This window comes from Coffea arabica, chromosome 11c (genome assembly GCF_036785885.1).
Source record: "Coffea arabica cultivar ET-39 chromosome 11c, Coffea Arabica ET-39 HiFi, whole genome shotgun sequence".
Lineage (NCBI taxonomy): Eukaryota > Viridiplantae > Streptophyta > Magnoliopsida > Gentianales > Rubiaceae > Coffea > Coffea arabica.
In genome coordinates, this window is record NC_092330.1 from 26258672 (window position 1) to 26330760 (window position 72089).

The following is a 72089-nucleotide window of genomic DNA, read 5'->3' on the forward strand; positions in this document are numbered from 1 at the left end:
AATTGAAACAATTTTTGAGAGATAATTTTTACCCACATAATACAACATATAAAAAGCATTTTTACAGCCATTTTAGCAACAAAATTCGAAATTAAAGCAAGGAGATAACTCAGCAAAATTTCAGCAGCACCCTTCCCCTTTATCTTCAAGTTCCTTTCACCTTTTAGTATTTTAATCACAACTGAAACTACACTTATCGGATTGAGATAACTCTTATGGCATTTTGAAGGTAAGATATAGGCATACATTTATTATGAAGACCTCCAAAACCAAATCATGCATTTTCATGGTCAAAAATTAAAATCTCAGAGAAAACAGAAAGCTGTTGATCAAATAGGGCATTTGGGTAGTCAGGGGTATTTTAGTTATTTTACAATCTACAGTGTTTCGATTGAGTTGAAATTTTTTGGTTAGAAAGCTAAATCAAATCCTTACAACTTTCATGTTTTGAACAAGAACCGATTTGGCCTTTATCATGGACGAATATACAATTTAAGTGGTGAGTGCAAATCTGGAATAAAGCTGGTAGCAAAGAAATAATTGGGAAACAAGAGATGTCTTCAACAAAACCTAACTTCCATGGCTCAAATCCAACTTTCAAGCCAACAACCAAGTTATAATCCACAAGAATACAATCAAACAAGCAAGAATCCTCAAGTCCTTTACCTAAAAGTTCACCTCAAGGCCACTATCTAGGATGTAAAGCAAGAAACAAGGGTTTCCTCAAGTCCTCTAACTTAGGTTTTTGGTTAGGATTTTCAAATCCATACAACAACCACTAACCATTACTAATCTTTGAAAAATTAAAAATCAAAGGGAGTGAAATTGGTTACTTCTTCAAGGCTTCTTGAACCCTAGGTAGAGTCAAGGTTTTTCACCAACAATCCACCAAAATCCACCACAAGATAGCAATTTTCCTCTAGTTAGAGCAATATCCAAAGGTCTTGAGGGTTGGGTGTGGATCTTTGAGCAAGATTAAGCCCAAAGGTTGAAGCTTTTCCTTCCTCCTGTTGAGCTCCCAATTTCGGCCAAGGTAGAGAGAGAGAGTGAGGGAGTTGAAGTTTTTGATTTGTGGTGAAAGGTAGCTTTTTGTTAGGTGGAAAGTCAACTTTGACTAGTGGGGTAATATTGTCATGCACTACCATTTTCCTTATTGTTTGCTACACTTAAATACTAATCCTCTAAGGTAGTTCCTCTAACACTACAATTACTCATTTTTACTAGTCTAAAATTAATTCTCCAAATCTCCGATTAGTCGTGCCGGCGTGACTTTTGAAAAAATTTTGATGTGTAAATGATAAAAGTATAATTTAAGAAAAATTCATGCTAAAATAATAAAAAAAATAACACCAATGCAAATAATTTTAAAATAAGTAAAAATTAAAAATAAAAATACGAGTTCTCACACAAGGTACGAACATTAACTATTTTCCTAACTAAGAAATAACCCAAGGTATAACCACAGGATTTAATTTTTCGATTGCAATAAGAATTGAAAAAGCCCAATCCTAACTACAAACACGCTGCGAGAGTTCGTTTAAATTAGATTATTTGTTTCCCTAACATGAAACCAATCACGCTAGTCGCCACTGGTATTAATCAATTGAACAATTACGGATTCAATCAATTAATCAGACAGTAGATTATTAGGTTAATTCGAATATCGGGCCATTGACATTCAAATAACATAACAATCATAAGAAATTAAATCAGAAAACGTACAAATACAAATGAATAAAAGAAATAAGTAAATTAATTCGATCTCATAGATGTTTGGAACCAAGTCCTCAAATTGACTTTCAACTAGAAAACGGAGATTTAGCTACACATCCTCAAGAGAAATCCATGAAATTCCCTTGAAGCCATTCGCATGAGTATTCCACCAAAAGAAAGAAAAAATGCAGAGATCAGCCAAGTGGCCGTCTCCTTTTTCTTGTTCCCTCCAAGGTAGTAATCACACGGGATTCCGGCCTTTTCTTCCTTTTTTTTTCCTAATTGAAGTCTACTACTTTGGCTGTCCATTGGCCAACCAAAAATAGAATTCTAATTGCAAAAGGAAACTTCTCCAACTAATGTTAATTGTTCCCTAATAAGACATCTAATAAAAAGTGGTAGTTTCCTAATTTTCATCAAATACTCTATGTAGACTCCATCTTGAATTGGGAAATTCTTAAAAAATCACCTCTTTTATTATTTTTTTTGCTCTACCTTGCTATAATTGACATAAAATACCAAATATAAGTAGAATCAATCAATTAATACAATATTTTGTAATATAAACAAGGGCAACAATCATAAAATTAAAGATAAAAATGTAACCTATCAGCAGTTTTTCTGCAGAAATTTCTTAGCGTTTCAAAAATTATGTTTTACCCCAATTACTCAAAATGCATTCTAGATCATTCTTTTGTCAAAATATTCAATGTATGTACATGTAAAACGATCAAAACATGCATTTTATGTGACAACCTCACCTCACCCTAAGGCGAACCAAAGGGTTCGACGGACCGCCTACCCGACTCTCGCCAGGACTACGGAGTTGAATCACACAAACCCGACATGGTACGCGCGTGATAGGACCCAAAGAAAACGAACAATCGGAGACTAATAATGTGAGAACATGCTTACCAAACCATAAAATCATAATCTCGACTGAATACACTTAATAGACAACATTAAACACTTATACATATATTTGAATCAGAGTCTTTGGCAAATTAACTAAACTAAAGTACAAGCCAAGGTATTAATACACTTAGAAATACGATTCGGGTTTCGGTTGCAAAAGAGCTTAACAAAATACTAATTACACTAGTTCGACTCTTTTTTCCAAGATCATGGATTCAAAGTTTGGTTTCCTGTAAGGAAAGCAAAGATAACGGGAAGGGGGTGAGGTTACGCTCAATGAGGTACCAAAATAATAGCAAGTAAGAATCATGTAACTTCATATTCAATTAGTCACATATGCAAATCAAATAAAGAAATGAACAAACACCCTAGATAGAAACGATATGGGTGGCTCTCAGGAGCCAAATTCCCATTTGCTTTACCGAAACTTGATCAAATAATAGTTGATACTCCGTCAACTTTCTAAATAAAGTAACCAGTCCAGTCCAGTAGAGCACCACTTTACACCAAAATTTCATTCACCAAACATACCCCTTGCCGGGCCCGAACACCTCAACAGAAATAGTAGTGGTAATACTCGAGTATACCGGAATCAAGAGTCTCAATACCCAATGATTCCCAGAAGCAGACTACCATGGTTTGTTATCTAATCGACCAGGGCCTTGTCGGCTCGACTCGAGTAACTAACTACAGGTTTTGAGCTCAGAGGTCGCAGACTTATACAGAAAACAGATACAAATAACAGATAGAGAGAGCAAATACAGACTTATACAGTATGCAAGAAACAAGTAAACAGACGAGAGAAACGAGAGCGATAAAGTACACCCTCGTTTCATACAGAATATACAGAAGTCACAGATAGCCAGATAAATAACAAATTAGGGAAGTGGTACACTCACCAGTTCTAGTACAGGTACTTCAAAATTTTCACCCAGAATGACCTTAATCACCGTGAAACCCTAAGAATAACAAAGGTAAAGTAGTTGAAATTTCCACATTCAAAACCGAGTAAATGGGATGCACAAGTGAGACTCGATTACTAGTTAGGCGTCTCTCCAAGTTATATGCTAGTACAAAAGAATAATCATGCAATGTTTGAGCAAATGGATAACAGTTGGTACGAGGGTTACAAACAATCCCAAACCCCCTCATTCTGCCACAATGCAACTCCAACTTAAAGGAATCAGACGGCCAAGAAAATTGGACAGCATTTTCCCAAAATTTTCTTACTTTTCCAGCCATCATGGCTTCATTTTCCTCAAACCAGCCCCAATGTCACACACAAAATAATCTCAATTCAATAGCTGTTCAATAGGCTCAATGTCGTACAAGTACAAAATCAAGATAGGAAAATGTTCGGAAATGAAGTTTAAGCCATAAAACAAAAGATAGATTTGACGTCGCTTAGCGTACCAGACACAACCGAAGCTATACTTATCGAATTGGTATGCAATTTATACCGTTTCGAAGCTAAGATAAAGGGCTACAATTTTGATGAAGACCACTCAGTCCAGTTCATAGTGTAACTAGATCAAAATTTCAAATTACAGAACCAGAGTCTCACAATCAGGCTAGTTAACCACACTAGACTTAAACGACAATAACTCTGGCTACCGAAGTCTGATTAAGGCGTTTTTAGGGCCATTGGAAAGCCAAGACACAGCACTACAACTTCTATGTTTTGGCCAAATGCTAATTCAGTATGGATCAGGGTGAACAGACGCGGTCAAATTGGTGAAATGTCAACACTGTCCACCGAACTCTACCTATGGCAGTTAGGGGTATTTTTATCTTTTAACATGTTACAGTGCTCGGATTTGGCTGAAATTTTACAAGCAGTTATAAAACATCATTTCCTACAACCTTTATGTTTTAACCTAAGTCTGATTCGGCCTCCATCATGACCGAACAGAATCGGGCAGAACAGGTAAGTTGAAACCCTAACCTGGAATTTCCGCACCAAACCAGAAATTTTCCACAACCAACCATATCCAACATATACAAACTCCATTTTACACTATAACAAACTATCAATCCATGACTAAACAATAATTACTATATAAAAACAGAAAAATCAATAATAAATAAAAAATTCATCAAAACTCCACTTCCAACCATCAAACCTATTACAAATCAACATATTTAGCCACAAAAGCCACTAATAAACCATTATTAAGAACAAACTATGAATTTCTACACAACATACCTTGACACCTCAAGAAAGGTAGTAGCTTAGGTTTCTTTCTTCCAAAACAACTCCACCACCTTCTATAATCCTACCTAGCAAAGGATTTTTATGGAGTGATTTCAAGTTTTGGTGGTTGAATCATAAGTTGGTACAAGAAATGGATGAAATAAGTTGAAGGTTCCTCTCTCTTTTCTTTCTATGGAGTTCGGCCAAGGTGCTAAGAAAATGAAGATGATTTTGGGTCAATTTTGGTTATTTAGTAAAAGTTGGAGTAAGATGGTCAAAGTCCAACTTGAATAGGAAAGTGACACATGTCACCCCTTTAGGTTTAAACTTATCCTTTTGTCTCTCCAAAGTTAATCCATTTAGATAACCTTTAATTATCTCCTAACATCTAGTATTTAAATCCCTTTATTTAAAACTTAATCTAATTGGCCAAATTTATCACACTTATCACACTAGCGGGTCCCACGTCCGATATATACTCCTAATATTTCATGAACTAATTTATACTAGAAAAATGATTTTAAAACTATATTTACTCATAAAAATTATTTAGAAATTTTTCATAATAAAGAAAAGATAGGAAATGTGTGCAAATAAATAAACTAAAACTGTCTACAAAATGAGAAATTTCGGGTTCTCACATTTTCTCCCCCTTAAAGAAATATCGTCCTTGAATTTTTTTTTTCCAACTGAATCTATCAAACTCTAAGGTAACCAACGGATTGTACCTTCTACGTCCTTGGACGAGTCAGGGACCTGATGGTGCTCTAGAGAATACACCCGATCCAGTACCTTTGATCCAGTCCCTTCCTTTTCAGACTGTCCAGGGTTAGTTTTAGTTGGTTGCTGGGTCCCTTTTCCTTTTCGCAATCGAATTGGGCAGTTAGCAATCCAATGATCGACACTTCCACATCGCAAACACTTTCCTTCGTTCTTCCAACAATTTTCCTTCCGTATGATTTGGCCCTCCGCAATATCCACAAGGACCATAAGTCGCAGAAACCGAACCTCCAGGTGAGACACCACCTGACACCCCCGGTTGTCGTACTCCCTCGTTTTCCTTTCCAATTTTAGGAGGTGTACTTTTACCCTCTTACTCGGAGCTACTCCCAGGAAAGCCCCTTTTCTTAGTTTGGAAGTTTCTCACCTGTAACCTCGCATTTTCAACCCGCTGGAATTTCTCCACAGCATCACTAAAGGTGCTAAGTTGGGCTACAGTCAGGTCCTTCTGAATCTCAACATTGAGTCCCTGAATAAAACGCCTTATCAGTTTTTGCTCGGTTACAATCAGTTCGGGTGCAAACTTAGATAACCGAGTAAATTGGCTCTCATACTCGGCTACAGTTTGGGTTCCTTGACGAAGCCGAATAAATTCATCTTCCTTCTTTTCTTGGATTAGAGGAGGGAAAAACTTGGCGTTGAATTCCCTCATGAAGTTCGCTTACGTTCTCGGTGTTTGTTCTCGTTCTTATTTAAGCCTTATGATATTCCACCAAGAACGGGCTGCTTCCTCCAGTTGGAAGACAGCAAATGTCACCTGTCTCTCCTCAGTGTAGTGTAACGCGGCAAAAATATTGATCATTTTTTCTAGCCACCTCTCAGCCACATCAGGATCAAGGCCTCCAAGAAATTTTGGTGAGGAGAACTTCTGAAATCTTTCAAGGGCTCTATCCTCGCCCTCTATATGGTTACCAGGGTTTCCAGGTTAAAGATTAGGGTTTTGGCCCTAGTGTTCCACTACATGGGCTAGCAGATCAGTCATGCGCTGGATAGCAGCGGCTACTTGAGAATTTGGGTCAACCCTAGGTTCAAGATTTGGTTTAGGTATTCGTTCTCGGTTACCCCTTTCATTCGACGGTTGCTTACGTCCGTGCCCATGACCTCGTCCACTACAAGTACCCTTCATTGGTCTAATCAATCTAGAGTCGAAGCGAAAATATAATATTAAAAATAATTATAAGCATAAGTAAGTAACAAGAGGTACACACAAATCAAAAGCACATATACATAACACAACTGTACCGAACAAGTCACACAGTAGCAGTCAGCTAGATACAGCCAAAAGAGATCTATGAAGGTAGCAGGGTCGTCCAAAAGTACTATAGACGAACTAAGTCAAAAGCACAAAAGCAACTAACAACAAACTATTTCCCCTCTAGGCCTCCATTCGTACTCTACGAGAATACCACAATTTATATCTTAATCCAGGTTAATCTTGCTTACTAACACCTGAACAAACCACATGAAGTTCTATAGAATCACGTTTCTAGTTTGCCCAAGTCCTTTCTAACCTAAGTTCTCATTTATTTAGTAGCCAGGCACAAGAATTCCCAAATAGGATAATTCACAACTCGAGCCGGCCGGTCCCAGGAGTAAATCATTCATATTAAAGATTCCTACCCGACATACATATATATCTTCATCAGGTACCATGAAAAGATTTTTACACTTATAACGTACACGGTTTATAACTTATACTCAAAAGAGCATTTAAAGGTTCATAGCTTATGCTCAAAAGAGCATTTATACTTTTAGACACATTCACGAAATCAGGACCATAATACTACTTGGCCCAAACTCACTTCGCGCAGAGACTATGCGAAGTAGCTCTGATACCACCTATAACAGCCCCACCTCACCCTAAGGTGAACCAAAGGGTTCGACGGACCACCTACCCAACTCTCGCCAGTACTACGGAGTTAAATCACACAAACCCGACATGGTATGCGCGTGATAGGACCCAAAGAAAATGAACAATCGGAGACTACTAAGGTGAGAACATGCTTACCAAACTATAAAATTATAATCTCGACTGAATACACTTTATAGACAAGGTTAAACACTTATACATATATTTGCTTCAGAGTCTTTGGCAAATTAACTAAACTAAAGTACAAACCAAGGTATTCATACACTTAAAAATATGATACGGGTTTCGGTTGCAAAAGAGCTTAACAAAATGCTAATTACACTAGCTCGACCCTTTCTTCCAAGATCATGGATTCAAAGTTTGGTTCCATATAAGGAAAACAAAGATAACGGGAAGGGGGTGAGGTTACGCTCAATGAGGTACCAAAATAATAGCAAGTAAGAATCATGTAACTTCATATTCAATTAGTCACATATGCAAATTAAATAAAGAAATGAACAAACACCCTAGATAGAAAGGATACAAGTGGCTCTCAGGAGCCAAATTCCTATTTGCTTTACCGAAGTTTAATCAAACAATAGTTGACACTCCGTCAACTTTTCAAATAAAATAACCAGTCCAATCCAGTAGAGTACCACTTTACACCAAAATCCCGTTCACCAAACATACCCTTTACCGGGCCCGAACATCTTAACAGAAACAGTAGTGGTAATACTCGAGTATACCGGAATCAAGAGTCTCAATACCCAATGATTCCCAGAAGCAGACTACCATGGTTTGTTATCTAATCGACCAAACCCTTGCCGGCTCGACTCGAGTAAGTAGGCACAGGTTTTGAGTTCAAAAGTCGCAGACTTATACAGAGAACAGATACAGAGAGCAAATACAGACTTATACGGTATGCAAGAAACAAGTAAACAAACGAGAGAAACGAGAGTGATAAAGTATACCCTCGTTTCATAAAGAGTATACAGAAGTCACAAATAGCCAGATAAGCAACAAATTAGGGAAGTAGTACACTCACCAGTTCCAGTATAGGTACTTCAAAATTTTCACCCAGAATGACTTTAATCACCGTGAAATCCTAAGAATAAAAAAGGTAAAGTAGTTGAAGTTTTCACATCCAAAACCGAGTAAATGGGATGCACAAGTGAGACTCGATTACTAGTCAGGTGCCTCTCCAAGTTATATACTAGTACAAAAGAATAAGCATGCAATGTTTGAGCAAACGGATAACAGTTGGTACGAGAGTTACAAACAACCCCAAATCCCCTCATTCTGCCACAATGCAACTCCAACTTAAAGGAATCAGACGGCCTAAAAAATTGGAGAGCATTTTTCCTAAATTTTCTTACTTTTCCAGCCATCATGGCTTCATTTTCCTCAAATCAGCCCCAATGTAACACACAAAATAATCTCATTTCAATAGCCGTTCAATAGGTTCAATATCGTACAAGTACAAAATCAAGATAGGAAAATATCCGGAAATAAAGTTTAAGCCATAAAATAAAAGATAGATTTGATGTCGCTTAGCGTATTGGACACAACCGAAGCTACGCTTATCGAATTGGTGTGCAATTTATACCGTTTCGAAGCTAAGATAAAGGGCTACAATTTTGATAAGAATCACTCAGTCCAATTTGTAGTGTAACCAGATCAAAATTTTAAATTACAGAACCAAAGTCTCACAATCAGGCTAGTTAACTGCACTAGGCTTAAATGGCAATAACTCAGGCTACCGAAGTCCGATTGAGGCATTTTTAGGGCTGTTGGAAAGCTAAGACATAGCAATACAACTTCTATGTTTTGGCCAAATGCTAATTCAATACGGATCAGGGTGAACAGACGCAGTCTGATTGGTGAAATGTCAACACTATCCACCGAACTCTACCTATGGCAGTTAGGGGTATTTTTATCTTTTCACATGTTATAATGCTCGGATTGGGCTGAAATTTTACAGGTTACTATAAAACATCATTTCCTACAACTTTCATGTTTTAATCTAAGGCTGATTCAACCTCCATCATGGCTGAACAGAACCGGACAGAGCAGGGTAAGTTGAAACCCTAGCCTAAAATTTCCGCACCAAACTAGAAATTTTTCGCAACCAACCATATCCAACATATACAAACTCCATTTTACACTATAACAAACCATCAATCCATGAATAAACAATAATTACTATATAAAAACAGAAAAATCAATAATAAATAAAAAAATCCATCAAAACTCCACTTCCAACCATCAAACCTATTACAAATCAACATATTTTGCCACAAAAGCCACTAATAAACCATTATTAAGAACAAACTATGAATTTCTATACAATATACCTTGACACCTCAAGAAAGGTAGTAACTTAGGTTTCTTTCTTCCAAAACAACTCCACCACCTTCTATAATCCTACCTAGCAAAGGATTTTTATGGAGTAATTTCAAGTTTTGGTGGTTGAATCACAAGATTGGTGCAAGAAATGGATGAAATAAGTTGAAGGTTCCTCTCTCTTTTCTCTCTATGGAGTTCGGCCAAGATGCTAAGCTAATGAAGATGATTTTGGGTCAATTTTGGATATTTAGGAAAGTTGGGATAAGATGGTCAAAGTCTAACTTGAATAGGAAAGTGACACATGTCACCCCTTTAGGTTTAAACTTATCCTTTTGTCTCTCCAAGGTTAATCCATTTAGGTAATCTCTAATTATCTCCTAACACCTAATATTTAAATCCCTTTATGCAAAACATAATCTAATTGGCCGAATTTATCACACTTATCACACTAGCGGATCCCACGTCCGATGTATACTCCTAATATCTCATGAACTAACTTATGCTAGAAAAATGATTTTAAAACTATATTTACTCATAAAAATTATTTAGAAATTTTTCATAATAAAGAAAAGATAGTAAATGTGTGCAAATAAATAAAATAAAACTATCTAGAAAATAAGAAATTTCGAGTTCTCACATTTTAACCCTCTTTAACAAATTAAAAACAACTTTTACTCAAATCGAGGGGTGGAGTTTCTTGATCGAATTTTGCCTTTTTCACCTTATTTGGTCACCTTTGCTTCTATTTTCAATACCTACAAAAGAAAAATAAAAAGATAATTCAAACATATAATTCAAACATATAATTTAAACATAAAATCACATAAAAAATTGACAAAAATATTGGGTTGCCTCCTAACAAACGCTTTTGTTTATAATCATTGGCTCAGCTATTTTGCCTTATTTTTCAAGGAGACTTTCAAGGAGACTTTGTTAATGAATAATCCACCATTTTAGGTTGTGGTGGATCATTAAAAGGTGGCTTGATAGCAAAAGCCACCTTGAATATGCACCACTTGAGAACTCACCAAAGGAGCGTCTGCATGGCTTTCTTGGAGAATAATATCTTTAAAACCTATATTCTCAATACAATACTCAAGAGTGATGAAAAATGAGTCGTTAAGGCTCACTTCATGAAGTTCAAGGTTAGCTTCAAAGGTACTATCACGTAAAATGGATTCCTTTTCATTCAAACATGCATTAAATGTATCATTTTCATCAAAATGCAATCCATTTTCACATATAACATTCCCATCATTCATGCTAGGGTCATTTTGCATATCATTAAAAGAAATAATTTCACACAATGCATGCAATTGTTCTTGTATTCTACCAAAGTGAGAAGCTAATTCATCTACCATTTCTTCAACCCTATCAAAACGGTCGGAAGTCGCATTAGCTAGCCTTTCTATAGCTAAATCAAATTCATTAGAAGAATTTTCTATGGCTAGCTTCCAAGATGGTTTAGAATTATTAGCTAATAATTCACTCTATGATTCCCAAGGTAAAGATGCATTAGCTAATCTTTCTATTGCTAATTCCTAAGATAGTTTTGATTTATATTGCACACATTCGGGTTGGTAATCATAAAAACATGGAGAATCACTATTAGTACATCAATTACGCCAACCATAAACAGAAGAATTATCCCAATTAGCACCATAATGATCAAAACAATGATTGTAATGCCCTAATTTATCATAATAATTCACATTTTGTACTTGCATACATGTATTAGTAGTATGATAATCTCCATACAAATCACAAACCACATGATAAGAAGTAATTAATATGTTTTTGCTATGTCTTAGCACCGATATTGACAAATCTTTCCTGGCAACGGAGCCAAAAACTTGACGAGCGCGGGGTATACATATATTAATTAGTTCATCCACAATCAAGTTTTACATTTATAAAATTTTAAATACTCCACACGTGATTTTTTGCAAGTATACGAGTTGTTTATTGAATATAGGAGTATTAGGTGTCGATCCCACAGAAAAGATTTTCAATTACCGGTTATTTTCAAACTTCTTTATTATTTAAACTATCACAAGCATAAGAATTAAATCTACACTATAAAAGTAACAAAAACTACAATAAAAAGCTTCTAGAGGTATGAAATTGCCTACTACTCTTGCAAATGAAGTTATCGGTTAAGTGAATACTATTATCTTGACTAGTTATGATATAATTTCTTAATATATGTGAAACCTACTATCGTAGTGAATCAATTATACTTGTAGTTAAACCATAGCTACTCTCGTAATCATGAAATTAACTACAAGGTTATTCCTTCTATGAAATTATATGAAACAAGTTACTAAAGCCACATAGGTACACCTCTACTCTCATGAGTATACTCCATAGATTTATCACTTCCTTGAACTAGTGTTAAATCCCAATTTTCATTGCAAATTTAGCAACTTAAAATTATCACAACTAATGGCTGGTAAATCATGATTAGAAAAACAAAAGTGATAAATAATTTACTCAAAAAATATCATGAAATAACTAAGTAAACAACACTAACAAGATATAGAAAGTTCATCCATACTTTAGGCATAAACTTTAACTAAACATAAAGAACAAGTTCCAAACTAGTATTATAGTTAAACATGAAGTTAACTACAAAATGTAGACACCAAATTTTTGACTTTATTTTAGTTTGGTTTTACTAATCTTTTTTTTAGACATTTTAGCATAAAATTTGTAAGAAAAGAAAAAAAGAAAAAGCATTCAAAAAAAATATGATTTAGTCGTTTGTAATTTAAATTCAATGCTTTCTTGAAAATGAAAAAAAAGGAAAAAGTGAAAAATGATGAAAAATGAAAAATGAAAGAAAAAGATTGAAAATGGCAGTTTTGTTGTTTTAGTTTGTTTATTTTTGATGTAAAATTGTTGTTTTTTATTACTTAGTTTTTATTATCATTTTTGTTAAATTAATCTTAAAAAAAAAAAAAAAAAAGAAAGAGAAACTCGGCATGCAAGCTGCGTTTTGCCGCAGCTTGCAAACACAGGCTTGGGCAGCTCCTTAGTTGCAAATAAAGCCGGATTGGCTGAGGGTTTAGAGGTTGGGGGGGCTCCCATATAAATAGAAAAAGAAAAGAGAGCCGCAAGAGGAGAGGGGTAGAGAGGGGAGCATACGAGAGGCTTATGGACGGCATAAAGGAGAGACAGGCTTAAGGGGGCTGAAGAGGGAAAAACCAGAAGGCTGCAGGGGATTTTTGGGAGTTAACAGCGGAAAGAAAACTGGGCTGAGGGGAGTTCATCGGGGCAGAGGAAGAAGAAAGCTTCGAGCTTGGGGGGGAGCACCGGAAGAAAGGCGAGGAAGACACAAGAGAGAGCTGCGGGGGGTTTGACTGGAAGAACTGGAAATAGAAAAGGAAGGTGACGGGCTAGAGGAAAAGGAACAAATCGAGAAGAAAAACTGGGGTTACGGGTGGAGAGTTGGAGGAAGAAAGGGAGAACCGAGTGAGCGAGAGAGGGAGTGGGCTGAGCAGAAGAAAAGAAAACCAGGGTTTTCGGAGGAAAGGGAGAGGAGGAACTACGGCTGAGTGAGGAGCTGGGGGCGGCGAACAGAAAACCAGAAAAGGAAGAAGAAATTTTCTGCAAAAATTTCGGCAGAACGGGCTGATTTTCGGCACACCTTGCGGCATGATTATCTCCGGTCTGGTTGTTCAATCCGATTGGATTTTTGTTTCTGCACCAATTGGGGAGTAAGGGGAGGATTTCTTGTTCAGAAATTGTTCGCAAATAACAACGGGAAGATCGTCAAATCTGGCCACAAAGAAGCTGCTCTGCCTCCGTTGCACCGAACGAAAACGCAGCAGAAACTTTTGCTTTGGCCCAGCAATTCAGGTGATCGTTTTTGCTTCTCCCTTTCTTGTTTTAACGTTGCATTCATGAGAACTCGAGTCCAAAAAGGCATGAATCTTGTGATATTTCGCTTGACTCCTTGACTTTTATCATGGTTGCTGTTTTAATGTCTCGTTGGTTGCTGTTTTGTGGGGTTGGCGAAATTCCGATTGTTAGGTTTTAGCAATAAGAGGTGTAAGTCTCACATTCTGCTAGCTTGGGGGCTTGATAGTCTTGTTGTAGGCTGAATGATCGATGATTTATTAGTGGAGTTGTTTACTGATAAATGAAATCCAGAAATTTGTGGATGTTGCATTACGTGCCTTTAGGTTTTCCTCTTGTGCATGATTTGGATTGTATGACCCTGGAAAATGCATAATATATGATTGTGACTTGTTGATAAGAGGCGTAAAGTGTTGCTTTGACTCAAAAGATTGCTGTTTTTGGGTTGATTTTGTTAGCCGTGTATGCCCAAGATGTCATAGTTGTGAAGTTGCTGAAATTCTTTTCAGTCTTTGTATACTCTTTCTCTCGGATTTTTCATGTGTAAACGTAAGGCTCTGCGGGTGAAAAATGGAAAGGTTGCTGGATGATCCTGTTGGGTTGATCCAAATTTGTTAGTTTGGCCATTAGTTATCTTTAGATTGCATTCAAGAAACCAGCGAGAGAGAAGAGAGTTTTGATAATAAAATGCATGAACTGTCAAATATTTTGTTGCATTTCTTGAGTTTCCCCGTTTTCCTGGCCTGATTTCTCCTGGTTGATGGATGAGTGGAGATGTGTGTGAGTCAGGTGGATGAACAAGGAGTTTTTTGTACATTCATTGGCACTTCATTTGCATGAATCAGAGCCGCATAGTACTGCAGCAGAAAAATTGCAGCAAGCCTCTTTAGCCGCTGCATTTTTTTTTTCCCCTTAGCAGAAAGCCTTGTCCGCATTCTTGTTTGCACGAGGGTCCTTAGTGTTTTCTGATTTTTGCCATTCCCTTGCATGACTGATAAGAACTTGAAGTTGGTTTTCGATTTGAGAGGTTGAAACGAATCTACCATGCAAAATGCTGAAGTTTAAAATCATTTTTGCATGAAAAGTTCTTTGGTTTTGGTTTAATTTCCTACTCCCTGCTTGTTTGAAGATTTAAGTTTATGTGTCTTAATGCTTAGTACAAAGTTTTGGATGTTGGGCTTAGAAGTTTTTGATCAAAACTTCGATATCAAATCTGAAGTTGCAACAGATTTTCTTGTTGTAGGAAGCTTCTTCGTGCCTTTTTGCAGAATATCTCTTCAATGTTTGCATGCTCCTTGGTCTGATTTTCATGTTTGAATCTGAAGTTTGTGTCGTAAAGTGGGAGGATTAGATGGTGTTCTTGTTGTTTAAATTAGTATCTTGTTAGAAAGCTACGGAAAGTTTGCAAATCCGAATTGCAGCAGAGACGTTTAGCTGGAAATTACAGAAGCATTCTCTTCGTTTGTCTTGCATGAACTTGCATGAAAAACTTTTGACAATTGCACTTTGGCCCCCAAGTCTCCCCTTATTCCACTATGACCCAACCAATTGAATGTTTTCTCAATTTGGTCCTTGGTATTTTTTAATTTTACAACTTCATTGCTTGTTTGCTTCAATTAACTACTATGCTTTGTTTAAATTGCACCTCATGCATGACTTTAGGGGCTTCATGATCAAGTGAGCTTTGTTTTGCACATTTTCTTTATTTTTCCCAAATAAATTGGTACCTTGACCCTTTCTTTTATTTTGGAGGATAAATAAGCGATTTTACTCCATTTAAAGCACCACAAAAGGGAGCGGTATAGTTTCTTTTATCCTTTTTTGTCTCTCCTATGTGATCCAACGTGCTAAGTGAAAATTGCATGTCTACTTTGCTTTCCTAGCCTTTCTTTAATTCTTTTTATTTATGTCATTTACTTTTGCTTTTTGTTCAAGTTATTCTTTATGGGGTATGTGTACACCTCTTGGCTTGTAATAGATAGGGTTTGGAGGAGCATTCAATAAAGACCTATCGAAGTCATGTGCCTAGCTAGCAAATGTAATAGTTAGGGCTTTAATCGTCTTATGTGTCTTGCATGCTTAGTTGCTATGTGTTAATTTGCTTTGTTAGGGCCTTGCATCTAGTCGAGCATGCTAAATGTTATGTGCTATGTGTTTATAAGTGTTTTGCATGTCTACCCGCTTTCCATAGCCTGAATGAATGTGATGGATGAATGTACGTTTCCACTAGTCCAACGCTAGTCGGAATTCATAGAATGGGCCAGTCCAACGCTAGACCCTTAGGGATTTCCCCTCGTTAGTACATGTTTGCATGTTCATTACATGTCATGCATTCTTTTTAGTTTTATCATTTTACATGCCCCCCGAACCCCTTTTCCCTCCATTTTAGGATTTTTCCATTTCATGCTAGTTATAGGGTTCATTGCTTGAGAGTCCCCTTAAATATGGGATATAGACGAGTGTGGCTTTTTCTAAGCCTTAGCACGCTTGTATCCTCTCTATAAAAGGGCAAATTGAGTCACGATTTAGGTCTCCCCGTACCCAGTATGCATGCATTCCCTAGGCTCATGCATTCTAAATCCACTCTATCATTACACTTTCACTTTTCCTCCCATTTGCACACGTACACCTTTTATCCCTTCACTTGCACACAAACACTTGTAAATACATTTGCACACCTCCACTTACATCCTATTATTTTTATTATTTTTCTCACTTCACATATCCTCACATTGCATACATGCATTCCATTCATTTGCATCCCACTTGCATTATTCGTGACTTCTTCGAAGGATCGTTATTGGGCTTCACAATTAATGTGATTGGCACCACTCAACATTTGAAGGGAAATTTCCCCCAATACCCCTAGGTCTAGGGTTTGCATTCATGTAGTGCATCCAAATGTAATAAATTCTTTGGTTAAAACAAGAAAATCTTTGATTAAATCATGCAACTAGCCTTGGTTAGGTCAAAGGGGTGCCTTGGATTTTATCCTTGCCTTCCCCTTTGTCAAATGTGACTCCCGAACCTTTTTCTTTGGTTTACGTGGACTAGGAGTCGTTCAAAAGGGTTTCTTATTTTTTTCCTTGAAAAATTCACTTTTTAGGTGACTTGGTACACCCTAACTCTATACCAAGTGGCGACTCCATTTTTCATATAAAAAAACCCTTTTTGAACTATTTTTCTTGGGTCAAATCGTCGCACTCTCAAAACCCCCATTTAGACCCGTTTTTATTTTTATCAAAAAATTCACTTTTTTCCAAACCAATAAAATGACAAAAACAATTTTATTTATTTTTTCAAAAAATGGGGCGCGACACAAAAGAGAAAGTGATAGGAGAGAAGTCATCCTTATCACATGAGTTTCAACTCTTCATCTTTGCTCTTCAAATTTTCATCCAAATCTAACTACAAATACAAGAAGAAAAAACTATATTAACTACTCTATACTACCCTATTTAATGAACTAAAGAAATTCTAGTGAAAACTACATTTTTAGTGGAGTTTCTATAGCCTTCCAAAGTTTTGAAAATGGTTTTCAAAAACTGCTATTTATAAAGAGATTCAAGTTCAAGGTGAGTTGTTTCTTGGTTGGCAAAGTTGGCTTTTGAACTCACCAAGAGTTGTTCTCCAAGTTTTCACACTCTTTTTGGTCAGATATAGCCGAAATTCTGAGTTGTAGACGAGCTAGAAAGGTTGTGTGAAAAACGAACAAGTTGTAGAGCAAGTTGTAACTGAAAATAATGAATACGTGACTTGAAAACACGACCTTAGATCGTGTATTGCAACCCACGTTTTCTCATTTGCAGGTTTGCAGTTTCTAGGCAGAATTCATCCTTACACTGTTTTTGGTCCAATTTCAACTAATATTTTTTCGATGTTAGAGGCTAAACTGACTCTTGTACAAAACATAAACATTGTAGCGCTTTGAGTTAGATTTTCAATACCTCAAGAATCATCCAATTTGGAGCTCTGTGGACTGATAAATGACCAACATACCCTCAATTGGTCAGAACTCTGTTTCAGCTTTTGACCACGAAATTGCACTTCTGTATTTCAAATTTTAGACTAGGAAAATGACTAAACTAGACTTTAATATTTTCATACTAAATGTAGATCTATCTCTTATCTTCAAAATAGATTAAGAATCATTTCAACCAATGCTTGTAACTAAAGATATAGCCGAAATATTAAAAGATGTCGAAGTTAGAAAACTTGCATTTCATCCTTTGAGTATTTTGCACTTTATGTCTTCTTTTTATCATTTCAAACCATTATCAATCATCCAATTATCTTCTCAATTCATGCCATTTGATGATTGAATCATTAAACCTACAAAATAATGAAGTTTTCACCATTAAAATCTGTTAGGCCCTAAAACAACCTCTTTTCTAGGCAACCACACAAGTTTGTAGAAAAGATAAACAATTTAAAGATCACAAGCGTAATAATAAGTAAATAAAAAGGAAAGAATTACAAATCAATTAACTACCCAACTCCTCTTGAGATTGTAGATTAATTTAAACAAGTTTTTTCAAGTTGATGAATTACAATCACTCTTGTGTACAAAGAAAGGTTCACCTCCTCCTTGTCCCGAACTCCACTCGGTCAAGCCAGGACATTTTACTATCCCTCAGGACAACCCTCACAGAGCTACATTCATGAAGTATTCACTCACAAATGAAAAGCTTACAATGAACCTCACACCACTAAGACTATAAATCTTTTTTGAAGAGTATTTTCTCACCAGAATCACTCTAGATCTTTTGTATTTTCAGTGTGTCAAAGTTGTTTGAAGTATCTGACCGATCACTATTTATATAGAATCAAGAAAGTGCCTCATTAGTGCTTCTAACGGATAGAAAGTAGCTGAAAAGTCAACTAGTCGTTAGAGTGTCGGACGTCCGATAGCCCTGTTTTATGCATACGACAGCAGGCAGTGAGTTTAAGAGATTTTTTTCAATTCTTTCAGACGTCCGGTGCAAGTTTTTTGTGCGTCCGACAATAAACAAAGAGATTTGAGAAATTATCTTGTTTCTATCGGACGTCCGGTAGAGGCATATTCAACGTCCGATAGTTTTGTTGATTTCGAAGGATCCTACTGGACGTCCGAAACATACGTCCGAAGTTGTGCAATGATTATCGGACGTCTGGTACTATCTTCTTGAGCGTCCAGCAGGTTCAGCATACTCTGTCTTTTTCAAATGTGCTTAATCTTTGAACCTGATTTGTTTCATTACTGAAAAAGCCTTTGAGGAGATGTTAGCAACATCCATTTGTTTTGTAATCATCAAAAACTAGGGACCAAGGTCAACATTCTCCCCCTTTTTAATGATGACAAAACAATGGATGAAAGAAAGAAAAAATTGAGCATATAAGCATAAGCTCCCCCTCACACAATGCATTTAAACTTATGAATTCAGAATAACTCCCCCTTACACATAGCATCCATATCTCCCCCTTTTTGTCATCATAAAAAATCTCATATCGTAATCCAACAACAATAACAGGGAATCCAACATTCCAAACAAAAACAAAGAAATGATACCAAAAATCAGCAATCACCAACATACCAACATATCACAGAGAGTTTAACAAATCAAATCATCATTAGATCAGAATTATTTTTTTTTTCTCCCTTTTTGACATTATATAAATTCAGTAATATTCAAAAACATAAAAAAAAACTCAGTTCTAAGCATCAGAAACTTCAAAAGAGAATTACAGAAAAGCATTATGAACAAGAATCTCATCAATCTTACCAATATCTCCTACTTGTTAGAGTTAGCATCATGTCTAACTATCCACATGCATTTCATATTTTTTTTATATTCTTTCTCACATAGCAATCCCTTTTCATGTGACCTTTTTGACAACAGAAATTACACATAATAAGGAGTTATTTACATGAATAGATTTAATAAATTTTACTTGTCTTCTCTTATAGATAGCAAATTCATTGAAATTAGAATTCAACATTTTCTTTTGAAAACAGGCTTGTTTCTTGTGTTTAAGCAATTCATTTAGACCATCCATTCTTCTTTTCAAATCACCTTGTTCCTTTTTGAACAATTCACAAAACTTTATTTTTTTTATCAAATTCAAAGTGTAAAGCAGTCTCACTCTTTTTAAAGTAATCATTTTCAGCTTTCAACTTTTTATTTTGTTGAAAAAGATTTGCATTATCTCGAAGCAAAAAACTAATTTTCTGTTTTAACTCATTGTTTCTAGCATAGGGTTCTTTCAAACTATCATGCAATTTTATAATGAAAGATTCAAGTTCATCATCAGTTTCATCATCACTTTCAAATTGAGAGTTATAAGATGTTACGTCATCATCTCCAACGACCATAAAAGCCAATTGAGTATATTTTTCATCCTCTTCAATTTCACTATCGGTGTTCCACCAATTTCATGTGAATTGAAATTTGTTGAATCTTGATTTTCTTCCTTCTTTCTTTTTCATCACTAGACACTCACTTGCATAGTATCCAGGTTGGCCGCATTCAAAACACTTATCAGTTTGCTTTTTGTTGAACTCTAGCTTCCTTTTGTTTCTCAAGTTGTTGGGCTGATTCGGGAAGGAATTGCTAGGTCCACCTTTTCTGAATCTTCTCTTGTTGAGTATTCTTTTGAACCATTGTGTGATGAGTGCAATATCACTATCATCACCTTCCATGTCATCTTCACTCACGGAGGCTGTATCATCTTCATCTTGTGAAGCCTTCAGAGCAATATTCTTTCTCACTTTTGTGTCTTTTTTTTCCTGCACCTTGGACTTGAGTTTTAGCTCATAAGAAGTCAGTGAATTAATGAGAGATTCAATAGGCAAGGTATTTAGATCTTTGGCTTCCTCAATGGTAGTTACTTTACTCTCCCAATCCTTCGATAAAGCATTCAAAATTTTTCTGTTTTTCTCACCTAGTGAGTATTCTTTTTCCAGCACCTCCAAATCCTTAATGAAGTCATTGGATCTATAATACATCTCATCAATATTTTCATGAGGTTGCATCTTGAAAGATTCATACTTTGTAACTAGAATGGACTTCTTTTGTTCTCTAACATTCCCACTACCTTCATGAATTTCTCTCACTTTATCCCAAATTTCCTTGGCTGACTTGCAGCCTTTGACTCTAATAGATTCATTTGAGTTTAAAGCACAATATAACACATTCATGGCTTTTGCATTTAATGTGAGATGAGCTCTATCCGCAGCAGTCAGTTCACTTCTTATTTTTGGTCTAGATCTTTGAGTATTTTCATCTATAAGAGAGGCATCATATGGACTTTCACTAATAATAAACCACAATTCAATATCAATAGATTGCAAAAAAATAATCATTCTTTCTTTCCAACTCACATAATTTTACCCATTAAACATAGGTGGTCTAATGACAGAATGTCCTTCAAAAAACATAGCATTGTTGGTTGTCATCTTTACTCCAAAGCCGATTGAGTTTAATCTCTAGGAGACCAAACTCTGATACCAATTGTTAGGCCCGAAAACAACCTCTTTTCTAGGCGACCACACAATGGAGCAGTTGATGAGAAAGCGCAAGTGCTTGTGAGTAGAAGAGATAAACAATTTAAAGATCACAAGCGTAACAATAAGTAAATAAAAAGGAAAGAATTACAAATCAATTAACTACCCAACTCCTCTTGAGCTTGTAGATTAATTTAAACAAGTTTTTTCAAGTTGATGAATTACAATCACTCTTGTGTACAAAGAAAGGTTCACCTCCTCCTTGTCCCGAACTCCACTCGGTCAAGCCAGGACATTTTACTATCCCTCAGGACAACCCTCACAGAGCTACATTCATGAAGTATTCACTCACAAATGAAAAGGTTACAATGAACCTCACACCACTAAAACTACAAATCTTTTTTGAAGAGTATTTTCTCACCAGAATCACTCTAGATCTTTTGTATCTTTAATATGTCAAAGTTGTTTGAAGTATCTGACCAACCACTATTTATATAGGATCAAGAAAGTACCTCATTAGTGCTTCCAACGGATAGAAAGTAGTTGAAGAGTCAACTAGCCGTTGGAGTGTCGGACGTCCGATAGCCCTGTTTTATGCGTCCGACAGCAGGCAGTGAGTTTAAGAGATTTTCTTCAATTCTTTCGGACGTCCGGTGCAAGCTTTTTGTGCGTCCGACAGCAAACAAAGAGATTTGAAAAAGTATCTTGTTTCTATCGGACGTCCGGTAGAGATATACTCGGCGTCCGATAGTTTTGTTGACTTCGAAGGATCCTATCGGACGTCCGAAGCATGCGTCCGAAGTTGTGCAATGATTATCGGACGTCCGATACTGTCTTCTTGAGCGTCTGACAGGTTCAGCATACTCTGTCTTTTTCAAATGTTCTTAATCTTTAAATCTGATTTGTTTCATTACTGAAAAAACCTTTGAGGAGATGTTAGCAACATCCATTTGTTTTGTAATCATCAAAAACTAGGGACCAAGGTCAACAAAATCCATAGAAATGCAATTTTTATACTTTAAACCACAAAATGCATACTTTCACTAGAAATTAGTTAATTAACTATAAAAGTAAATAAAACATACCAAAACTAAATAATAAAACACACTTAAACACATAAAATACATGCTTATCACAAGGTTCTAGCACCATGCCAAATGTTTCCAAAAAAGAAGAGCAAAGCAAATGAAGCATGTCCAAAAGTAAACCAACCCCTTGGACTGCAATAAAAAACACCATCGGATTTCAAAGTAGCACGATCTAATTCAAAATTTTCACCCAATTGAGAATGACTAGCATATTTTTTCATAGTAGCAAGATCGCTATAACTGACTCCATTGAGTTCGCCACTGTAGAACTCAACAGTTACACCTATTTGTTCAACACTATACTTTGATTCTGCCGTTCTAAAAGGAACATCCGCTCTAACAATTTTGTGGTTGTCTACCAAAACAACTGGAAATGTTTCAAAAAAAAGTAGGCATACGATGTACAAAAAGTTCCTGCCCTTCTTTATCTCTAAAGATGGAGTGTCCTAACTATCCAATTGCTATTCCATCCCCGTTATCCATTGAACTTGGTTCTCCTACAAAAAAAAAAAACCCCTTTACTTTCACTATAACTTAAACATGCTAGTTTCAAACAATGTTTTAGAAACAAATAAACAACTTTTTTCTGCAATAATAACCTATTTTTTAAAACTTACTACCAGTTTTGGATAATTTATAGTTATGTTTACTAAGCTCTCTCTCATGAATATACATTTAAAAAAATTACTGACATTAAATGAATAATTCAAAACAAATATATGAAATCATTCCCGTATTTAAAATAATGTTCTATTACATTTACCTAGAATACACCTTGTTTTCTGTGCAGTCAATGACTTATCCTAACCCATTCAATGTTTAGCTTTTTCACTAATCATTTATATCTACTTTCTTTCGTTATTTTTTCACCTATCAAAGCAAAGTGAATTTACCTTTCTTCTTCCCATTGCTGTTCTCTACCTCTTTTTTGTACACCCTAGTGAGTTCTTCTCTCTTGGTTTTGTCTCGTTCTATGTATTTAGCTAATCCTTTTTAGAACATCAAATTTTTCAGTTCTTATGGAACCCCTTCTTCTCATCTTCTTGGATATTTGTTTGCTTTTTTCCGTTGTATACTACCAATTTTTTTCGCTTTACTTTCTTATCCACCATTTTATTGCTCACCACTTGTTTGATTTTTACCTCTGATACTTTCTTTTAATGATTTCTTCTGCAAGACTATAGGTTAGTTGCAAAAACACAATCATTTTCCTTCGACTTCCAGGTTAGATAAATTACCTTTATTCAGTTTACAGTTAATATATAAAGTTGACTAATTTAGTGGATGATTTTACTCCTATTTTCCCTTCCAAAAACTAGCATGTTTTACATACCATTCGATAGGAATACCCACACAAATAATAGATTGAACACATAAATAGACCATCACATATGAACAAGTTACTGATTTCTTCCTCAAAGAAATTAAGATTGTGGCATAGTTAACATCCCTTCATGCCATTCCTCAAAATTATAACTTATGATTTTAATGTTTCTCCATGTAATATAACTATCTCATTAACTACTTTCTTTCGCTTTTACCATTTCTATAATAGACTATCTAATGATGGAAGATGCAGAGGTCCCTTTACCTGCTATTCATCCATCTTTATCTAGCAGAAGCATTATTCTCCAAGTTATTGATGCTACTTATATAAAAAACAATTCTCATTCTCAGCAATGATTTCGCACGTTTGTACTGGCTAATGAGCAGGTAATGTGTAATTATATATCTCATTCCACTTTTTTGTTTGTCGCTCTTACACTGACTCCTGATGCAACTTAATCATCCTTAATAATAGGGTGCTAAAGTTAATGTGCATGTTATTGGATACATGATTGAACACCTTGCTGGATTTTTTATTCCATTCACAATATATTATATCTCTAAAGCTGCTATTCATCGACCCCGCATACAGGCTACTGCTGATGAATATCCATACCACTGGATTATCACTAGAACTACTCAAGTTCAGGAAATATAGGAAGACACTGTCCCTTCTCTTCCTTTTTATTTTCAATTGAATCCGTTTACTATGTTAGATATGATGGCTAATACACACCATCTAATAAGTAAGCAATACTCATGCTATCAATATTTGTTTTCTAACAATCAATATAAACTTTAAAATCTCATTCTTTTCATTTACATGATTTGCCTTAGATGTCCTCGGAGTTGTGTTGCATATTTTGCTTGCCAAAACCATCACTTATCAAGGAACCCCTTACATCTATCGAGTTTATGTGATTGTCAACCAAAGGTTCACCTTTCACAACTAAACTAATTCATTTTTTACAATTCACTATGAAGTTAAGCAGCTGTTTCTCACCTAATCTTTATCTTCTTGTTTGCTTAGTAGCATGCAACCGATGATCCTAACTTTATGAAATGAATTTGAAAAAGTTGATGGTCCTATCATCAGATCTCCTGATTGCCATTTTCCAATCATTCTGGCAATAAGAATCAAAGTGATAATGCAAAATGTTACTGCACATTCTCTCATAGTTATTTAAAACACAATAGACACTTTAATCTATTTTATAATTATTTTTTATTGGTTTAGATGACTTAAACATTCTTTTTTAATTAAATATCATATTTGAGTTTCTCAACTCATCATTCTTCGGTCATTTTAGTTGCTCCATTCGTCCAACAAGCAATAGATCTTGATGTCTGGTATGAACTTTTAACTTGCTTCTATATCATTGCTTTGTTTATGATGTAACATGCTGACCTTACTCTGTTAGTATTAGGTATCATGACCATGCACTTATACTAGACAATATGGTTAATCAAGAAACTTACCATGACTCACAAGCTCTACTTCCTCCTGTTGGTGACGATCAAATACTTCATATTGCTGCTGTGCCACAATAAGTAAACTTGTTAATGTTCTATATATTTTTGTCTTCACCTTTACTTTGTCCAATCCCCATTGTCTTTACTTAATAGAGAACAAACACTACATGGATTAGAGGTATGGTTGAACTTTCCGGTATGGTTGAACTTTCCTATAAACCTCAAAAGGTTGTCTATATGGCATGTACCAACCGTGATCAACCAAACAATTTTATGAACACCTGGACGATTGAATGTGAGTATTATCAAGCTAACATTGAACTCTTGCCAAGGTATTTATAAGTCTTTTAACAACTTAATTACTCTACTCTTTGACTTTATTTGCTCCACATTTCCCATCGCAAATCTCTTTTCTTTGTTACTTTAGAGCTTCCATTACAATTTCAATAACTGATCGAACTGGATCCCTCTCTACTACTACTATGGGAGCTGAAGCTAAAAAATTGATAGAATATTCAACTACGGAGCTACACTATCTAGATGAAGAGGTAATTCTTAGAGCTTTTTTTTTTTTCTAAAGACACATTTTTCCCTTTTCTTTGCTACTTTATGATATTTTCTTGTACTTTTTTCAAACAGATGATAGATTTAACTCCATATCTCGCACACACTTTGCATGGAAAGATGTGATGTTCAACATTAAGCCTTCTTCTTCCCAATTTGTAGCCATTAGATGTATAGCCTATGAAATAATAACTTCATACTCAATGGATGAAGCTTTGAACATTAATAATGTCAACTTCAACAATCTCCACATTCACAACTAAGTTTGTAGTTGTTTGGTTTGCTATTTTAAATGTTTGTAATTAGCCGGTCACTAGACACTCAACTTTTTTATTCTATTTGTATCGTAAAAGATTTGCTCTACCCTTTCACAATCAAACTTTTTATGTGGCCTATTGTAGCCTCTTTTCCATTTCATCTGTCACTTCTTGTGCTAGTGCATGCACAAATCTGCTAAAAGGTATTTTGATAAATTTGAAATTTTCTACATAAGAAGAACATATATTTAGACTACATAAATTAAAATAAAAACAAATCACAATATTAAAATACAGTTTAATCATACTTACAAACTTTTTCTTATAGGTATATATTTGATAGAAGGTAGTTGAGTCAAGTAGATTATGCTGTATGTTTGGCATTATCGAGGAATAAATAGCTTGACATGAAACTTTTCCTTTTCCACAAGTTTGAGTTTCAGAACCTGATGCAAAATTCATGATACATATAAGTTGGAAATAACAAAAAAAAAAACTATAAACAAGATGAATACTCCTCCATACCTGAGTTGTTTGCCAAAGCTTGACAGTTTAAGACATTCGATAGAAGCATCTTCTAGTGCGAACGAGACTGCATTTTAAACTCTGTAAAATGTATTACATCAAAAGACAAATTTCCATTGTATTTAGAAAGTGCTCTTTCCAATGGATGAACCAGATTCTCCGTGACAAATTCATGCCAACCCTCTCCCAATTTTTAATCTTGAATTTTCAATATTCAACGTTCATTTCCTTGTAAAATATTTATCATCTGCTTCTCATAATTAATTAGAAAACAAAGGAATTCCTTCAGCAATTCCAGTGCCAAAAACCACTTATCTAAATAAAAAACAAACATGTGAAAACTATAGAGCAATTAAATTGTTGATGTAATACTTTAAGAAGTAAGGGTGAGCAATTACGGTAATTACCGAATTACCGACCGAAATCGATTTCAATTTGGTAATTCGGTAATTAGGTCGGTAAATTGGTGGTATCGAATTAGTAAGAATCGAATTAGGGTCGAATTTGGTTTTGGGGTTTTTGAATTCGGCAAATCCGAATTTGAATTTAATTCGGTAAAACGGTAATATTTTACCGTGTTCAAATTCGAAATTCCGAATAATATTATACCTCAAGCTTTTGTCGGATGTTCCAATTTCAGACTTTCAGTACCCTAAATTAGCATTCGTTCTAATTTCACTATTTCTGCTCTCCTCTTCCTCTCGTTTCTTTGCGCCGTCGCCCACTGAAGTCTAAGCCAAGCTGTTTGCCTGTTTCTGAGTTTCTTCTCTCCTCAACTGAAGATACTTTCTCAGTTTGACAGCTTCTCCTTTCCTCTCCTCAACTACAGAAGCCTCCTCCAGCCGGTTCTCTCCAGTCTCCATACTCATTGTAACAGATTTTTGCCGCCAATTTGAGAGAATTTGTTGACGGTCTAGACGTTATTGGGATCCAAGATTTAGGGTTTGTCTCCTCTCCCTCTCTCTCTTTCTCACACATTTCTTTTGGGGCTCGGCCTGTTTTGTCCATTTTGCTCTTTTTTCCTCTATTAAAATGGAAACTAACAAATGAATTCTGCGTGTAAATTTACCTTTGTATCGAATTATTCTTCCTGGCTGTTCTTTTTGTTCTATTGAACTGATTTTTTATGGCTTTTTCTTCCTGGCTGATGCTCCACTATTGTGTCGGATTAATCATTTATGGCTTTTTTTTTAAATTTTTGAAGTGAGAGAATTTAGTTAATTACTTAATTTACGGTTAGATCGTCCATCAAGTGCACGACCTTACAAATCGAACTGCCGTCACTGAGCAGTAGATTCTGATTGTATGCAGCCTATCTATTGATTCGACAGTAAGGCCCCAAATAGGTCTCTGCCAATTTTGATGCTCTTTATAGTCCCACTGTAAAATTAGATTTTTCCACTCTTTTAATGGTTTTTCTTCTCTCATAATCAGATGTAATGTAATATGCTTCGGGAAAAAAAAGCTGGTCTGGAAGTTGCAATTTCACAAAGTAGTTCTGAGCTATGGTCGTTGTGCAGTTCTGGTTGAGTATGTTGATTAATGTCTAAAGCTTTGTTCTGGTTTTAGCTTACTGAACTCATCTGATGCATGAAACCAATGATGGTTCAGAATCATGTAGTATTACATATTTATCTAATAGGTTTAAGATGAACACATAAATTTTGATGGATTTGTATACTTTTAGAGATTATTCCTACTTTTCCACTTTGAATATGTGAATAATGGATTTCAGGGTCGTATTATTCTTTAGAAGCTATGAGCAAATTTTCACAAAAAGTCTTGGATTGGATATGAAATTAGACCTACTGAGGTTAGTGGGAAAAAAGTATTATATACCTTTTCTGACTTGTGAAATCTTTGCGCTGTGTCCTTGTTCTGGTCAAAGGTTTCAAGTGCTGGCATACTGAAGCTATGTCTACTACTGATGGTGAGAGTAATCCAAGTCGCAATGAGCTGGAACAAGAAGGATCATTTGGAACTCTTCCTCCTAGTCCTACTACACAAAGCTGCGAAGAATCTGGTTTTGCTAAGAAAAGAGGAGAGTACAAGAAGAAGTCCAAAGCTTGGGATCATTTTCATGTAAAGCATGTGAATGGAGTTCGTCATGCAATTTGCAAGTACTGTGACAAGGACATAGCTGCGGATCCCAAAAGTCATGGTACGACTCCCCTTAATACTCATGTAGCTAAATGTCCTCTAAATCCTAAAAATAAGCACACTGGCCAGGCTACTTTGTGTTTGGGTGAAACTGAAACCTTAGCGGGGGAGGTTAAAGGGGCACTCATAAGTTGGAAATTTGATGCGGAAGCCATTAGAAAAAGCTTAGTTTATATGGTAATTGTTGATGAGTTGCCATTTAAACATGTAGAGGGTAGAGGCTTTCAATATATGATGCGGACTGCTTGTCCATCATTTAGAATTCCTTCGAGATGGACTATTTCTAGAGATTGCTATCAGCTGTATTTAGATGAAAAAACTAAGTTGAAACAACTCTTGAAGAATAACAGTGGCAGAATTTGTCTAACCACAGATTCTTGGACATCCATTCAAAGGATAAACTATATGTGCCTCACTGCCCATTTCATAGATAATGATTGGAAACTGAACAAAAAGATCCTAAATTTCTGTCCTATTGCCAGTCACAAGGGAACTGAAGTTGGTAAGGCCATAGAAAAGTGTCTACTAGAATGGGGAGTTGATGATATCCTAACTGTCACAGTTGACAATGCAAGCTCCAATGATGTAGCTGTCCAATATTTACGAGGAAAGCTTCAAAATTGAGGAAAAGCTGTGTTAGGGGGGAAATGGACTCATGTGAGGTGTGTAGCTCACATAGTGAATCTAATTGTTAATGATGGCATCAAAAAACTTGGGGATTCAGTTGATTGTATCAGGGCAGCAGTTAGATATGTTAGACAGTCACCTTCTAGATTGAAAAAATTCAAGGAGTGTGTTGAAATTGAAAAAATTGAATGCAAAAGATTGCTCTATTTAGATGTATCTACTAGGTGGAATTCTACATATCTAATGCTAGACACAGCTCAAAGGTTTGAGCGAGCTTTTGAGAGGTTTGAGGAGCAGGATCCTTATATGCTTCAAGAGCTAGAAAATCTGCTAACAAAATCTGATTGGACAAAAGCTAGATTCTTGGTAATTTTTTTGGAAAACTTTTATCAGCTAACTGTGAAGGTTTCCAGTTCCAAATATGTGACTTCAAATAAATTTTTCACTGATATTAGTCACATTCATGGCATTTTAATTGAAATGACAGCAAGTGATAATGATGAATTGAGTTTAATGGCAAGATCAATGAAGGAGAAATATGATAAGTATTGGGGAAAGATTGAAAAGATGAATATGTTGATTTTTATTTCCTCCATTCTTGATCCTCGAACTAAACTTGAATACCTTGAATTTGTGGTTTGTCAAATGTATGGTGAGTCCGATGGTACAACAATAGCTGGCCTTGCAAAAGATGCAATTTTTGAGCTGTTTAATGAATACAAGATGCTCAACACACCTGCCTCTCATGCTTTTTCACTTTCAAGTGATTCTCCAACGAGTAAAATTACATTTCATGGACATGGGGATGCCTCTAAAACAATCACTGATAGGTACAAGTTGGAGTTTAAGAAGAGAAAAATGGAACTTGGGGGTAGGGATGCAAAATCTGAATTAGAGAAGTATTTGAATGAGGATTGTGAGGAAGGTGATGAGAGATTTGATATCTTGTTATGGTGGAAGGCCAATAGCCTTAGATTCCCAATCCTTTCCAAAATTGCTCGTGATGTGTTAGTAGTCCCAATTTCTACTGTGGCCTCCGAATCTGCTTTTAGTACCGGAGGTCGTGTTCTTGATACATTTAGGAGTTCTTTGACTCCTAGAATTGTACAAGGTTTAATATGTGCTTAAGATTGGCTTCGGTCCTCCAAGACAGAATTAAATGTAGAAGAAAATCTGGAAGAGCTTGAAGCCTTCGAATCTGGTAAGCTATCAAAATTTTTATTGCAGAATTTGAAGTATTTCTTTCTTTCTAATAATTGCCTTTATGATACTTCATGAATTTTATTTGTTCTTGCAGAGTTGCTGAAGACCGGAGTTGAACCAACTATAATTGACCTTTGAGAGGTCACTCTTGTTGCAAGTTGCAGTTTCAGCGTAATTGGCTTTCTGTATTGCAACTCTTCTTGTGGCTTTTTGGATTCTGGATTGTGGATTGCAATTTCTGGATTATTGACCTTTGTGACTTTGTGGCTTTCTAGATTGTGGAATGTGGATTGTGATTTTTGGACAAGTTAATTTAGACTTTTATTTTTGTTTCATTATCATTTCTGGATTGATTTATGATTGTGGATCAGTGGAATTTCTGCTTTGTAGCACCAGGGCAACTGGACAACAGTGTAATTTCCGATTTGTGATTTCTGGATTTGTTTGTCATTTGTGATTTGTTTGTGGATTTGTTTATGATTTCTGGATTTTAATGATCAATGTGAATTGTGTGTTGTTTCGATTTCGAATTTCTGGAGTGATTTGTGATCAGTTACATTCGAACAATTTGTAAGTTGTGGCTCAGTTCAATAGCACTGCTATTTGCTGATGAAAAATGGGCCGAAGAAGCAGTTTTCTAGAATTCGGTAATTCGGTAAATTTTTTGTTTACCGAATTGAATTCGGTAGTCTCTAATTCGAATGCGAATTAGGTCGAATATTTCTAGAATCATTTACCGAAAATTACCGATTTCAACCTACCGAATTCGAATTCGATGCTCACCCCTATTAAGAAGTACAAACCTGTTGCTCCTTTGTACATTTCAACAGAAAACAACATTCCTGAGTATATTGGTCTGCTTCAGGAGTAGCTGATGAACCAACACTTTCTGACTCAAATTCCATGAGGTATACAGGAACCATCAAAGGAGGCAAAGCAAGGAAAGAGTTTCTTCTATCAGCTCTTGATGTTTTGCTCATAGTTTACACAACTTTATATATCAAAAAGGTCCACACATTTAACTGATTAATCAATGCTCTGACATACATATTGACGATAGTTAAGTTAGAATCAATAGGTACCAAAAATGTTTCATATCTTCTCATAAAAAATATGCTTTTTTATTTCTTCCAAACTTTATACTACAATTTCAATAAGTAATTCGAGTAGTTCCTTATCCGCTACTCCTATGCTAAATGAAACTAAAAAAACTGATAACTTTTTCACCTGCTTAATTCCATTTTTTATATCAAGGCGTAATTATTGATGAATTTTTCAGGAACAAATGTTTCCTTTCACCCTTTTTTTTTGTATTTTCATATTTCTCTTTTTTTCCTTTCTCTCTCTCTCTCTCTTTTTTTCCAAACAGAAAATTTATCTACTGGGCAAAGCTCCATATATACGTTTTGCAAATTCACACCATGCGATCACCTCCTAGTTAGGTAAAAAAATAGTAGTGAAAGGGCATTTTCAACTGGTTCTTTTTTTTTTTACGGGTGGAATTCGTCCAGCTCTTTCAATCATTGGACTTGAGGGTTGATTTGACTATCAATTATTTATTTTAACATTTATGATTTAACCACTCTAAGTCGCTTGACAAGGAGTTAAAAGTACACAACAATTAACATTTTCGGGGTAATATGCAAATACTGGCAACACTAAGGAGTTTGCCTTCGACACTATTTCTCAAACCTTGAAATTTAATTCGATTTGACTCCTGCCCTTGCAAATAAATTTTTTACCCTGAAATCATACCCTCGCATTCGAGTAACAAAAAAATGTTAGCCCCCGTTTTTGGTCATTCAATAATCAGTAATTCCGTCTAACATCTTTACCCTATAATTAAACAAACAATTCCCCCAAAATCCCAAAATTCAATCCCCCGCGCAGCGCCGGCCTCTCCTTCTCTGCCTACTGTAATACTCTGTACTATTGTTTTTTCGAGCATTTCCGTCTTCGAACAATAAATCGGTAAGTTTGTCTCTTAGGTTTTCCGTAACAAATTTCTACGGTCACTTAGGGTTTCTTCACCAACTTCAAATGCATTCTTATTATTTCTTTTTCTAATTTTCCCAATTTAGCCTGTAGTTTTTTTTGTTGCGATTTTTGTTCGTTGCCTGCTAAATGAAACAGTTCAGCCGGCAGGAAATTATTTGGTTTTTTCTTTTCTATCTTTTTTATAATAGGTCTAACTTTTTTTGTTATTTTTTTTTACTTTTATTCGTATGTGAGAATTAGTTAAAAGGCAGTGGTCCATTGCCTAATCAGTAAAGATGGCTTAATTTTGAGCTTTTGAAAATTTCTACGATTTTTTTATTTGTTTTGTGTATAAAATGAATTGCTCAATGTACATTTCGGGCAGAAATCAGCAGAAATGAAATTTACTGTAAATAACTTAAGCACCGTTTGTTAATTTGGCAACAGAAATGTACAATTTATTTATTTATTTATTTTTGTGCTGTTCACCTTTCTGACATTTGTTCAGTTTTTTCTTTTGGGTAGTGTATCAGTAGTATGTCCCAGAATCCGAGTACATGTGTACCGGGAGTAGGGGTGCCTTCGATGATGGCAGGTGCAGCGCCTCCAACTGCTGGTGGCCTTCAACAAGGAGCCCCAATGAATGCTTCAAACTTCACTTTTAATGGGAATGCACAGCTGGGGCAGATTAATCAGTCAGTGAAACCTGTACGTACGTACCTTTGTTAGGAGTTCATTTTGCTTATTCCTTAATAAGTATTTGTAACTTCAAATTTAACATAATTTCATACAACATGCATAGCATAGTTTATTTAAGTTAAAATTTATCTTGTTGTTCAGTGAGTATTTATGGTCATAGTTGGATAGGGTCTAGTTGCCTTGTCCACTTGCATCTCCTATGCACTTGATTGATAGTACATGTTGGAGGTTTGTTGGGTTCAGAAACTTAGGAGAAATTTGTGCAGGATTGAAAGGAAAGTTTTTGGAACTTAAGAACCAAATCTGATTTAATTGATTCAGCTAATAGCTTGGTTTCAGCATTTTGCAGCAGTGGTTTAGGTTCAAAAGTTAATAGGGTCAGCCCTCTGCTTGCAGCAGTGGTTTAGGTTCAAAAGTTACTAAGGTCAGCCCTTTGCTTGCAGCAGTGGTTTAGGTTCGAAAGTTACTAGGGTCACTCTGCTCTGTATATTATAGCTGGTATTAGATTGACACTGTGTATTTGGATGAGGGGCCAATGGTGTTGGACCGTGATTACTTGAGGGTTGCAGGAACTAAGTTTTGTGCATGGCTAAGTGCTATGCTGAAGTAATGGTGGGACCAGTTCTATAGCCTGTTTGAACCCTTTGGAATCTTTCACCCCAAAATAGCCTGAACTTTGGATTGGACTTTGCAAACAAGGAAGGACCTTAAGGTGGAGACGTAACAGACTGCATCCCTGCATTGGATAGACGTGATTGGGGCGATTAACACAAGAAGCATTTTGGGTTATTGATGTGGGTTGACAATTATTTGGTCAGACCTCTGTCCTGGACATTTCATGGGTTGTAGTAAAAACTAGAAAGAAATGATGTACGGCCAGAATGCATCAAACAAATCTGAAGTTTGACGGCAGTCACTCAATTTTTCCATGCATATTGAGCTCGCTTCTAAGATTTCTATGTTTTAAGAAGGTAAATTGTGGTTAAAGGTCTGATATGAGGAAGGTAGTCATGCATTTTTTTGGCTGCATGGGAGTTGATTTTAGCTTATTGCAGAACTTCGATGAGTTAGCATTATGCAGATGTTTTATTTAGTTTTCTACAAATGGAAGATAGTGTTTGATGATCTGGGGTTGATATGTTGCACTAAACTTTTTTTTTTGTTGGGGGGGGGGGGCGCTAGCCGGTAGTTCAAATTCTTGCAATCTTTATGAGGAGAATAAGAGATTAAGTAAGGCCTCAAATATCAATTTTGGTGCTACAGGCTTCATTCCTGGAGCTTTGTGCTATCCAAAAAGATGCAAAAATTTCTGAAATATCTTGTGTAAATGGAAACTATCTTTGCTTATGTGGTTATTGAGTAGTGGAGTCTTATTTAGCAAATAGAGAAATTGTGGTTCCATATGTATTGTAGGACTACCTTCATTAATCAAAATGTTAGCCTTCACCCGAATATCTTTTTAGTTAATAACAATGGACTTGAAGGTTTGCCATGCAAAGGTGGGTTTGCAATGCTGACTTGTTCTTCCTTTGATGACTTTTTCTTGAAGTTTTTATGGGTCCACATTTTCAGTGGGAATCTAAACTTTTCCCTACTTTCTATTGGTTTGGTTACTTTGCTTGTATGTGGTTTGATGACCTTTTTTTGAAGTTAAATATTAGTTTCTAAATGTAAGAGTTGGTGGGGGAAGGTGTTGACATGTTTGTGAGGCTACGTATATGTTTATTGGGGTTAACTGAAACCTGACTGGTCTGCTAAGGTGACTTATGGTTTCTTGGAGATTTCTTCTTTTAGAATGGTTCTTTTGAATTATCTAATAGAGGTTATGCTGTAGAGGTGCATTGCTTTAGATGCCATAAACAAGAGGGAGAGCAAAGCCGAAGTGAGTTTAGGAGTCATCATTTAATTATTCTTTTTGCTAAAGATGCATTTATGTATTGTATGCATATATACTCAGTATGATTAGGTGCAGGAATTTGATGTTTTGGTGGCCAAGATTTCTTTAACATAATATGAAAGAGCACCCAGCTTCTGAGCTTGCAAGTAGATATTACTGATGAAATATGTAACAACTTTTCTTATGTATAGTTTCTTTGGCTTGTTCCAATACTGGAGCTTTTGAGGCTATTGCCTTGACTTTTGAAGTAGAAGTATACCAGCAGTTTTCTTGAAGGTCTCTTTGCTTGTTAGGCCAAATGTATTCATGGTAACTTTTGTAATTCCATACTGGGGAAAGAATAATGACTTGGTTTTTTGTTTGTTTGTTTGTTTGTTTGTTTGTTTCTTGGAAATAGGTATGTATTGCAAATGGTTTGCCAGAAGAGTGTGCTTTTGAACATTTGAGTGTTTACTCTGGATTTTGGTTCTGCATTGTTTTAATTACAAGGATGGCCTAATGCAGTATTTGTGATTGTGCATTGCAACTGAAGTATGTGAACTTTGGGATTTGTTTTGGCCATGCTCTTCTGAGTATTGCTTCAACTTATTTTAGACTTGTGCAGTTTTAAACTTGTTTCATCGCATTAAAGTTACTTATTGGCTATATTGAGTTTTTCTGCCTTCGTTTCCAACTACAGAATAACAAGGCTGAGGTTGTACAAGAACTGGAAGGTGTATCTACTGCACAGCCCACTCCAACAAGTAATTTGTCAAGTTCCTTTTCGGGTGTGCCTCCTGCACCATCATATCAGGTTCTTCCAGGATTTGCTAATAGTCCTGCAACACCTCCCCCAGGAATTTCTCCATCAATACCTTTACCCGCCAATGTGGCTGTCACTCCATCTAGTGATCTTTCTACTGCATTTCTGAGACCGAACAATCAAAGTATACTTGTGCTTTCAAATCCTCCTGTTCAGCATCAGCGATATGCCCCATATCCTTCTGTGTCTCCTGCAGCTGCTTCATTACGGGGACCATGGTTGCAGCCCCCACAGGTTAGTGGCCTGATAAGACCACCATTTTCAGCATATCCTGTAGCTATTACGGGTCCCTTTCCTTTGCCAGCTCGAAATACACCTATCCCATCTGTTCCATTGCTCGACACACAAGCCCCTGGTGTAACCAATGCAGAAGCACCTTCTGCAACTCCCATTCATACTGTAGCTTCTGTTAGCCAGTCAACAACTGGTGTCTTGCAAGCAGAGATTCCTCCTGGGATTGGTATGCTCAAAATTGATGAAATTAACAGCATATGATTTGTTTTTCCTATTCATATTTCTGATTTTGTTATTTACTTCTGCAGATAATGTTAAAAGTGCAAATGCAGTTGACATCAAAGATGGATCTCCAGCCAATGAACATCTGGAAGCCTGGACAGCACATAGGACAGAAACTGGAGCTCTGTACTACTATAATGCTGTGACGGGAGAATCTACTTATGAAAAGCCTTCAGGCTTTGTGGGGGAGGTAGTTGCAGCTATCTTATTCACTGCCATGCGTTATGTGAACTTCAATAGACTGTTATGGACCTTGAGGGTCTACCTATACAAGGACAATGAAATTTTTATTGTGGAATGATATTTATGTTCACAGAGCTATATGCAACAAATTTTGCTATGCTTGTTTATTTTTACATCCTGATAAGACATAAGACCCTGTGTTGGTGCTATCCCCATGCATTTTCAACTTTCTCTGCAGTCACTTTTCAATTGGGACATTTTATAGGGATTTCTTAGGTGAATGTGAGCATTTATGACATTTTTTAGTTGCATACATAGTTTTGTTTTTCTCTGAAAGCAAGCAAGTTTTGGTGGCTCCATGATGTGGTAATGGTTCTTTGCCTGATCATCTTGCTTTTTGATTCCAGTAGACATGATTGTTTCAAGCTTTAATTAGGTTTTCTAGTGCAACATTTTAAACATTTCATGGCAGTGCTACTTAATGTATAGGTCAACATGCCAGGTCAAAACTTAATTGTTCATCTATGTGAGTTTAGCTTGAAATCAGTTGCATACAAGAAAAGAACTGATTCAAATGTTTAATCAAGTTAATTTTTCTTCACCATTTGTTTCGAGGAAGTAGGAGAAAAGGAAGGAAAGGCAAGGAAAGGAAATGGAGTAAAAAGGTTTTTAATATTTGGATTGATTTTTGAGGAGGGAAAGGAACGGATAGGGAGGGAAAGCGAGGGATTAGGTCTATACTTTCCATCCAAAAGTGGGCGGAAATGGAGGGAAAGGAAACCAAGGTTAATGAAAATTTAAAAAATTTCAAAAATATCGTTATGTTTTTCTGTGTTTATCATTAATATTATCCATCTTTGATAAAATCTCCAGACCACCCAAACACCTAAGCCCTACATTTTTAAGTAATGTCTGAAACTTAAAAATATTACTTATCTTGTTAATATTTGCTATTATTTTAAAATTTGTCCTTTTATATCTTCCCCTTAAAAAGTGCAATAAAAACAATTTGATTCATTTTAAATAATATTATCTTGTAGATTTTATGAGAATAAATGGATGAATATTGAAAATAAAAACTAAAACGAGGTAAGGCGCTAAAATAAGTTTAGAAATCAAACTTTGTTAAATTATGGGCAAAATTTTCCTTCATTAAATTATGGGCAAAACACGTGATATTTTCCTTTCATTTATTTTCATTCCCCAATCCAAACAATATCTTCAGTGTTTACTTTCTTTTCCTTCAGTATTTAATCCAGACAAAATCAATGGAATCTGCTTTCCTCTACTTTCTTTTCCTTACTTTTCCACTAGAGTCTTTTCCTTCCCTTCCCTTCCCTTCAATCCAAACGGTGACTAAAGATCAAGAATATCTGAAGAAGCCCTTGTTTTGGCTATTTCTTGTATGCTCTCTCGTTTAAGGTTCTTAGCTTCTATTTGGCTTATAAATATCTTGAGTATAATTGTTTGTTCCTTGTAAACTGCAGCCCGAGAAAGTAACTGCCCAGCCAACTCCAGTTACTTGGTGAGTTCTTTTCTACCTAATTAGGAAAATATCCTGCAAAATAGCTTTCTTGAAGAAGGATTATTATTTTATGTGATGGACTTTTCTACTTGTGGTTTTGTTATATTAACTTAATGTACTAGTTTGAAACTGTTATGCTTTTTTGGTGTCATATATCATGGTAAAGTAGACATTTAAGATGATAGAATAGTTCTTTTTTCCCCTGTAATAATTTTGGTTGATTCTTGGTAAATTTATGTTAATCAATGCTTCTCATGAACTGTGTATTTTTAGTCCTTTTGGGCATATACAAACTAAATGGCTGAAGAAATTGTTTTTATCTATATTTGTCCGTCAAAGGGACGGTAGGGATTGGGATCATTTCTACACGGGACAATATAGAAAGGTCTGGGTAAATTATGCTGATCTTCCTAAGTTTTGTCATAATCAGACGGACTGCTCCTTTAGTTATAAAATTGCGTTAGCTTCCCCTGTTAAATTGTTCTAGATAAGATGAAGACGTTCTTTAGAATTTTGGTTCTGTACTTTGCTGAGCCATCCCCCTTCTATGGCATTTATATTTGTGATTTTCCAATTACAGTTATAATTCTGTCCGCACTAGCACTTAGGTGGGCTTATGTGGCATGATATAGAAACCTGAGGGATGACATCTGCAATTGTTAGTAAGAGGGGTGGTTTCTGTAATTATGAGGCAACACAGAGGAGGTGAGTTTAATTTGCCCAACAAAGTTACTTCATGACAGCAAAGAAAAAGGAAACCAAGGATCAGATCATGTGGAAAATCCTTAAACATTCTGGAGTTGGACCTGTAAACAAAATATGAATAAAAGATATTGTAGGCATACAGATGTCCACTATGCTTTCATGAAACTGAGTGCTGGTTCATAGTAGGTCTGTCTTAGTTTCTTACAACTAAGTAATCTTTCTCTTTTTCTTTTTTAAGTTAAAACTCGTTTCTGTATACTGTTCTTTTACCTTGTTTAAAGTTGGAATACATTGATTATCAAAAGCAACCTGTCTTGGTTGTATATTATTAAGCTACTGAGCTATCTTTTGAGGTGAAGACTTGTACTCTGAGCCTTTTGATGTCAAAATCATATTATTTCTGGGACTCTGTTCCCTAGCCAAATTTAGAGACAAACTCTAGCTTGTTTCAAACCCCTATCATACATTAAAATGTTGATGGATTTGAGGATTATGTTCCAAAACAGCATTAAGCTTGTTGTTTGTCATAGCAATTGGATCTTGGAGATTTTGCAAATGAAAGCTTTTGTTGAGAAAGTTTCAGGGCATCTTGCATAAGGAAAGGGATAGGGGAGTTGTTTCATCTACTTCGGGTTTCAAAAGTACAAAGGCTGGCCATGCCAATTATCAGATTGTTTTCTAAATTAGCTCTGTGATTTCTTTTGGATACATTAGAAATTAGCTCAATGATTCCCTTCATTTATTTAGATTCCAAAAGGACGCAGAATTACTATTGAGCAGATCCGAATGACCTAAAGGACTCAAAAACTGCTTATGGTTAGAGCCTAGGTCTGATTTTCTTGAGTAAGGGAAGTATGTGTCAGAGTTGCTGCTGACTTTCTCACTAATGATATGTAATAAGCATAGTTATCGAGCTTGTAATATTTTACTTCAAATTGGTACTTATATCTGGAGTAGGTAATTGGCTCGCAAAAAAGCCGAATTAGGGCTATCACATGAGGAGCTTAAGAAGTGCATGCTACTTGTCAGACCGAATTAGGCAATCTTGATGGAGAAAAAAATTTGCATTACAAGTTCCAGGCAGCAAGCCTACGTAAATGAAAATTAGTTTTTCTTTCTGTTAGGATTCATTTACCCCTTCAAGCTTTCCTTTGATGTCCCATAGTCTAATAGGAAAACAGAAATCATAGATTCGAAACCTCTGGTAAAATGCCTGCCCGTAACATAACCCAGCAGATAAAGTACATTACATGGTCCAGGGATTGACGACTCACCCATTCAGTGGATTTGGCACTGGACATTCCCAAAATGGGTACTAATTCTAGTCGTTGAACAACTGAAACTTTGAAGAATAACTAATTGATTTCTTTTCTTTCAGTTATTCTTTTGCCCTTTCCTAATCTATTAATAACAAAATGAATTTTTCCAATGTATAAAATAAAAATTCCAATGGCTTTGGCTGCTATAACCTTCCCGACCACGATATTTTCTTTTTTTGTTTTGATAAAACTCGGTGGACGAATTTTCCATCTCCAAGGAAAAACACTTCGGAACAGCTATGAATAGATTAAAAAGTGATAGAAAGTTGTCTTTAGAAAGTCTCTGAATCTTGGTGGTGATCATAACGATTTTGAAGTCAGTAATTGGTGCTGATTGTTGCATGTTCTAGAATTACAATCCTGCAACTGGTGAGTCAGCTGTTAGCTTCACTTGTAGCATAATCATTTCTTTGATTTTTATGGCAAGTTATTTAAAGTAGAGAAGTCATGATTAATGGTGTAATTTACCCAACAGTTATCATGCTTGAGTAGTAAGATGTCTATATTTACAACAGATTTGTATATGAAAAGATGGAGGCTAAGAATTTTGTGGAACTAAAGCTTATATAACCTAAATAATTTAGATACTTTGTTGCAAGACGCAACATACGACTTGCGCAACGGAAATTGACTGTATAGCTACAGTTATAGTGTACAAGGAAAAAAGAAGTCAATTTGGATTTAAATACTTAAACTTGGATCTAATGTTCCTACTGCTATGATCTTTTCCTGCATTTGCTGAAGTACAATATCGCGCTTATTTAGATTCTGATAGGACATTACTAATAACAGATTTAAATTTCCTAAAGTAAATCAGACCTCCTAATGCTGGAGACCAGGTCTAATATTCTGAAGTTGGGCGACATATACTTAAAGTCTTGCCTTGCACTTTTGCATTCAAGACTCGTGTCACCCAAAATTGGTACTTATACCTGGAGAAGGATTAGCTTGTGAAGATAGACTGCAAGTTTGAAGCAATTATTTAGGTTTGCCGCATGAAGAGCTTAAGTTTCAAGCATTTAATCTGGAAAACATGCCATTTGTCAAACAGAATAAGGCAATCATGACTGACAAAAAGAAGTTGCATCACAAGTTCCAGATGGCCAACTTTGCCAATGGAAAATTAGAGTTAACTTGTTTGAGTTTCCTTCAATGTCTCTTTAGTGTAGTCTAAAGAAGGAAAAATGAAAAATACTTTAAGAAATACAAAGTTGTCTTTTTCTTAATTTTGGTGGTCATGATGCCATTTTCAAGCTAATAATTGCAACTGATCTTGCCTTTACAACAGTAACAAGCCTGCAAGTGGTGAGTCACTGATACTTCTTATATGAGTATTATTATCATTTGTTTGATGTCTAGGGCAAGTTATTTCTATGTTGTTATTGATCAGGCATCATAATTAAGTGTGTAAAATAATTCTCATGCTTTAGTAAGATTTGGATATTTAGTCACTTGTTAATTGGTTGGACAACTGGTTGCAGTCTTATGGCTTTATTGGACAGTATGTTTATTTCAGAACTTGACTTTAACTAAGGGTCTGGTGCAAGTGATTATACATGGCTACTGTGTGGCTGTCTATTTGTGGGCATATTCTCTTCTCGTGAACTAATTATTTTCTCCTCCCACTCAAGATGTCATTCTTGCAGTTGATTCTGCCTTTTGATATACCTAGTAGAGCATGATAGTATTTATGATGGAGCTAATTAGCATATTTTGTTGTGAATGTTCAGGGAGAAATTGGCTGGTACAGATTGGACCTTGGTGACCACTAATGATGGGAAAAAATATTATTACAACACAAAAACTAAGGTATTGTTTTGTCAACAAATGGTTCATTTTTTTCTCTTGCAATAAGAATGCATATGTAGATGTACATTTGTCACAGGTTTCTTTATGGACACTTGAAAGGCTGTCTGTTGCTTCAATTTTTTTAAATCAGTTTCTTGCTCCCTGTGTTGCATGAGTTAAGATGATGGATAAATCACGGTAGTCACCTGAAGGTTGGAATTCTTTTGCTTGGACAAAAAATGTTCATGGTTAATCATTCAAGTCTTATTGTTTGTGCATGTTACTTGGTATTCAAGGTTAGTTATATTAGTTGAACGTCTACTAATAGTCTACTTTTGTTCTCTGAGTCTGAACTCTCTCTCTCTCTCTCTCCAAATGCTTTCTTTGTAAAACCTATATTGCCTTAGTATGCACCTGTAAGGGGGGAAAAACGAAGAATTTTTCCCATGATTTTTCTTTATTAATTTTGCCCCTGTTTTAAGTGTACTGCAAACGTGCTAGGTTGGCATTGTGTATCAGTAAAGCGTTCTAATGTAGATTCATAGCTTGCATATCCATCTTCAAAAATGTACTTTTAACTGTCAGATTAGTTTCACTATCTAGTTATCAATTCCCAACGCTGTTGGCAATCAATGAGTGACTACAATTTGATAAATTTATTGAGCTCTTACAATTGTAGATATTTTTCTTTGTAACTTAATCACCAAGTAAAGTAACTTCCAGATAAACTTGTCATCTTGTTAGGTGAACTGGTTTTCCTGTTCTCTCTTTCGAGTAATTCTCCCAAGTTTCCTTTCACTCGTCACCAGTGAAAATAGAAGGGTGAAGTAGAAACCCAGAAATGCCAACAGTGAGAAGGAATTCATATAGGAAGTTGATAATAGTATTAAATATGAAGAAGAATTTGAATTTCAATTGAAAATATTGGCGGTTTAATAGCAAAACTGAACCACCACCGGTACATCATATTCTTAAAAGTTAAGCTGTATTTTCTGTCAGACTTGTTTATAAATTGTTTTGAAATGGCAAGATGCAGGTAGGACTTTGTCTAGTAACCAGAGGTTAAGGAAACATCCCCAAGTCTAGGTATTATGGCGTATATGAGATCTTTTTGGCCACCCCATGCTTCCATCCCTCTTACAGCTATGACAATACATTTTTCATATGGCTGGATTTGTTGAAGATTTTGATGGCTTATATGTATGGCATATCACAAACCTTACAGCTATTTATTTGTCCGGCTCATCTAAAGGCTAGGATGTGGTAGGACTTCTCCAAGTAACCGGAGGATAAGGAACTGGACTGAAGTCCTGGTATTGTGGCCTATATGAGAACTTGCTTGCCACCCCAAGCTTTCATTCCTTTCGCAGCTAACTCATTACATGTTACAATTTGCTGGGTTTGTTAAAGATCTCCTAGGGTGATAAGAACATTTGGAAATTCCTCTTGCTGATGACAGATTTATTTTTTTGTTTCTTTTTTTGTCGACAGCCTTTTCCTTTATTTTCTCTTCAACAGAGAAGTCGTATACAAGTAGAAGTTTTCCATAATGTCCATGGCAATACACACCTAGACGTAGTTCTTTGCTGCTTCTGTGAATGGTTGATTGTCATATCTTCAGAAGTGCCATGTTGTGATTGTACATTTTTTGGTGAAACTCCTATGCTGCTAGGAAAAGTTAAGTGTGGTTGAGCATTTCATTTTGTTGAAAAGTTGATCCATGTTCAGTTTTTTAAGAATTGTTTGGCTAATTTTAGCTAATTTTATAATTAGAAAAAAAAATTTATGCTTTTAATGATTGCTTGGATTGTCTCTGTCGACACAAATTTTCCTTTATTTCGGCTATTAAATTATTGAATCATTCTAGATGAATGTTTCTTTTTTTTGGGATTTGATATTTGAGGCAGTGATCAGCTTTATTTGTTCTTTTGACTTGGTTTTGGTTTGACGTGTTTGCCTGGTTCATGGTAAAGTGTTAGGACTGTCACCTGTCACTAAGTTTGTTATTCATTATTGTGAATACTAGTTTGACATTTTTTTAATAGTTCCTTTATAGATCATAGATCTGAAGTTCTATCTGATGTTTCCTATTACTAGTATCTAATGAAGCAGTAATTAGCCTGAAAGTCCGTTTGTAACATACACATACTTTTGGTTTTGTATCAAGACTTGAATTCATTCTAGTTTGCATGAATCTTTGTTATTGTTTCTGGTCCTTTATACGACTATGGGAGCGTATGCTAGCTATTCATCCCAGTTGTTATGCTATTGTCAATTTCATGACTTTCTGTAGTATTTTCTTAAACAGTTGAGTAGCTGGCAAATTCCCAGTGAACTGACTGAGTTAAAAAAGAAGCAGGATGCTGATGCCTCAAGGACATCCATGGCAGTGTCTAGTTCTAGTGTGTTATCTGAAAAAGGATCAACTCCTATTGCTTTGAGTGCCCCTGCTATTACCACAGGCGGTCGTGATGCCACAGTTCTAAGGTCATCAACTGTGGTAGGACCCTCTTCGGCATTGGATCTTATAAAAAAGAAGTTGCAGGATTCTGGTGTCCCTCCTGCAACTTCACCTGGTACAGGTTTGCCTGGAGCAGTTTCATCAGATCCAAACGGTTCAAAATTAGTCGAGGCTAGGGATTCTCGAAGTGATAATAGCAAAGAAAATGTAAAAGAAACTAATGGAGAAAGTAATCTGTCTGATACCTCATCAGATTCTGAGGATGATGATAATGGACCAAGAAAGGAGGAGTGTATCATCCAATTTAAGGTATCATTGCCAATTTTCCGGCTTCCCCTTTCTTCCTTACTGTTGAAAAATGTTAATTGTTTTTGTCCAAGTTCCAAATTTGAAGCATCATTATATATGTGTGGCTGGAGTTTGTATGGTCATGTTTGTCTTAGTACAATAAATATCTGATAAGACTGAAATCCTTGCTCTCAAATTTGTTTTTGTTTGTTCTAATTCCTTTATTTGTTTATATAGCCTTTCAGATGATTTTATGCTGAAATTCATTCTTTTCGGTAAACTCTTTACGCACATTGTGTTTGCACGTGTCTGTTGAATTGCTAGGAAATGCTCAAGGAACGTGGTGTAGCACCATTTTCAAAATGGGAAAAGGAACTTCCAAAGATATTTTATGACCCACGGTTTAAGGTTTGTCTAGACTCCTCTTACATTGAAAAATAGCACTTTGGTCTCTCTCTGTCTCTCTCTCTCACACATGGATTTGGTCTGCATTGTATGCTTAACTTAGTGATCATCATCTTAGTACTTGTTTGCTCATGATTTTGCACATCCAGCTAGTCCAAAAATTTATGTGAAATATGAATTATTCTTGAAGTGCTGCTGTGGTTCCTTTTTTGCATTTTGTTTGGGGGGGGGGGGGAGGGAGTCTGAGGGGGTTTTTGTTAGATCAGGGCATAATCTGGAACAAAAATTTCTTTTTGACTGGTGGTGTAGAAATGTGTATGCTATGTTGGAATGACAAAGTTGACTAGAATGGCAAACCTCCCTGCTGATGGACTAGGTTAGTTGATAAACCAAATCAGACAGAACCTGTTATTGTGGAAATTGGAAAAAAAAAGACGTGTATCCATCTTCCCAAGAAAGCTTGCAACATACTCGTAAAAGATGCAAAAGTATTTGCCTTACTGTAAAGGGCCAGACTGTGCTGCTTGAACTCAATAGCTATTGGTACTTTGAGTTTCAAGGTACTCCCTTTGACCTGATCATTTCATGGAAGACATGTTTAGGATTGCATTCGTGGGTGGATTTTCTTCTGTTATCCTTTACACTTGCTTGGCGAGACGAAATTTTCAAACACTCATTTGACTACTGAGGTAGACGTGGGGAGGCTTCCTCTTGCTAGCTACTTTGACCCTTCTGTTTCTGGTGAGAATCTAATCTGTTTCTCGAGTTGTCCTTTTTCTTTAGAACCAATTCTTTGTTATTGTATGGTAAATACCTATCATGAACTGTTTCTGCTTATTTGCATACACTGTCATTTAACAGTTTCCTTTCCCGATTTTTAGAACTCTGCATAATGAGTGTTATTTTTTCTGGTCTTGTTGACATGGTAGAATCGTTGGGCTATGATTTTGCCCTTGCTTTTTGCCATACACAAAAACCCAGCCCAAGTTTTTGGCCAATTATGTTTAACTGAACCTTTGAATATACTTGCCTCACTATGCACAATCCTAATGGACTTGATGTTCATTTTAACCGGCTTTATTGTGTCTTATATGCATGTTGACAAGTACTTTGTTACACAGTCTCGGCATTTGTACCATGGAGTACCAGCACCACATGATGTTGGTGCATGTGCTGACTGTGTATTGGACTGGCTGAAACTTGGATGGGAGTCTGGGGCTGCTTGGAACTTGATGAACTTTGAAGGGTTGCCAATCTTTGGTGAAGAATTTGTTGCTTTGGGCCCCCAATCTGCATTAATGGTGGTTCTGATGGAATTATAACTATAATAAGAGGTGAAATTTCCTGTGGTGTGGTGACGAGCATAGTGAAATTTGCACAATTTTAGGATAGAAAGTGATGGAGTATAAGCACCTGATAGATGAAAATAGATATGGTGTCGAACCGTACTCAGATAAGGTGTTGGTGACAGGTCAAACCATCAGAAGTGATAGTAGCTGTATCAAACATGGGCACACGCTGTTGATTTATAGTTATTTGAAAAGCCTGATGCTCTTCGTGAACTTATGCTTCTAATACCTTAAGATATAAAGTTCTTTTTTAAATTAGTTTTTCACTATCAACTCACTTGATCCCAATTTTCCTCAATAAACCAATGTCCCTGGTCTTTGTTTTCCCGCCTTGTTTCCGTCATTGTGAAAGTTGGTGGCTTCTCCTCTTAAAACTCATCGATGTTTTTGCAAATTTAAGCCAGGGCACTGCTTCAACTGCACCATCGCCGAAAGCCCCTTGCAAGTCAACCATCATCTACTGATTGGCAATACATCAATCTTTGAAATCCTTTAGCTCACAAGAATTGAGAATACAAATAGGACAGTTTAAAACCTCCAGTGTCATAGCATAAAATAACTCAATTTACTCAGGTAGTTCCTAATGCAATCATCCATATCCATCCAATTTTCTGCAGAACCTCGTGACTAAATAGAGGGAAGAAACTTCCCTTTGACAAATTCCGTCCCTTAAACTCTATGGGGGTTTAGTCAAAGGAAATTGGCTGTTGCTGTCGATTGCAGATTACCATAAGAAATTATTGGAGATTGGAGATTGCGGGTTACAAATATGATTGCTCTTGGGCGTGGGGTACTGAGGAGGTAGTGTTACAATTTCAGAAGGGGTTGGAGCGCGAGACAGGATGAGTATTATTCAGGGATATTATAGTCTGTTCAGGAAATAAGAGAGATGGGGTACCAATATCTATCTTTGGAGCACCCGCATTACTTCCCTTTAAAATGCTATACATTAAATACTTACTCTAATTAATTGGCCAATAAAATATCATTAGACATGTAACATCGTATATGTAAATATTAATTGGAAGAAATAGTACAGAATACATGTATGCGTATATTGGCTTTAGAAAAAGAAATTTATAGACTAGCATATCACAAACCTGTTTCTGAGTCTCTAGTCATGTCAAAGTATCCTTAATTTTGGAGATGAGGAACCCAACTCCAATACACACACAGGACATATGCAAGTTCCTTTCTTCTATTAAAAGGAAGAACTCTTTTTTTTTCTGGGTTCAAAGATTCCATCTTCATAATTCTTTGAGATGTCTGGAGTCTAAATTTTCAACTTTTCTGTTCTCTGGATGTAAGCTGAGTGCATATTCTTCTTTTACACAAGTCCTGTTAATGTTAAATATCTACAAGCATATTGTCGCTGTGCGGAGGCTATTTACAATTATTCTGGAGTTCAATCCGATTATATGTGATGGGGCTCATATACGGAGATTTTTTTCTGCCACTTAGGGTAGGTTGCCTTGTACTTTATGAAATTTAAATGACATTGTAGTTTTGTCTGTGTGCACTTTTCTCTTTTCTTTTTTCCCTGTAAGTAGTGTAGTTTTATGGTTGCTCCATTCAAACATTTGATATGCTATTTTTGCATTGATAAGTTCACTTTTTTGAAATTTTGTACATCTGAAGAGCCAAAAGAGTGTTATTTGTTGTATAATCTTTGTCAGATATTCTTCATGAAAGCACAAAATTCAGTTTCTTATCTTTTTGAGAAGCTTAAAAGATCTGGCAATGGGAGTTTTATTTATTTATTCATTTTTTTTTTGTTTTCGCTAGCTTTAGCTGATGAAGTTCTTTAATGAGTTAAGTTTTTCATTGAATTCACAATTTGGTTGAAACTCAGAGTGAGATATCAATTTTTCTTCTTCTTAAGGATTCTTTGATGATACTTGCCTGAAATAGACATTTCAGCTTTGGTTAGGGAGAATAGATTGGCTTTTAACATCAGTCTTGGTTCCTTAAAAGTTCCTTGCATCCAAGTCATCTGCTGTCAGTGCTATAGAATTTTTTGACTTAGTTGTCAAGACATCTTCAGAATTGATGCGGGTGATCATTTAAGCAGAGAAATGATATAGTTCTTCTTGGTATGCTGGTTTTGCAGAAGATTGTTTCAGGTGTATATGGTACTCAAGTGGTCATCTAAAGGTGCAATAGTAGATCCAAGGTTTTGCATACCATGTCAGGATTAGTTTTAACTTGCAGACAACAGTCAGAGTTTGGTGTCACTTAGAAGATCCTAGGAGGAGGTAAACTAACAATGACATTTATTACCTTATCCTATAGGTTTTGACAAGGCGAATAGGTCAGGAGAGATGTAGTGGATTTCTCTTTAGATGCTAAACTTTCTTAACCTGAAAAGTAATTCTGAATAAGTAGGTAGACATTAAAAGATGGATTCGTCTCTTTTTTCCTGCAAATCCCTTCTTGTCAGCGAAGCAAGCATAAGGTTTCAAAATACAGCAACCAAAATTCATTGTAGCAAATGTTCATGCCGCATAACCTTGATATCAGCTTGGATTTTGGATGCAACTTAGATCCTATAAATATGAGGTTCACATATCCATGTGCTCATGGAAAAGAGTCAGTAAAAGCTGCTATAGGCTTGATACAAAAAACAATAATGGAGTAATGATATTAAAGATTTGTGTAAAATATTGCTTGCTCCAGAGTTTGTTGTCTTAAAAATATTCTCGCCTTTATTATTTGCTGTGGGTATACTTGGTTCATTGTTTCTTTCCCCTTTCTCTTCCCCTCCCCACCTGCATTTTTTTTTTTGGGGATTCTTTGTTGTTTATATACTCTCACTCTGTCTATTGCTGATTCTTTTATGTGCTATACTACTGCCAGGGTTAGGGATAGGATGTTTGGCTGGATGGGTGCTGTGTCTTTCTCATGCATATCTTTGCGTACTTGTAGACAGTCTTTTTGTTGCTCATATCTGCATTATTGTTCATTGTAGGCAATTCCAAGTCATAGTGCTCGAAGAGCCTTGTTTGAGCACTATGTCAGAACTCGCGCTGAAGAACAGCGAAAGGAGAGAAGGGCCGCTCAAAAAGCTGCAGTTGAGGGGTTCAAGAAATTATTAGAAGAAGTGAAGGAGGTATGTGTGGTTATCTCTTTAGTTTGTCCAGATATAAATTCCAATGGATATTTGAGAATTTCTTTCTAAACATGCCCTACATTCAGGATATTGATGATCAGACTGATTATCAAACATTCAAGAAGAAGTGGGGACATGATCCGCGCTTTGTGGCCCTGGAGCGAAAAGAAAGAGAGGCTCTGTTGAATGAAAGGTATGATCTTGGGAAAGTGTTCAATACGTGCTTGGGATCCAGTTGTTTAGTGGCAATTGTCTTTTAATTATATTTAGCTAGTTCCTAGTTGCTGCTGAGAAACAGCTGGAATCTGTTCTTCTTGAATCCTTTGGCCAGAACTGTTAAATTAGTAACACAATAGGCTGATAATACTGATGATACGCACAAGCATAAGAGTGTCTAATTACCATCAGCTAGTCCAAGAGAGCCCTGTACCTTTTTTGATGGATACATTAAGTGTATTGGTGTACTGAGTCCATGACTTTTATGTTAATGGTTTCTAGATAAATAGCATGGATTTCAAATTTCAGCTACAGATGGAGGGAGGGAGGGACAGGGGGTGCCCGGGGGGGGGAGTTGAAATTGCCTAATGATGTTTTATTAGCTTGTAAGTGTGATTGATATGAGCACTGCTGTCAACATCATTTGTCCCAGTTAGTAACAGATAGAAGGGGACTGAAAATTTCCCTGAAACAAATTATTCTAATGCAGTGTACTACGATTGAATGTTACTTTTACGGAGTTAAGAGTTCACTGGTTACTCTAGCAGTACAGTGGTTATTTATTTTAGGACAATACTTGTATTTCCTTGTGTGTTATAGGGCTTCTTTGATCATCTACATTATCTAGGTTATTTGGATCTTGGGTTTTTCTTGTGTACTGATTTCTTGGCAAGGATTTGAAATTAGTCTAGATTTATAGACTAATACTGTGATCACTGTGTTTTTGATGTCGAATAACTCTGTTGCTGTTAAGTTAGCCTCCGGTCATGGTTTTCTCTTTGTTTACCTAGAAACTTAGACTTTGATCACAAATCAAGGTAGTTTACCTTTTCCTTGCACTACAACCTGCATCAGATGTAGTTTTGTCTCTCTGGTATTTGTGCTCAACCTTTTCCATAACATGAATTACTGCATATCTTAAGATTGTTGATAATGATATCCTGGCTTTTAAATAGAATGGTAAGTGTACATTTAGTATACTGTTGAAAAAGCTCCTTTTATTTTTGCTCTTTTTCACTTTGTCATTCTGGCTGCATCATGACTGTTCTCTGACCTTATGTTATTGGTCTTGTTCTTTCATCTCTGTGAATCTATGATATACATTAAATACTATAAGAGAAGATCTCAACTTTTTTGCAGGAGATGTAAATGAACTTGATCTTACATTTGAACTTGATCTGAAGATTGTCTTTAGGAGAATATTTTACTAGCATTTTTGGAAATGGGATTTAGCATGTCCTTCATATCTTGTCTTCCTTTTTCCATGAGCTTCATAATTTCTGGAAATGTCATCGATGTGATGAATATAGTAAAGTTTTGTTGATACACAGTTTATTCTGCTTGCAGGATCCTTCCACTGAAGAGAGCTGCTGAAGAGAAGGCTCAAGCTATTCGTGCAGCAGCCATTTCTAGTTTCAAATCAATGCTCAAGGAAGGAGATATTACTTCAAATTCTCGCTGGTCAAAGGTTTTATAACAGTTTTTACATAATTCACTTGTTTTTCTTAACCTTGTTTCAGCTTTTGTCTCTTGGGATGTTGTTTGAAAAACTTGAAATCTAGTTTCCTCTGTGTTGTCAGTTTTCCTGTGGTTTTCTTGTATGTGCTATGACTAATTCATAACATATTGTGCCTGAAAATGCTTGGTCATTGTTAAGTGTTCTCTTAGATGATTTGTATTTTTCTTTTCAACCTCGCATCCAACTTTCTCTAAGATAATTATTATATATGACTGGTGGGCAAATGGATATTAAAGAGTATTTTGAATTTGTTACACATTGAATTTCACTTGTCATTGTTAATGTTCAAGTCAATTACTACATACAGATTAGTAGCTTGTATCTACCAGCTTATTCTTTTGATATTCTAAATGTGTATGTCTCATCTCACTCACCAAGCTTTAGTTGGGTGTCTTTTTGCACATGTAGCATTGGTGGTTTCTGCCAAATTGCGCTTCTTTGATCACATCGAATTATTTTTTTCTGGTAGGTTAAAGATAGTCTGAGGAATGATCCTAGGTACAAGTCTGTTAAGCATGAGGATAGGGAGGCTTTGTTTAATGAATATATCGCTGAATTGAAGGCTGCTGAAGAGGAGACGGAGCGCATAGCAAAAGACAAAAATAGTGAGGAGGTAAGAAACTGGTTTTCACTCACCCTCAGGTGCTTGATTCACTTTCTTCTTCTCAGATGTAGGAAACTGTTAGTTATGCTAATGCTTTATTTAGCCTTTTTGCGTAATGTAAACATCAAATCTCAATCAATGGTCAGTTTCACTGTCTTCTTTCCTCAGTCCTTGTGTTTGTGTGGATATATTTTTTTAAGTTTTTCAGGAGCTTCTTAGTTAGGTTCATTTTTTTGGAATGATGATGCATATTTTACTGAAAACATTGAATGTTTTAACCGTTTCAGTGAGCTTTAGCCATTTAGCAACTCCTGGTCCCTTCTTTTACAATTTGTAGTGGAAACTTTGAAACACTTGTGAAAGCAGCTACTTTAGAACTAATAATGATGGGTTAGAGACCCGCTTAGCGAGCATTGAAATGTGGAAGCTACTTGATTCTCCATATACAACTTGCATAGAGGTTGTTTAAATGTATTAGCAAAAGAATGAGCTTAGAGGACATTCCATCTAAATGAGTTCCACTGAAATTAGATGTTAAGAATGACATTAGGTTACATTTTGGTATATCAAATTGGATTGGATAATTCAATTCTGACCTTTATTATTTTTGTTTTTGTTTTGAATATCTTTTTAGCAAAAAAGTAGCACGGAAAATGGGCAAAAATTGCAAGATTTATTGGTGCTCCTCCACTTGGATTAACTGCTTTTGGGGGTGTTTTTGAAATATTTTAGTGCAGCAATGTATGTGAAAAACTTTTACTGTAGATGTTTTTAATGGTGTTTTTGAAAATATATTTTGGGGCATTTTTAAGATTTAAAATTTTAATGGGGTATTTTTAAAATTTTATAAAACCTTACAATGGACCACCACCCCTTCTGCCCTCTCTCGTCCCCCCTCCGCCCTCTTCCCCTCCCCTTTCTCCTCTCTTTCTTCCTCTCCCTTCTTCCTCCTCCCTTCTCCTCCCTCTTCCTCCCCTCCCCTCCTTCCTCCTCCCCACCCCTCTCCCGTTCCCGTCCCCTGCCAACCAGAGAGGGGGGAGGGGGAGGGGGAGGGGGAGGGGGAGAGGGGTGGGGAGGAGCGAGGAGGGGAGAAAGGGGAGGGGAGGAGGGAGGAGGGAGGAGGGAAGGAAGGAGGAGGGGGAGGGGGAGGAGGGAGGAGAGAAGTGGCGACCAGAAGGTGGGGGGGGAGGGTGTGGGGAAGGGAGGAGGAAGAAGTGGGAGGAAGAAAGAGAGGAGAAACGGGAGGGGAAGAGGGAGAAGAGAAGAGGAGGTGGCGGCGGCGGGTGTTGGTGTGTGATGGTGGTTGGTTGGTGGTGGTGGTAGGTGATGGGTGAAGAAGAAAGAGGGTTTTTTCTTGTGTATTTAAGATGTGTTGTGTTTTTGAGTTGTTTTTAGAGTTTATTACTGTAGACTTGAAAGACAAAAACTGTTTTTCAAAAAACTCTTCAATCCAAATGGATCGGGTCCAGGTAGTAATCATTGTTCCATGTGGGCCTGAATGGACTTGTTCCATGTACTGTGGTGATGATTCTTGTAACTTTGCAGGTATTCTAAGATGGTGCCTGGAAAAGATGGTCTCTTTAGTTGTTGATGTTGTATATTCCTAACCACTGATTTCGCTTTGATGAATTAGTAGTTATCTATTTACCTTGACAATATTTTGGAATTGTAATAATATTGAGTTAAATGCTTATATGGTGTATTTTCATTGCTTGTTTTGTTTATTAACTCAATTCGACTTTATCAAAAAAGAATTTCCATCCACTTGTAATTTTAAGTATATGTTTAAAACTCGTGAAAGAGCCAGAGAGTTGGTTGAGTAAGATTGAGTTTATTGTCTTTATTTTTCTCCTACTTAGATGGATGTTCTTTGATCCAATGTTTCCTAGGATAAACTAAAAGAAAGAGAACGAGCATTGCGCAAACGGAAAGAAAGAGAAGAACAAGAAGTGGAGAGAGTGCGATTGAAAGCACGTAGAAAGGAAGCGGTTGAATCTTATCAAGCTCTTTTGGTTGAGAGCATTAAAGATCCTCAGGTTTCACTTTATGTTTTGTTTCAGAGTGATTTTGCCTTTTGATTTCTGACATCTATTGGAATATTGTATTTCCTGGGAATCAAGAGTAGTTAGAAATTAGCGAACCCGCATGTTTGAATATTATCCTGCCTCATTTATTTTCAATTCACATCAAATAAGGAGATGCTTGCTAACTGGGTTGTTTGTAATTTTCCTGTAATTTGTTTGTAGAAGTTTGCTAACTAATAAAGAGTCTTGCTTCATTGCTATTTATTTATCTATTTATGATGAAAATCATTTCACAATATTAAGGTGAATCACCAAGATATTTGTGCTTGTTAACAAAACTTGCCGGTGACCAGTGCTACATCTCAATCTTTCGGGCTTTCCCCTTTCCCTCTCCCTTTTGCTACATAGTTAATGTTGCATCTATATTTCTGTTATGCTAGTTAATGTTGCATCTATATTTCTGTTATGCTGTTTAGGTACGTCTGAAATATTTTTGCTGTTGATGAATGGCAAAAGGTTGTATCCCTCTCCCTTTCTGCTTTTCAGAAGCAATATTGCATAATGTTCCAGACATTGTGTGAGGTTGCCTCTGTAATATTTCTGCTTTTGATAAAGTGGGATTGTATTCTAATTTTGTGGTTTTAGTAAAGTACAAGATGTGGCTTGGAATACCATCTTGGTACTGATTGTAGTTGTAACCTTCACTAGGATGGAAGTAAAATAGTGGTGAATTCTGCGTGCTGGTGAGGATACTGTTATTGAATGCGAGAGGTGCAAGGCAAGTCCCGGGTAGAAAAAGTTTGTTAGGTTTATCCTTTTCAATAGACTAACCACCCATTCGGTATGGGGAAATTACTACTATATAATGGGTCTGAACCTCTCAAAACTCTTACATGATGTTTAGTTGGTAACTGTCAGTATGAATCAGTCACTATGAAAGACCAAAAAGTGGCCAATAGCCAATCCGGACCAAATTGGAAACTTTCTCATCCATTCTGATTACGGCAGGAAACTTGAAGCATGAAAAAACAGAAAAGGAGAAAAGCTGTAGCCAACAGAACATGAGAACATCGCTGTTCCCTCTTATCTGCCTCCCAACCTCTCTTCTGTCTACTTCTTCATCATTATATCTCCCCTCATCTCTCTTGTTCTTCTCTCACTCCATAGGCTGCTTTTTCTTCCCTGATTAGAATGTCTGACTGGAGAAATTGGAGCTGCTGGTATGTTGGTTTTTCTTTTTTTTTTTGTAATCGGCACTCAAAATTTTCCCAGATTCAAAACAATTGTCATTGAACTGGTTTTGCTATGTAAAAATCTTGTCCATATAATCTTATGCGGACTGGTCTTGGTTATGTTTCTAATTTCTAAGCTTGATGCAGCCATAGAACTTTCTATGTTGATTGACTGTGGGCTTTCATCATAATAGCAAGATTATTTTGGATTTTGGTCTTGATTTGCATGGAAGAATTGTGGTTATGCCTTGGTGTTGGTTTTGGTTTTGGGTTTTTGTTGATTTTGTTGAGTTACAGAAATAGAGCTTTCTTGAGATTACTCGCTGTAGGTGGCGAAGGCTGACAATGGTAAGAAATTAAAGGTTTTGGTTGACAGTTATAGCATGAAGACGTTGAAAGAAATAAGAAAAGAAAATAGAAGTTGATTCCTATACAAATACAAACACTGCCAATCATTTTTAAAGGGAATCCCTGGTTAATTGATTGTCATTGAAGGTCATAGTCGTTGCCATTGCTGATTTGAACCAAACGGGTGGTAAAATGGTTCTTTTTGCTAATTTTTTCTAGCTGTAGGTCAACATTTCCTTGTTTTGGTATCTGACTTGAAGGTTGTTAAGTGGCATCTTGGAGATAGATTAAGATAAGAAAGATAAAAGGACAAAAGGCTTTGTATTGTCAAAGAGAAATCGAACTGATGTATTCAAGGAGTTACATTTTCCCTGCTTGGTGCTTTGGAAGCAAAAACCAACCGAGGAGTAGCCTTTTGTTATTAATGTTGTTTTATTGGCTGTGGTAAAAGTTGTGTGGAGACTACAGGTGAACAATTTGAGGTGTTTTCCTGGTTTGGGGTTCTGAGGTTTACCTATTCATGTGAAATGGATAAACTAGAATCAAGATTTTAGGGGATTAATTTTTAGTGTAATCATAGGGTCTAAACATATTATTGTAGATGAGAGAATAAGAAAAGATTAGAACAGAAAACAGTTTATAATTTGTCTTAACCAATAAACTCAATGCCAGGATATCTTTAGAGGGTTTCACTTTTTTTGATATATTTTCTGGTTCTGATAGGAACCTTGGAAAAGTTGCATAGACCTGTAGCAATCTTGTACTTTATGGGAGAACTCATGTCTACCACAAACTCAGAGGATATGTAGTGTAGAGACTCGAAATATAACCCAGTAGAAAGGTCAAAGGTCAAATGACCAGATATAGAATGTGTAGTTGGTATTGGTAAAACCTATTTGGGAACTGAAGAAAATAGTTCAAAATGGAGGCTGTTGTAATGAAAGTAGTAGTGCTTTGTGCCTTCTCATGATGACTTAAAGTGTCTCTACTAACCTAGAGAGTACCCAGTCGGGTGATTAAACAGAAAAGTAAATTGTTGCGCGCTTGGAAATGTCTGTAATTTTTTATTCTTAAGTACCTTGTACGAATTACATTCTCTTTGGGTGATTAAACAGAAAAGTAAATTGTTGCGCGCTTGGAAATGTCTGTAATTTTTTATTCTTAAGTACCTTATACAAATTACATTCTCTTGGAGTTTGCATAGTATACTATGAGATGGTTAGCAGGAAGCAGTAGAATATACAAGGTTATCATGACATTAAAATTCCTTCATATATAAGCATATAAAAGTTTGACATTGTCATTCCTTTTGTGAATCTAGGCAAGTTGGACAGAGTCAAAGTCTAAATTGGACAAGGATCCCCAAGGACGTGCAGCCAATCCTAATCTAGATCAATCCGACTTGGAAAAGCTTTTCCGTGAGCATGTGAAGATTTTACATGAGGTAAGCTGTGTTCTCTCTTAGGTCCTGAAGTAGAATGGATCTCTTACTCTTATTCAGGATGCTTATGTTAAAAAGTGCAAGTGAACCGGAGTCTGGGAAATCAACTATTTACTTTTATTTCTTCTTAGGAGAATGCTGTTCCAAGCTGTGCCTGCATGTGTTGTTGACTTTGTAACCTGAACTTAATCCATTCCAAGAAGCCTTAATTAAGAATTGAGCATTCATGCATTGCCAGATATTTGTATTGAGTGATCAAAATTTTGTTCTGTCTTTTACCTTAGTGAAAAAGGGTACATGGTGTTTTTTCTATGTTATGCATGGTGGAGTTGGTGATTGGGTATGTATAGGTTGTCCTAACTTGTATGAAATGTGATCAAATTTTGGTTATATCTCCTTGACTTTTGTGTGGAAAAAAAAAAGTGTTTCCATCTGTGTTGTTTGTGGGGCATGATAGGTGAATAGGCATGTAGGTTATCATTTATACAATATTTTAAAGTGAGCTACGTTTTGGGGTCGGAATGCATCTAGGCTAAGCACTTGATCTCACATTTCTTTTGCAGTTTATGTCAATGAATTGTTTGTGTTGACAGTAAAACAGTAACTTTTTCTGTTTAAACCACATGTTTTTCCTTTACCTGTTCAGATATGCTGTTTCTTTGCTGCTTCTCTGTGCTTTCTATGTGGAAATGCTAGTGGAGTTAGTGTTATATTAGTATTGAACTGCAAACAGAGATCTTTACATTATCTTTGAAGACTCTAGCTCAGCATTCGACAAAGATTTGTATATCAGTCATGGACCTCATATGGTTAGTTTAGCACTGGATTGTTTAGGTCAAATTGCAGGTGGTGGCACCACTATTTTTATCCAAGTATTTGGTCTACATGATTGAAATTTTCTAATCAAAATATTTTGCAGCTAGTTCCTCAGATAGCAATTTTTTTTCTGTTCAGATCAAATCTCTTTAACTGTTCAGGTGTCACTTTTCTGTTTGTGCTTCATAGAAATTGCATTTTTTTTTGGGTATCAGCTTTGAGCTGCGAACAGAGATCCTTCTATTGTCTTCAAAGGCTATCTCGGCATTTAATGAAGTTATGGTTATCGGTTATTGGACCATATGTCTAGTTTAAATGTTGATTTTCTTGTTCAGTTTTCAGTTGGTGGCACCGTATTTCTTGTCTAAACATGGGATTAGTATATTAAAATTTGTTTAGATATTCAGAAATTTAATGTTGATTCTAATACAAATAGAATGCCTTTATGACCATTAGGACAAGCAATATCAGAGTACTATCAAGTCAATTAGAACTGCGCCAATTGTGAAACTTTTGCACCATTATAGATGTGAGTTGCATCGTTCTGAATATTACATACGGTTATGACCATCTTGATGTGACTTGTTCACCTTCTATTCAACATAATGATCTAGAACACATTGAATCAACAGCTTTCAGTACCAAGCTGGAATACCATTTCTTGGAAATCTGTGTGCTGCAGGAGAGTTATTGAATGCAGTACATTTGCATGGTAATATCATAATTTGAAGTCAAGTTGTATGGTGAACTATAGGATAATGTTCCCACAAGAGTGTTGTCAGAACTATATCCCCTGGTATCTTCCTTGTGTCAACTTTTCCATTTGAGTATCAAATATACCATGGAGGGGTCTTTTATGACATTGTTTATCGTCAGTCTATATGCCCTAAACACTTTTTTCTAATGCTATTTGCTTGCCAGTCATGGATAATAATTATTCATAACCTTACCCTCAGCCCTTGAACACTTTAGGAACTGCAAACAAAATCCCCAAAGTTGGATTTGTATATATGGTGTTATTATTGCCATCTAAAAGTTAAAAGCATTTTAAATATCTTCCATTACTGCAGATATACAGGGTTTCAACTCTTCCATAGCTATGTTTCTTTTCGGTATTTTATCATGAGGGAACTGATTTTTATTATCCCAAAGAACCCAGGGGTTTGAACAATATTTCAAGTTGTCAAGATATATGTATCACGTACTAGACGAGATTGGTTGCTTCTTTGGGATTGGGTGAATGTGATAATGGATTTGCTGGTCTTTGTGAGGTATCAATCTTTTCTAAATGCTTTTTGACATAGCGGGACAAGAAGACTAATAGTTTACTCAATTTTCTTTTCTTTATGGATGTAGGTAACTTTCTGATTGTTGTCTAGCAAGCATCATTTTGAGCTTCGTTCTGCTCTAAAGCTGGTCTGTGTGTCATGTTGAATTTACACTATGAACAAGAATATTAATGATGTCTCGGGGGAGCAAGCTGTGATTTTTTGTGGTTCTTTTTTCTTTTTGCTACTAAGTCCTCTATGATGGGGAAATCCTTCTTGTAGATCTGGAAATCTTCTTTCCCTTTAATTTATATAATAGGCAATTATTCTAGATATGGTTTTGGTGGGTATAGTTTCGTCAGAAACTTTTTCTCAGTTTATGGCCTCCTGGAATAAACAAATTTGTGTTATAGTAATGTATGCTAGATTCTGTTGTTGATAAAGCCAGAACCATTGAATTGTGTCAAAGAGGTTCCGTGATTGTCCCTTTGTGGTTGATGTATTCCATCGATAATTTTGACGAGGAATGCATTTCCTACAGTTTCTGTAGATAATTTGTGGTTGCCATTGAGAAATGGAAGAAATTGATGATTAGTCTTTACATGTTCGATTTTTTCATGCTCCTTATGGTGTTTGATGTGATAAGCAAAAATCCCTGTCAAGTTTCTTCTCAATTCCTTAGATTGAGGTGAAACTATTTGAAAAGTAAATTGCAATTATGCTGACATTTAATGACTTTGGAGGCGTGTTATTATTATTTTTTTTTTGGGTACTGATGTTAAGAGAGGGTCGAAATCTGATTAAGCTGTAACTAATGCCTGGTGAATAAATTGTCTTGCTCTTGCTAATCCCTTTTCATTGTTTACAGAGGTGTGTTTCTGAGTTCAGAGCTCTATTAGCCGAGGTTGTAACTTTAGAAGCTGCAGCTCGAGAAAAAGATGGCAAAACAGTTCTTACGTCGTGGTCAACTGCTAAACATCTTTTAAAAGCTGATGCTCGGTATACAAAGATGCCAAGGAAAGACAGGGAGTCCTTGTGGAAGCGACATGTAGAGGATATTCAGCGCAGACAAAAGTCAGCACCTGATAGAGAAACGGAGAAGCACAAGGATGCGAGAAATAAAAGCTCTGTTGACTCTGGTAAAAATGTAATGGGATCAAGAACTCATGATAAGAGGTAGTCATTTTTGTGGCACGGTTTACCCGATAAACAGAATCAGACTTCTGATCGGCAGTCAGTGTCTAGTGGATCAACAAAAGCTATGTAAAATAGTGGTTTTAACTCTGGTATCTGAGATTATATTACTTCGGAGTATCATTTAATGGAAATGATTTTTGTTATTCTTTGAAGGGAAATAATAATTTTTTTTGGGTTAATTTTTTAGGCGGGAAATGAGTGTTTGAAGCCCTACTCTATGGTGAAGAACCCAGTATCGACTTTATGACATTTGGTTTGGGAGAGAAGCGTGGATGGAAAAATGAAACTTGTTTTGCAGTAGTTCTATCATCAAATCGTTGTACTTCACTGGCTTGGTACAACTAGTACTAGAAATTCGAGTTTAACATATAGTAAAGATGAGGCCAAAGGCTTAATACGACATTCTTTTTCATTTGTAAAAATGTATCTTTGCGAAAATTTGGAAAATGGGAATAAGAAGATTTAAAATTCATAAGTAGGTATGAAACTTAGGAATTTTACGAAACTTGAAAGTGGTTTGTTGGAAACTGTTCATGATTTATAAACAAATTAATGTTGCAAGTAATATCATGAAATTACTCTTTATGTGCACATAGTGGCGCACTTGCATATTTGAGTGTACATGTGTACACTTACATTGATTTAGATGTGCACATTTGGATATATATATTACACACAGACAAAAGGAAAGAGCACAAGTGTTGCACGTGTATATTATGGAGTATTGCTCTTCATTGTTGAAATCTGTTTGATACAATCAGTGGTTAAGAAAACTCAAAACTCTGACTTTTTTAAATTTCTTTTCCAATTAGGCAAATCACTTGATGGTTGATTAAATTTGTTTTTTCTTTCCTTTCATCATTTCCTATCTTAATTGCTTTTGGATTTGTTCATATCATTTTATAATATTTATCTTTTGGTTATAGTATAGCTTATTTGTAGATAACAAGAGTTATTTTAAAAGCAATAGAAATTTTTTGCCATTGATGAGAATATAGTATGATGATAACCTAATAAATGATTCGCTATGCATATGATAAAAAAAAACAATAAAATTGGTTTTTTTTTATAATATGATTTGAACTATATATATATATATATATATATATATATATATATATATATATATGTATATATGCAGATGTAGACTTGTTTTCACCTCATTTATTTCAACCTTTTTTTTCCTTCTTCTTTTTAGTTAATATTGACAATTACTTGATAATGCACCTTCAAATATATAAACCTGATAAAGAGGATGCGAACATGCGTATTATGGGTTTGTTTGAATATGTAATTATTCCAAAATAAAATTATAATTGCATCATAAACTTATTTTCTAATCATATTTTATTTTTTAGACCGCCTTTTTATCTCACCATATATTACATGACAAAAAGTGCAACAATAATAAAAAATGTGACAATGCATAGAATAGAGATTTCTAATTATTAAAAATGTTATTTGGATTCATAAATATTTTACTTTGACTATTTATAAGTATATTTCCCTTATACTTTTAGAATATATGCATTTGGAGATTTGCTTCAAGCTTTATTTCGTATCGACAAGAGAAGCTCAAATTCTTTGTTTTTTTTTTTATTTCTCATTCCTGTGATATGCAGACTGCAGTATGAAGAATGCCTCATCAAAAAACATTTTGTTTCTTTCTACTTGTATGTTTAAATTACCTTGACAAAGTTATTTTATTTATTCATCTAGCTTTATTCTTGAATGAGTACAGAATGAGTACTGTGTAGTCTCGAGGCAGAAGGTGAATCAGCAAAAGAGTTGCTTTTTGGTCCATCCCAACTTATCATCTCAACGTAAGGTTGTGATAGGACAAATAACCGGTTTTCAGAGAAAGACACTCCCAATTAGGTATCTTGGGTGTCCTTTGTATATAGGTAGAAGAAAGAAGGTGCATTTTGCAGATATATAATTCCATGGCTAGTAGAGTGCTATCTTGGAAGCATCGGGTATTATCTGCTGGAGGTAGACTAGTTCTAATGAAAAGTGTTTTAGCTTCAATGCCACTACATGTGTTGGCTGTGGCTTCACCTCCACAAGGCCTTAGGGACTTGGAGAAAATCTTTTCACATTTCTTATGGGGGTCGTCAGAGTTTGGATCTAGATTTCATTGGATCAAGTGGGAAAAGCTATGTCAACCTTATACTGAAGGGGGAGTAGGCCTTCGCAATATGAAAGATATCGTTGGTGCTTTCTCTATCAAGCTCTAGTGGAACTTCAGGCAGAAAAGATCTCTTTGGGCAGAGTTTATGTCTGCAAAATATTGTAGGGGTTTGAATCTGTGTTTGGCAGATGAAAGTTGTGTCTAATCTTATACGTGGCGCAAAGTTACAATCAGTGCAGAGTGTAGCAGAGGAGTATATTAGCTAGATTGTCCGCCAAGGTTGGATGGTTTTTTGACATGAAAATGTGTTGGACAATGGTGCTTAATGTCGTAAGGTCGAGGTCTTCCATGAACATCGGGTGGTGGACTTCATTTTGGATGGGGGCCGGAATGTTCGGGAGCTTCAGCAATTTTTGGAGGCGGTGGTGGTTCAGCAGATTGTAAAAGTGTGCCCCCGTCCTTGCAAGGTCAAGATAAGATGGTGTGGATGCTTACTAGCTCTGGTGAGTTTTCGATTGCGTCGGCCTACGAGCTAGTGAGGAGGGTGTCCAGTTCCTCTCTGCTCTTCCCATGTGTCTGGCATAAGAGCATTCCCGTCAAAATTTCTTTCTTTATGCTAAGGTTGTTGTGTTTTAAGCTCTCTTTCATGCAGCAATTGAGAGGGTTCGGGATACAGGGTCCTTCCTGGTGTTTTTTTTGTCAAGATGCCCTGCAAGAGGAGGATGTGGATCATGTATTTTGCACCAGTGAGCTTGCGAGGTAGGTTGGAGATATTTTGCTGTCCAAGTGGGTGAATTCTCCTCAGTGGGTACTATTCGGCACATGGTAATGATGTGGTGGTTGCGCCCATCAAAAAATGTATAGTTGACGTTTGTTTATCACATCCTCCCTCCATTACTTTGGTGGGAGCTGTGGAAGGCAAGAAACTCCATGGTTTTTGATGGAAAGAAAGTGGTTCATGGGGAGATTATGAGTCAGGTTTTCCAGCAGCTGTGTGAGCTCTTTCATGCGCAATACCCAGAAATGAAATATTCTTTCTTTTCTTGGACTGAGTTTCATTCTTTCTTGATTGGTCGGTCACGGAGAATTTAGGTATTTCCAGTTAAATGGTTGGCTCCTGTGGTGGGTTATAAATTAAATACTGATGGGTATTCTAGAAGTAATCCAGGGCTAAGTGGTGGAGGCGGCTTGGTACGGGATGGACATGGTCCATTCATCTTCAAGTACTCATGCTTCTTTGGCAATTTGACAAGCTTGCATGCGGAGCTTAAGGCGATGCTCTTTGGAGTCTGGCAATGTTTATCGCGTGGTTATGATGCCTTGCATGTTGAAACTAACTCACTTGTTTTAGCTAACATGATTCAGGGAACTTCTGCATGTCCGTGGGAGTTGCAAGGGGAGTTGGAGGAGTTGTTGAGGTACAAGCATTATTTCAAGCTATATCGCATTGCTATGGAGAGGCAAACAAGCAAGCTGATAGACTTGCTAACTCAGGGGTTGAATTACAAAAGACTTATGATACTTTTGCGACACTCTCTGGCATGGTTCATGGTGATGTCAGGCTTTGATAGATTAGGTTACCCTAACTTTCGTACAAGAATTTGTTAAGCTTAGCTTGCGTAAGGACTCGTTTGTAATGTTATGAGTTAGAAATAAATTGGGGTTGGCATTCTCCTCGTGTATGAGATTTGCCAAAAAAAACAAGCTTTGTCCTTTGTTATGAATAATTTCTCACAAATACTTGTGGTTCCACTGGTCTATTTGTTAGATTTTTGTCAACCATTTGATTAGTGCATACTTTATGAAATTTCTTTAGAGTATTAGTTATTTACTATTGCAACTAATCATCCATTGTCTTATTACCTCTGTTTTTTTTTTTTTTTTTTTTTTTTGGGTACAAATCCCATACACAAGGGAGGGATGTCAGTCCTTAAATTTATTAAAATATCAAATTAAAGTGAAAGGAGGTGATCTAACCTGATCTCCAAATTACAAAGCGAAAAGCGATAAAAAATGAGTACATCAAACGAACTAAACATAATCTAAGAATGCAATCAATTATCTTAGTACATCGTACAATTCAATTTGAAGAAATAAAGCACCATTGTTATTGCTCCAACCAAGCATGGTAAGTTTTTTTTTTTTTTTTGGTCATTCTTTTTTCACGTGACTTTCATAGGGTTAGAAATTTGTGCTTTCTATTTTTAATGTATTTTTAACATTTTCTTTTCAATTTTTAGATGAAAAGTTGATATACAATTGAAAAGATACTGCGTCAACCAAAAAGCCTAACTAACTGAACTAAAAAATTGTAGATTGTAATGATTGACAACCCAAAAGATTGATAAACAAAATTAAAAAAAGGACTGCCGTGTTTGAATATTAGTAGAAAAGAGAGAGGCCAAATTGCTAGTTAACTTCATTTTTTCACCATTTCAATTAAGAATGTCATTTCCGACTCTCAAAAAGTAGAGGTTTACTTAGTTTGACTAAAATGGAAAAAAAAAAATCTGGGTCATTGATTCTCATTTTTTGCTATTTTGCTCAAGCTTTGATAAGTAAAATTTGACAAGCCTGACCAAAATTATAAATACTAGTTCTATATAAATCTCCACAATTGTTTCCATATATAGAAATATCGTGGGATAGACTCATATCCTCACTTGTAATTAGGGCTGCAAACGAATCGAGCCGCTCGCATCAAACTCGACTCGAGTTCGAGCTGACTCGAATCGAATTCGAGTTCAAAATATTAAGCTCGTTATATATATATATATATATATATATATATATATATATATATATATATATATATATATATATATTATTTTTTTATTTTAAGTATATATATAATTTTTTTTATTTTTTATTTTAAGTATATATATTTTTTAATTTTAATAGTAAAATTACATAAATATCCTTAATATTTTATTATTTATTAAGAAAAAAATATTATTTTATTTATTTTTAAAAAAAATAAAATAATTATTTTTATTTTTTTCGAGCTCGAGCTTGGCTCAAATCGAGTCGAGCTCGAGCTCGAGCTTCAAAATTGCCAGCTCGTTGAGCTCGAGCTCGAGCTTGAGTTCGATGAAATTAAGTCAAGGCTCGACTCGATAAGGCCAAAACTCGACTCGACTCGGTTCGTTTGCAGCCCTACTTGTAACTACCTTTATGGAGTTTGACATATGTTTGACATATTGCCGATAGGCAATGTATTGAAACCTAAAATGTATTATTACAAATTTAAATCTCTAAACCAACTAATTGCGATTTTTGGGCCTGTGTTATTTTATTCTTGGGAACCTGCAAATCATGTAACGTTTCTAACTTTCACTAACTTGCACCAATAGTCTTCAAGATTGCTTGTATGTTTTTTTTTTGGTTGATTATAAGAAGAATAAGCATTTGCTCTAAATGTAATGCAGAATTTTCATTGACACTATTTTGAGCTTTTTTTTCCTTCTTTACCTAAAACACTTAAAAGGGATTAAAAAAAAAGAATCTAAAAGTTACCCAGCACAAAAGATAACTTGGGAACATTAGATGATCAAAAAAAGAAAAAGCTTTCTTTGAAATCTAAAAAACTTGTAACCTAATATTAAGTGTACAAATTCAAAATCTCTTAAAAACAGCAAAAGGTTTGGAAAGTAAAACAATAGAAAAAGATAGGTGTTGTTTTCACTTTTGCACAGCTGGAGATTCTTAATCATAAAATTAGCCCTACATATGCAACACAATTAAAATTTCACACACTTTACCAATGCTTAGATAGGACTATTCACTAGTACAGAAGGTGTTCCTTTTTTAATTTTTTAGTATTTAGAATAAGCAATTAGAATAGTAAACTTTTGAATTTCAGTCACGTTAAGATAGATGAATGTTCTGTTATCTTCATCTTGATTATTCCTTTTTTTTTTTTCTTGCTTCTTTTGTTCACATATTTATATTGGATGATATCACATGCATTGATGTCCATTGCTAAAAGTTCGATTCTATACTCTTGGAATAAGTCACAATTAAGTGTACCCTTATTTTTAGTAGTAATACTCTTTGAGACAATAATATTGTATAAAGTTTCTCATTCTCATGTTCTTTGGTTCCTCTAGTAAAAAGTCATACAACTTGTTTATGTAATAATGATTTTCGTCATAGTAAAATTTAATATATATGCTACTTAAAAAAAATTAAGAATGATCTGTATCGTACATTAACTAAATGATAAAGGTTTCAATTTTCATATATGCATCTTGTTTTATCAGTTAATAAACTTGGTAGATATGTTTGTGTAAATAGATATATGAAGTGGTTTCTTTTTCTTCTTTTACATGGAGTTCCAACAATGCGTCTGGATTATTATATTTTAAATCATAATTACATATGTGTTTAATGCGTTTTACAACTTATTTACAGCCTTTGACAATTTGAAACTTCTACTATAAATTCATACATGTATGACACAGTGATGTTAGCCTCTTTGTCGTCTTCAGTGTCATATATTTTTTGGGAGGCCAACTCTTCATCTGATAGGCTGGCAAATTTGCGGTTGACAAATTTGCGGTTGACGTCTAACTTGTTCTGCACGTCTCCTCAGCAACTTCTTGGTATTGTAAGGGCATCTGTGCGCGCTATTTGACTCTAGGGGGGTGTGCCAGCAGGATGTTATAGATTAGCCTTTTAATTAATGCTCTAGATAGCTGTGAGCTTATATTACACTCAGTGTAATCTTTACCTTCTGGTTATGAATAAAAGGAAAAATTTTGGAAAAAAAAGCATGACACAGTGATGGCTTTAAAGGTATAAACTTTCATAGGTATTAATTATACTCTCTAATGAAATTTTATCATGATCCATTTTTTCTATTCTATGGGCAAACACTTAAACTAAGAAAAGGGAAAAATTGAGTCTTGGAATGGGACAAATTGTCTACTAAAAGGTGCATTATTTGAGACAAGATATAATCTCTAAAAAAAAAAAAAAAGAACTCTAACCAAATGGCATCTCAAATAACATGCCAAAGTGAAGATTTACTATGGTCATTTAAAAACAATCTACTATAAAATAGTCTCATATCACATGAGAGTTTCTTTTAGTATGCCACAGTGAAAAAAGTAACATAAATAGCTATTATGTTGAGTTATATTTCTTAATTGTGTTGCTAATTGAGATATGAGATAAACTTTAGTCCAAAACAGACGCAACTTATATGCTTTAATTTTCATTTAGATCATTAACTCTAGTTTAAAACAATAGATGGGCACAATTTTATGGAATCGTCTAACCTAGATTGTGAATTAATCTTTGGTGAATGACTTCAGTAGTCCCTTAACTACTATTAACTTGTACTCAATCTCTCAACTTTGAAAAGTATTGTTAGGTCCCCAAACTTGTAAATTTAGTTCAAACGGAAGGTCGATGTAATTTGAGCCATGAAACTTAAAGCCACTTGAAACTTAAAGCCACTTAAACCTTAAAGTCATTTGAAACGTAACTTCAAGAGTTTCCTCATAAATCCGTATTAGAGTCAATATTCACATCAATAGAAATAGGTGGATTGTCAATCATTAGCAAATGTAGCTGGATGATCATCCAACAAATAGCTATAAATGAAACAAAATATTTATCTAGTTTTTCCACTAATCTTTGTTAAAAGTGACAATTTGTTTTTTCGTTTTACTTATTTTTTTACTTTAGCATCTTTGTAGTCAACAAAGTAATAAAGTTATTATGCATTACTTTTTTTTTTTTGTGGATATTTGACTAATGTTATTTGCATTTAGTTTTTCCTTGTCCTATGCATAATACAATCTTAGTTAAGTTAACAACTAAACTTGACGGATAAAATCATATTTGTGTTAAGCTACTTGGATTGGTAATATTATATTATCAGTGAATAATGCTATAGCATAAAATCTTTGGCTCACTGAAGTCAATTTATAATTTTTTTCTAAATACCATGCTAGGAAGTTTTACTCAATTCTTTTGGCAAAATTTTCTAGAATTTAATAACCTTAGATAATCATAACTCAAAACTAGTTCAAGGAAATTTATAAATTCTCATAACAAATAGAGCATAGATGTAGAAGGACCATTATGGAATTGAATTTTCTATGGAAAATAGATGATACATAAAGCTAAACACTTGTAAACCAAGTGTAGACACCAAATTTTGAATAATTTTATGTAGCATCTATTTCATGATTTTCATTTTAGATTGCTTGCATTTTAGTTCGTTATTGTGTGTTTTGCACTATTAGTTGTTATGATATTTTAGTTTTATTCATTTTCGCCCTTTTAGTTGACCTATTTCATTTGCTATTTATTCTTATTTACTTTTGGTTTTAGTTTTTAGTTTTAGCTTTTAAGTTTAAAATTAGCATAGAGTTTTTAGGAAAAAGAAAAGGAAAACATCAAAAATATGTTTTAGTCATTTTATTTTTATTCAATGCTTTCTCGAAGAAAAAATGAAAATGAAAAATTATAAAAAAAAGGAGAAAAGAGAAAATTAAAGAAAAAGAGGAAAAAGAAGAAAAATTAAAAAAAAAAAATAGGCTTTAGTTGGATTTGAAAAATGAAAAAAAGGAAAAAAGGAAAATTTGTTCACAAAAATATGTTTATTTCTTTAAATTCAATCTTTGGGCACTTTAGTTATTTTTATTAAGTTATTTTGAGAAAAAGAAAATGATGAAAAATGAAAAATTGAAAAATTAATTAAAAAATGGCCATTTTTTGTTTAGTTTTTTTGTTTAAAATTATTTTTTGTTTTGTTATTATTATTATTACCTGGTTTGTGTGATTTTGTTATTATTATTATTTATATTTTTATTTTATCATTTCTGTAATTATCAAGTTGTTTAAAAAAAAAAATTATTATCGCAGCATGCACGCTGCAATTTTTTGCAGCGTGCAAAGGACAGCCTCAACAGCCATTGGATGGCTGGATATGAAGGCGAGAGGGAAGCCTTCATCCTCACCATTGAGGTGAGGGTTTAGGAGATTGGGAAGTGGATATAAAATGGATAAGAAGGATCAGCCGTAAGGGGTTTTTGGGAGAGAGGTTTTCGGACGGCTAAACAAGAGAGAGTAGGGAGAGTTTTTCTTACGGGGAGGGAAGGAAAGGAGGTAGCGACAGAGGTTGAAGGTTTAAGGGGTAAGGAGACTGGAGAAACAAGAGAGAACGAGATTGGGGGCTGAGTTTTCGGTGAGCTTGAAGGGGAAGCAGCAGATAAGAGTTGCGGCGGAGTAAGGAAACAAGAGAGAGAAAGGATTGGCGGTGAGGTTTCTGGGGGGGGAGAGTTCCGTGGCTAATAAGGAGGGAACCAGGAGAAGGGTTAAAGAAAAAAGAGAGCTTTGTGAGGCAGGGTACAAAAGAAAGACAGAGCAATCATCGTTCATCGCTGCCACCTCTGAATCAACCGTCACTGCAGCGAAGCCCGCTGGAATAGCACCGGCTTCAGTTGATTTCTTCTGATTTCTGGGGAGTACGATTGCTTCCTTGCGGATTCCTGCTGAGGATTCAAGTCCAGAAGAAGTGAAGCAGGTAATATTCCACTTTCTTTCCCGTTGTCTCAAGTTTCAGATGGAACCAAATCTGTTAAGTTGAAATCTGGTCCTTTGATTCATTTGATGAGTCTCCGCTAAACCAAATGCATCATCCTTGCGTCTGATTGGGTTGAAACTAGATACTCATGGTTGCTGTTTGCTTGCCCTTTCTCCCTTGTTTGATAGTTTTGTTTGGTGGCTTAGCTGAGTTTTGCCGGCTCATGTTGTAGCTTATTGCCATTTTCGTGCTGTTTTCTTGTCATTCATACTGCTGCAATTGTGGTAGTTTAGTTGAGCTTTCTTTTGGGTCACTCTGTTGATGGTTAGCTCTGGCTAAAATGGCATGCTTGATTCTCTTTCTTGCCCTATGATTGAGTATTCAATAGATCTGAGTAGCTGGAAGTTGCGAAAATATTGGACACAAGTTTTGCAGAAAGTTTATTTCCAGCTTCGCATGTCTCTCTTTTCCTGATTTTTGTATTTAAGCATGAGAGTTTTCTGGTCAAAAGTGAAGAAAGGCTGGTTGTCTTGATAGCTTTGGTCCAAGTAGTTGTTAATCGGGACATTAGTTTGGGTTTGTCTAAGGGGAAAGCTGCAAATTCGCAGCAGGAGGTGCGAAGCTGCAGATGAAACTTTCGCTGCATTTTTTTCCTTTCTTTCTTTTGCTGTCGGTCATACCAGATTTGCGTGTTTCTTGTTCTGGAATTTTGTTTATCAGATTTGAGATAGTTGATTCTCTGGTTAGAAGGTTTGTTTCGTTAGAATGACATGCCATAGTTTCCTACTTTGCTCTGTTGATGTTGCCATGGATCCGAAAGGTGCACAACTGAAAGTTGCAGATTTGTATGCGAATGTTTGCTAAAGTATATTTTCTTCGTAGCTTGCATGAAGCTTACATGAAAAACTTCTAAGAATTGCCTTGCCAGGAGATGTTTAGTCATGTTTGATTAGAGTTAGTTCAAAATTTTGCTTGCCGAAGGTTTGTGATTGAAATTTGAGGGTGAAATCATAGACAAAGCATGCTGGAATGAGTTTGTTTGTTGCAGAAAATCAGGTCGTAGCACTTGCATGCTTTTTCATGCAAAATAATTCAGAAAAATTGCATTTTGACCCCCCAAGTCTCCCATAATGTTAATTTGGCCCGAGTATTTGAAAAAGCTAATCAATTGGGTCCCTGTGATTTTTGTAGCAATGCATTATGGCCCAATTAGGTTCCATTTTCTTGCAATTAGGTCCTAAGGTGGGTGTATTTTGAGTCATCATTTGGCCTTTCATTGTTTTTGAGACTTTTGAAGCTCTTAAATTTTTCAATTGGTTTTATTTGGTTGATTAATGATTGCTATTGAGTTTTCAAAATGCATGTTTAAATCATTCATGGACCCTTGTTCATTCTTGGACCTTCGAATTTCCATAAATGTTTGCTTGGATCTTGTTATTTACTTGGGGAACTTTTTGTGTTTTTAAATGTTTCAATTAGGTTCAAATGATTGAGTAGTGCTTGCTTTTGGGTCTTTAGTAGATGTTATGCTTGGGGATTGGATGATCATGCCTTGGCCTTGGTCTTTATGTAGTTTTGACTTCATTGAGTTGCAATTGAGGGAAAGTTTGATGTTTTGGTGGGTTCAAATTGTTTAATTTATATCTTATCACTAAATTGATGCATTAATCTTTTGTTTTTGGTGATTTTAGCCTAAGTTAGTCTTTTCTTGGATGATTCTAGCCAAGTTGAGTTTATTCATTTCGTTAATATCACCAACGGGGGGAGGTATCATTTCTTTTATCCCTTTTTGTTTCTCTCCTATGTGGACTAATGTGCTAATTGAAATTTGCATGTCTACTTGCTTTCCTAGCCTCTCCTTATTTCCTTTCATTTATTCCATTTATTTTTTATTTTTATTAATGGGGTATGTGTACACCTCTTGGCTTGTAATAGATAGGGCGTAGCAAGTAATTTGGTCCATTTTCCCTTTCCCCTTTGTTTTAGTTAGCAAATGTAATGGTTGCATGCCTATGTGTTATATGTTAAATGCTTTACTAGGATCTTGCATCTAGTCGAGCATGATAAGTGCTACATGATTTAGGTGATTTGCATGTCTACTCGCTTTTTGTAGTATAGATGAATGGAATGGATGAATGTACGTCACCACACTAGTCCAACGCTAGTTTGTGGTTCACCTTTTTCACTAATCTAATGATAGTAGGATGTCATAGAAAGGGCTAGTCCAATGCTAGACCCAATAGGTTCTTTTTTCCCTTTTTCATTAAGTGCATGATCACCACATATCACGCATTTTTCCTTAGTTTATCACTTGGTATGTTCCTCAAACCCCTTCCCCTTCACTTTAGGACTTGCATCTCATGCTA

At 35.7% G+C, this 72089-nt stretch overlaps 2 protein-coding genes across 4 annotated transcripts; both read left to right on the plus strand.

Moving 5' to 3' along the window:
- The first annotated feature begins 29231 nt into the window (after window positions 1–29231).
- LOC113715960 (zinc finger BED domain-containing protein RICESLEEPER 2-like) lies at window positions 29232–30502 on the plus strand. Its single transcript, XM_027240262.2, has 3 exons — window positions 29232–29287; window positions 29386–30272; window positions 30459–30502. Exons 1-3 carry the CDS (start codon window positions 29232–29234, stop codon window positions 30500–30502), a joined length of 987 nt encoding a protein of 328 aa, XP_027096063.1.
- Window positions 30503–32067: 1565 nt separating this feature from the next.
- LOC113717025 (pre-mRNA-processing protein 40C-like) lies at window positions 32068–60195 on the plus strand. 3 transcript variants are annotated; one of them, XM_072071313.1, is made up of 16 exons: window positions 32072–32335; window positions 32867–33049; window positions 35617–35680; window positions 35774–36199; window positions 36282–36445; window positions 37926–37963; window positions 41718–41796; window positions 44084–44545; window positions 44849–44932; window positions 49247–49387; window positions 49474–49580; window positions 50951–51071; window positions 51592–51735; window positions 53616–53762; window positions 56652–56774; window positions 59724–60195. In XM_072071313.1, the coding sequence occupies exons 2-16, from the start codon at window positions 32879–32881 to the stop codon at window positions 60033–60035; spliced, it is 2583 nt and encodes an 860-aa protein (XP_071927414.1). In that variant the 5' UTR covers window positions 32072–32335; window positions 32867–32878; the 3' UTR covers window positions 60036–60195. The 3 variants fall into 3 exon arrangements, with proteins under 3 accessions (XP_071927413.1, XP_071927412.1, XP_071927414.1); XM_072071312.1 differs by having other exon boundaries at window positions 32068–32335; window positions 35617–36199; XM_072071311.1 differs by having other exon boundaries at window positions 32071–32335; window positions 32850–33049; window positions 35617–36199.
- Window positions 60196–72089: the final 11894 nt, after the last annotated feature.

Coding starts and splice junctions, on each gene's coding strand:
- LOC113715960 (XM_027240262.2), top strand. CDS start 29,232: ATGGCATCAAAAAACTTGGGGATTCAGTTGATTGTATCAGGGCAGCAG. Junction 29,288..29,385: donor TCAGGGCAGCAGTTAGATAT/GTTAGACAGTCA, acceptor TGTATCTACTAG/GTGGAATTCTACATATCTAA. Junction 30,273..30,458: donor GACTCCTAGAATTGTACAAG/GTTTAATATGTG, acceptor TTGTTCTTGCAG/AGTTGCTGAAGACCGGAGTT.
- LOC113717025 (XM_072071312.1), top strand. CDS start 32,879: ATGTCCCAGAATCCGAGTACATGTGTACCGGGAGTAGGGGTGCCTTCG. Junction 51,072..51,591: donor CAAATTCTCGCTGGTCAAAG/GTTTTATAACAG, acceptor TTTTTCTGGTAG/GTTAAAGATAGTCTGAGGAA. Junction 53,763..56,651: donor AGAGCATTAAAGATCCTCAG/GTTTCACTTTAT, acceptor TTGTGAATCTAG/GCAAGTTGGACAGAGTCAAA.